At 40.2% G+C, this 60948-nt stretch overlaps 2 protein-coding genes across 2 annotated transcripts; one reads left to right on the top strand and one right to left on the bottom strand.

Annotated features, from left to right (window-relative positions):
* Window positions 1–24880: 24880 nt before the first annotated feature.
* Window positions 24881–39881, bottom strand: LOC115417596 (dimethylaniline monooxygenase [N-oxide-forming] 5-like). The gene is made up of 9 exons (XM_030131613.1): window positions 39690–39881; window positions 38331–38519; window positions 31799–31964; window positions 31200–31342; window positions 30890–31083; window positions 30646–30781; window positions 26899–27118; window positions 25444–25516; window positions 24881–25232 (listed from the first exon to the last, which is right to left on the bottom strand). Exons 1-9 carry the CDS (start codon window positions 39819–39821, stop codon window positions 24881–24883), a joined length of 1605 nt encoding a protein of 534 aa, XP_029987473.1. The 5' UTR covers window positions 39822–39881.
* Window positions 39882–50075: 10194 nt separating this feature from the next.
* LOC115418170 (dimethylaniline monooxygenase [N-oxide-forming] 5-like) lies at window positions 50076–60486 on the top strand. Its single transcript, XM_030132557.1, has 9 exons — window positions 50076–50207; window positions 51790–51978; window positions 53529–53694; window positions 55137–55279; window positions 55419–55615; window positions 56423–56558; window positions 56717–56936; window positions 59354–59426; window positions 59882–60486. The coding sequence occupies exons 1-9, from the start codon at window positions 50076–50078 to the stop codon at window positions 60270–60272; spliced, it is 1647 nt and encodes a 548-aa protein (XP_029988417.1). The 3' UTR covers window positions 60273–60486.
* Window positions 60487–60948: the final 462 nt, after the last annotated feature.

The raw sequence follows: 60948 nt of genomic DNA on the forward strand, positions 1-60948 counted from the left end.
AACAGGTTTGTAAATTGTATGTTTCCTTTCATTGAAAAATGATACTCAGCTAACCCTCAGTAACCCCTATGGAATTGTATTAAGCCCCTGCAACTCATTAACAAAGACCTTTTCATCCCATTTTCTTTCTATTTATTATTATTTTCTGATTATTATTATTATTATTATTATTATTATTATTATTATTATGAATTGAAACTCTGTCCAATGTGTGCCTTTTTTTTTGGCCTTTATTATTACTATGTCATTACTCTATAATTTTTGTTTACTATGATTATTTTTTTCTATTATTCTTCTTACTTTTCATGTCATTTATTATGATTATCAATTTGCTTAACTACACACCCATACATCTCAATTAACTCTATACACACATATATATTACGTCATTTCTCCTCTCCCCACTTCTTCTTTCTCCCTTTTCTCTGAAATATTCTTTCTATTTCTCTCTTTAGTTTTCTTAAATTTTATTTTTTATTTTATTTTCTTAATTTTTTTTTGTATTTATTTATTGTTCTTTTACAGCTCCTTTCTGTTTTCTGTAAATTATTTTCTCATTACTTTCTGAAAATGTGTTTTAAAAAAAATTTATATATATGTATATATATATATATATATATATATATATATATATCTATATATATCTATCTTTGTTTTGTTTAATGTCTATGAACTATTCTGTCTTGTCTTGTGTCTATGAACTTGTATGTCTTGAAGTCTATGAATTAGTGTGCCAGATGTTTTGTCTTGTATTTTTTTATTACCCCATCACAATCTTTGTCTAGCACAAAATGAAAAAAAAAAAAAAAAGAAAGAAAAAAGAAAGGGGGAAAATACCTTTTCATAGCCCTGTATGCACTGTCTGCTTATACAAAACACACATGAGGATAGTGATTGATTGACAGTAATCAACACTGAAGCTCAATATGAATTCAGGGCAATGGCAAATCCAACCTGAATGAGCCTTCACACATGCTTGGTCATCCTTCCCTGGCAACCTAACCAAGGGGAAAGACAGCAATCAATGTACATTCAATTAGAATAGTTGAAATATTACAGATTATCATTTCCTATATAGTGGCACATGAAAAGTCTGTGTCCTCAGTTGTGTTTACTCTGTAGCCACATTGTTCAGTTCAGTCATGAAATATAACTGCCTTATTTTCTCATCAAACTAGATGACTACATTGAGGCCACACAGGTTCTAAAAACCTATATAGACAGCGGAACTGCTGACTTGCAGTCAGAGAATGAGGGTGTGCCAAAAAAAATGGAAAAGAAAGGCAAAAAAGTAAGCCCAATCCCGATTCCAGTTTTGTTGTGAATGCTGTTTTATATTTGTGTCCATTCCTTTCAATATCGCATCCATCTTGACTAGATATCCAGCATTAAAGTCAGACAGTGAGTCAGAGCCAGTGGCCATGATGGAAAAGCATCCCATCAACTCTTCCTCCACCTCCTGTGGTCCCACAGCCCTGCCTCTGTGAGTCTAAACCCATTTTATTTCTAATGTCAGGACTTCAGTGTGTAGCAATTAGAGAAATTTTTCTATAATACTTTTTCTTATATGTCAACAGCCCCGTTTTTGCACAACCAAGAGCAGGGAATGAGGACATACACCGACATCAGCTGGTCCATGTAAGTCATACTGTATTATCAAAAATCAGAAGAAATATGTTACATTTACTTAATGTTTTAGAACGTATTTACTCTTTAATCTAGGAGTACTTCAGGTCAATATACGGGTTAGGGTTAGTTTAAGACTCTCAATGGCCTGATCCAACTGACTAGACAGTTTAAAGTAGGGAGCCAAAGGCAAAGCACTGGCCAGCGCACGTCAGTCTGCAAAAATGGCACTTGTCATGACGTTCTGCGTAACAAAACTTACTCACTTTCTTAAGTTGTTGTTAGAGATGAAGACTATTGAGTCGGAATGAGTAATAATTAACGTTCTTGAAACTGATTGGTATAAGTACTCCAGACTCAAATATTCTCACTGGTATTTACAGAAAATATTATGGATATCTTAAAAATAGAATTCGTTACTCAAATACTCATTTCTTTTTGTGAAATAAACTTAAATAATAGATGTAAACATATGACAAAATTAACTGTTGGATTTTTAAACATTTATTTTGGTACGTCCAACTTCAATAAGCACTTAAGTGATTTTAAGAGATTTTATTAAGGTAGTATACCTTTTGATTATTTTGATATTTACTAAGGCCCTGAAATGTTTTTAGAGTGTAGCTAGATATGAGAAACAGAATAAACAGAATTTCACCTATTACTGGAGGTACTTTCTTTTTCCATGGTCAGGAACTACATCCACTAACCCTTTGACAAAGCTTGTGAATTTATGCTAGCTGTTATTGCCTCCCTCAGAGACACATGCACATGCACACACCTTTCTGCCGGGGAACTTAATTATTTGGGATGTATGGGTGAGAGCTTTTTGTGTACTTTAACAACCTCTGAGGCCCACATACTTCTTCAGGACACAGTGTTTCTAATGCCTGACCATTACATTATTTTTATCAATGGGAATCATCTCTAGGTATGGGGACTGTCCCTACTATGTCACTGCCTGAGAGACAGCCAGCATTTATAAGCCCAGCTCAAAACTTTCCTGACCCCCAAACATATAAGTAGTAGCTTTAAATTGCATTGCAGTCACCTCTGCCAGCTATATGAGAAACAGAATAAATAGAATTCCACCCATTATTGGAGATAGTTTCTATTTCCATGGTCAAGAATTACATCCACTTACCCTTTGACAAAGCTTGTGAATGTATGCTAGCTGTTATTACCTCACACACCTTTCTGCTGGAGAACTTAGTTAGTTGGGATGTAACACCAAGAGGACTCATCTGCCTCTAATTTGAACTATTGTTACTGAATCACCAAGAGGTGTCCTGTTACATGGTATGAAGTTAATCTACCCCTGCCAGCAAAAATTAAAACTATCGCTCCCATCTGAGGTTCAAGTGTGCATTAATGAAACATGCCTTCTTCTATTTGTCAATGCTGCCATATTATTGTCCTATTTATTTTTCAAAACGTGTTTTTGTCAATTAGCTAACGGCTTTAGGGACCATGCAGTAGGCCCATATGCCTTCAGGCCCACGTTCAGACTTGGGGGTGATGCAGGTCCAAATCCTTGCACAGGTATGTCATTCAATTTGGCTTTTTTCACTCACCTGGCAGGAATTATTTTCCAATAATGACTGCTGAACAACAATATCCCTAAGCCTTAGCGAATTATTTGCAAGGTTAGGGCAAGTTAACTTTAAAAACCACACAACCCTCTGATGTGACATTAAAAACTGCATTATCAAATATCTGTAATATGCTTTTTGGTTTTATCAAAACATTTCTTCCTCTCCCACATACTTTCAGCTGCAGAATTGCATGGCCTTCTGCTGCTTGAAAACATCAAGCAGCAGGTAAACCAGTTGCAAGTAACAGTGAATCAGTTGCTGACCAAGGCTGGCCAGTCCAACCAGCCAACTAGTGCCATGCCAGATGGATTTCAATTTCCCCTCGACACTGAGGAGGAAATCAGCCGTTTTGAAGATTGGCTGCAGAACTCTGAAAATGACAGCAGCAAGTAAAATGTGGTAGGTATTTGCTTGAGATGCAGTGCGGTCTCGTATGGAGACTCACATATTTTCTGTATAGGCCTACATGTTTATGATTTCAATCATTTTCACAGTTTTGTTAGGACAACTTAAATTGTATACATATACATGCTTACAATAACATCTATGAATTTAATCGTAATAACATCTATGAATCTCATCTTAGTTTTGCTGTTTTTCTTTACTCAGGTGATCTCATTGGCCTCAGTCTGGGAAGATGATGTCAAACAGGTGACATGGAATATTTTGAGCCCCCTGATATTATGTTGTATGGCCAAAAAAAAATAACTGGAAAGGTGTCAATGGAAAGAGAGCATTCCACAAGATGGCCATTAAAACAATTCTTGTCCGTAAGTCATCAACACATGCTTGCTTCTCCCCACTTACACCCCCCCCATCCCATTTTAACAACCCATCCCCTATCCTACCAGCCCTACATGCACACAACACGTACACATATCTCATGTCATCAGCCACCCCATTCCCTGTTTCTTGCTTTGCTTACCCACTCTGTTTTTCAACTTTTAGGGTACATGTGTAACAGGCAGGGGTGTGAGGCAGCAGGCTGACAGGACTGTGATGCTGCTAGTTGTAAGGCTGTAGTCAGCCACAAAAAATAAAAATTTGGATCAAAATGTAGTTTTCAAAAGTACTATCCAACCATATAATTTTGATAAGAAAATACTAGTTCATTACAATAGAGGCTTGATGTTGTGTAGATCTATTTTTCTAGCAGCTTGCCTCAAGCCTCTGGCTGCTTAACAATTTCAAAGAAGGAGAATCACAAAAAATGCTACAAAAACATTGGATTTAACGTTTCAAAGTCAGAATTTTGATTGTGTAGTTCTCCAAAAGTACTTACAGAATATATAACTTTCATTGAAGAAAACTTACTATTAGATCTGGAGAAGTTCATCTGCAGCTGAGTATGGCAGAATAACCTCCAACCGATTGGCAGTTCCACATTATGAGAATCCTTAAGGTCCTGGGTTTACTCAGAATACAGGCATCTTTATCAGTGAAACTGTACAGAGTTAGTTTAGACCAAATACTTCCAGATTATCAAATCCATGTGTCTTTCTCTATCTATAATTTGGTTGTCAGGGGGATGGCCAGCAAACCCAAGGGGTCTAGACCTCATGTGAAATTGAGAAACAGACATCCTGATTACAAGTTGTACTAAATTGCTAAATACACACCAATTGATGGCAAATTGGATATGAATGTCTAGCTTACCTTCTTATCTGTCTGCAAATACCAAAATAATTAGGATCTGACACCTCAGAGCCATGCCAGGGAAGAGAATGTGGAGAAAGTGTGAGTGTCTTGTTACAGTGGAGGAATGCTAACATAACAGTTTTGTGAGAAAAACACATTAAAATATAAAAAATATATATTTTTAAAAGCACAAATATTTATACACATACATTTAATTCAGATTCTGCAGATTAAATTAACCCATCCATCCATTCATTATCTTCCACTTTATCCGGGGCCGGGTCATGGGGGTAACAGTCTAAGCAGGGATGCCCAGACTTCCCTTTCCCCAGACACCTCCTCCAGCTCTTCCGGGGGGACCCCGAGGCATTCCCAGGCCAGCTGAGAGACATAGTCTCTCCAGTGTGTCCTAGGTCTTCCCCGAGGTCTCCTCCCGGTGGGACATGCCCGGAACACCTCCCCAGGGAGGCGTCCAGGAGGCATCCGAAACAGATGCCTGAGCCACCTCAGCTGGCCCCTCTCGATGTGGAGGAGCAGCGGCTCTACTCTGAGCTCCTCCTTGGTGACTGAGCTCCTCACCCTATCCTTAAGGGTGCACCCAGCCACTCTATGGAGGAAGCTCATTTCAACCGCTTGTATCCGGGATCTTGTCCTTTCGGTCATGATCCAAAGCTCATGACCATAGGTGAGGGTAGGAACGTAGATTGACCGATAAATTGAGAGCTTCGCTTTTCGGCTCAGCACCTTCTTCACTACAACAGACCAATACAGCAACCGCATCACTGCAGACGCCGCACCGATTCATCTGTTAATCTCACGCTCCATCCTTCCCTCACTCGTGAACAAGACCCCATGATACTTGAACTCCTCCATTTGGGGCAAGGGCTCCCCACCGACCCGGAGAGGGCAAACCACCTTTTTCCGGTCGAGAACCATGGCCTCGGATTTGGAGGTGCTGATCCTCATCCCGCTCACTTCACACTCAGCTACAAACCGCCCCAGTGCACGCTGAAGGTCTAGGTTCGATGAGGCCAACAGGACAACATCATCTGCAAAAAGCAGAGATGAAATCCTGTGGTCCCCAAACCAGACCCCCTCCAGCCCCTGGCTGTGCCTAGAAATTCTGTCCATAAAAATTATGAACAGAACCAGTGACCAAGGGCAGCCCTGCCGGAGTCCAACATGCACCTGGAACAGGTCTGACTTACTACCGGCAATGCGAACCAGGCTCCTGCTTCAGTCATACAAGGACCGGACTGCCCTTAACAGAAGGCCCCGGACCCGATGATCCTGAAGCACCCCCACAGGATACCACAAGGGACACAGTCAAACACCTTCTCCAAATCTACAAAACACATGTGGACTGGTCGGGCTGGTCCAGTGTTCCGCGACCAGGACAAAAACCGCATTGTTCCTCCTGGATCCGAGGTTCGACTATCGGTCGGATCCTCCTCTCCAGTACCCTGGAATAGACTTTCCCTGGGAGGCTGAGGAGTGTGATTCCCCTATGGTTGGAGCACATCCTCCAGTCCCCCTTCTTAAAAAGGGGGACCACCACCCCGGTCTGTCAATCCAGAGGTACTGTCCCCGATTGCCACGCGATGCTACAGAGATGTTTCAGCTAAGACAGTCCCTGCACATCCAGAGACTTAAGGTACTCAGGGCGAATCTCATCCACCCCCGGTGCCCTGCCACAGAGGAGCTTGCCAACCACCTCGGTGACTTCAGCTTGGGTGATGGACGAGTCCACCATTGAAACCTCAGCCTCTGCTTCCTCTGTGGAAGACGTGGCAGTGGGATTGAGGAGATCCTCAAAGTATTCCTTCCACCATCCGACAACATCCCCTGTTGAGGTCAGCAACTCCCCACTTCCACTGTAAACGGCGTTGGTGGGGAACTGCTTTCCCCTCCTGAGGTGCCGAATGGCTTGCCAGAATTTCCTCAGGGCCGACCGATAGTCCTCCTCCATGGCCTCCTCAAACTCCACCCAGACCCGCATTTTTAAAAGGAAACTGATTTTTGAGCGTGTTTCATGGGCCAGTTGCATAGAGTAGAACAGCAAACAGGCACTGCATACCACAACTGTAGTGAGGCTGGGGTCCACCAGGGCCCGGCTTTTCCACCACATAAATGCATATCTGCATTTATAGGAAGAAGATGCTCCTCCAGTTAATCCCACATCTCCTTTTTTCAGTCGTTGATATCTCCTGATCCAGCGGTGAACGTCTCCAGTCCAGTCAGTCGGACTCACTGATAACTCCTCCCTAAATTAGCTGCGCACATAGATGCATTCAAGTGAATGGGGTGTGTTGCGGACAACTCAAACTCGCAGATGCCATTAGTTGTTCAGGTGAAGGCAGTGTGGACAACTCAGACTCATGGACACACAGGTGAAGTATGAAGGCAGTGTGGGCGATTTGAATATAAGAACGGCTTGTAAACGAACGGCTCGCAACAAATCGATTCAATATCATTAACTGAAAAGAGCTGTTCAAAAGACTCAACTCGTCCGTGAACGTCACACCTCTCATGCCTGGCTGAGTGAGCCAGGACGGATAACAGCTGTTAGATATCAGTGCGTAGCAACGCACCACATTTCACTGCCGGTGACGGCGTTATAACGTTTCAAATAGTAATTCATTAGATTACCTGTTACTGTAAAATAATAAAGGCGTTAGTAACACCGCTATTCCAAACACTGTTTATGAATGAAATAAATTAAATCTCTTAAGGACCAACTGCTGAATTGTACACCTGCTACCATCTGAAATTTAATATTGCTTGGGTAGGCACTTTTTTAGAAAATAAATAACTTGAATTATTATGTAAAGTGGATCATGACCTTATAAATTGTGGAGATTTTTTTTTGTGTGGTGAGAACTTTTACAATATTTTTTTAAAAAATGTCTGTGGTGGTGGAAATGACAGGGTGTTGTGGAAATGACAAAGAATATATGATATATGAATGAATATAACATATAATTATACTATTACTGTGTAATTAATGCTAATTTAATGTGTAATTTTAAAAAGTACAACACATCTACTCTAACAATCCATATCAGTTGGACTTCAAATGTCATTTCCACCACACTACTGTCATTTCCACCAGAGGGATCTGGTGAGTGTGGTGTTCATTAGAGATTTTGTTGTGATCAGACAAGTGGAGTTGAGGAAAGATGTTTTTTTCCTGCTGACAGTTTCACCTGTAGCTTCGGCCTTCATCAGACCTGTCAAATGCTTCCTGATGTGACATGTCTAAAAACAGCTGATCGGGCCAGGAAACTTTTCAAGATAAAATTTCCCGACCCAACTGTGTCCGTTCTATTTTTGCACTTTGTAAATTCATACTGTGGACAAGAGTGGACCCTTTGGTGGTCCGGTTTTGGCCCACAGGCTGCATGTTTGCCACCCCGCTATAGTGCAAATATACACACACACACACACACACACACACACACACACACACACACATATATATATATATATATATATATATATATATATATATATATATATATATATATATATATACACACACACAGGGTGGGGAAGCAAAATTTACAGTATTTTGAGGCAGGGATTGAAAAACAGTGTATGACCAGTTAGTTTATTGAAAGTCATGAGAATTTATTTGCCACAAGAAAATTTACATAATAGAAAATGTTTTTATTCTATGTGTCCTCCTCCTTCTCCTCTTTTCTCAATAACTGCCTTCACACGCTTCCTGAAACTTGTGCAAGTGTTCCTCAAATATTCGGGTGACAACTTCTCCCATTCTTCTTTAATAGTATCTTCCAGACTTTCTCATAATAGTTTTGCTCATAGTCATTCTCTTCTTTACATTATAAACAGTCTTTATGGACACTCCAACTATTTTTGAAATCTCCTTTGGTGTGACGAGTGCATTCAGCAAATCACACACTCTTTGACGTTTGCTTTCCTGATTACTCATATGGGCAAAAGTTTCTGAAAAGGTATGGATAATAGTGTTAGGTATGATTATGACATCAATATATGTTTGGTTTCAAAACAATTGACGTAGTGCCTGCTGAGAAAAAACAACTAAATGTTCATTGTAAATTTTGCTTCCCCACCCTGTATATATGTCAGGGTAGAGACTGCGATCTGGTAGGATCGGCGATTTCACCAGTAGAGACTCCGATCGGAGCCTCTACCAGTAGAAACTCCGATCAGAGTCTCTACTGGTAGAAACTCCGATCCTGCCAGTAGAAACTCTGATCAGAGTCTTTACTGGTAGAAACTCTGATCCTACCAAACATTTAATAGGATCGGAGTTTCTACTGATAGAAACTCCGATCCTACTGGTAGAAACTCCGATCGGAGTCTCTACTGATAGAAACTCCGATCTTACCAATAGAATTGCCAAATGCAAAGTTAATGTTGAAATTCCAAAGGTTTTGAGAAAATTGTTGTCATTTTATATTTCACAAATGGTTTTAATATTTGGTGCTTTCCATAAATTATTTATATATTATGTGAGCGTGCTGAGACAAACTAAAAAGTCCAGATGTGGTCATTGTACACATATAGTTTGAATATTTTGTGCTTTATATGAGGTTGCTGAAAATAACTAAATTAATAAATGAAAACAATTTCAAGCCATCCTACCAGATCGCAGTTTCTACCCTCACATATATATGGTCAAACATCTTTGAAAATTAAATATATCAAAGAAATTTGAAGATTAAATATTCTGAGGTTTTAACAATTCACCTGTCATTAAATTTAGACAGCTGTGAATATTTTCCTCAGCTGTCAATCCCTTGTCAGTGTTGGCTTTCACACCTCAGCACTTGCAAAGATGGCACTTTCACACCTCTACAAATAAGCTTCAAAGGGACAATAGGTTTAACACCTAATATGACACAGGAGAGGTCATTCTGACATATATGGCAAGTAACACCACAGAAATAGAGCATATAAAAAGTTCACATCCATCCACCTTGGTCAATTAAGTATTGGCAGTCAGTGTGACCTAAATCTTTTGACAACTACCCTCAGCTATTGACATCATGGATGAACAGAAATTGGAGTTCTACAGACTACTAGATGATCACATCAGTGGCCTTGACCAGCAAAAACAAGCTAGTTTCTGCATTACTCAAGAGACTTATGACAAGGCTGTTGCAACCCTTGAATTAGAAAAGGGAGTAAAGTGCACAGAAGGCAGCCACTTCAAGTATTGGTGCAACAAACACTTCAAGATACAGGAAATCGGTTCCAGGAAAATCCTTTACTGCAAGAAAACATCATGCCCTGTCGTCACCAAGGCATATATCTTCGACACCATTAAACGGTAAGTTAAGACCACTTAACTTGTATTCTGTTAAAATTATTTTGTTGTAATTTGCAGGGTTAGCACAGATTGAGAATTTGTTCAAGGAGCTTTCTATTAGTATTTTGTGATTTTCCAAGACCCCAAAAGACAAAAAATATAGACATTGGATCATCTCTATTTTAATGATTCAAACAAAAAAATCTTATCTCAAAGTTCTCAAAATTGTGTAATGATATTCATGATATTGGGAAATGCCAGATGGATAATCTTATACCCTTATTGAATAACATAAAAATAACAGACATTTTAATGATCATTTCTGTTTATTACTTGTGGTTTCAGATGCCATCAACAAGTAGGTCATGCACGACGCTCAAAAACTTGGGATGAGATTAAGGCCAACTATTCTTGGATCCGACATGACTTGGTTCAAATGTTTCTTCGCACTTGTCCAGAGTGTTGCTCTCGCGTACCAGTGAAGAAACCTCCTTCAGGAAGACCCATCATTTCACTGGGCTTTCTGACTCGTGTCCAGATTGACTTAATTGACATGACCAGTCGGCCTGATGGGGACTTCAACTGGATCCTTCACATGAGGGATCATTTCACCAAATTCACCTGGACACATGCCCTCACCTCAAAGCGCGCTGCTGAAGTTGCCGACAACCTCACCGAGACATTCTGCATGTTTGGCTGCCCCAGACTTCTGCAGTCTGACAATGGGAAAGAATTTGTGGCCCATGTCATCAATGCACTCACCAAGAACTGGCCAGGTATGTTTCACTGAGTAACCCAAGATATAAGTAAAATTATTTCATACTGTTCACATCATTTATTCCATGTAATGACACTGTCAATGTATATGTATTATTTATCACAATCAGGCAAAGTGAAATAAAACTTAAAATTCGTAGGGGCTCTGCAACAAAAATTATGGTATCGCTAAAAATAAGTAGATAATTTAATGAAGATCATAACACAGTTACTGTAAAATTGCCACATTATTGAAAAATGTTAGTTTATTTAAATTTGGCTATTTTGTAGGACTGAACATCATCCATGGGTGACCACGACATCCACAGTCACAGGGTTGTGTTGAACGCGGCAACAGCGACCTGCAACTCAAGTTAGGCAAGTGGCTGGAAGAGAACCATGAGCAAGGGAGGGCTGAAGGACTGAAGCATGTCACTTATGCCATCAACACATCTACTATTGCTACAACAGGAAAATCACCATATGAAGTTGTATTTGGGCAGGCACCGCGCACCCACTGCAGTACCCTTGAAATCCTGGCAGCACAGGGCATTCGGGATGAAGAGGATATTCCAGACCTGTTCACAGAATATGAAGTCCAAATCCAGCCATCATCTGAAACTGAACAAGATCAGCCATCCACCAGCATCCAGTCATCCATCCAACCATCCACCAGCATCCAACCATCCACCAGCATCAGTAAGATACCTACAGAGTCATCTAGCACCATCAGCGACATTGTTGCAGACTCCTTTGATCAGCCAGCTGCCAACCAGACAACATTCAAGCGTGGACAAGAGTATCAGCTCTGGGTTGAAGGAAGAGTGGTGGCAACAGGAATAAAGATCATTGGCCAAGACACAGTACATGGTAAGCCTGTTGATCAACAGCACCAGTCAGTATTCAGCATCAACAGCATCATGGAAGTAGACTTCAATCCACCTGCAGGTAACCCGTTTGATGAACCACTTGGAGTTGGGCAGTTTGTCATCTGGCAAACAAATGATACGTCACCAATCGATCCACCTGATACACAGCACAGCAAGATCAGGAAGATTGCTACTGCGAACTACTTGAAAGCGGCTAACCGTCAGCAAGTTAACTTCAATGCTAAAGTAAAGAAGCTTACGAAGAGCTTCAGCAAGGGGGACACAGTAGGCATCCGCATACATGAAGTCGACAGAACCAACACTGACCCACGTATTCTGCCCTGTCGAGTGCTTGAGGTCATGGAACAGCAGGACAAGACCCTCTACAAGTTGTACACAGCTGGGGGAATAATCAAGAACTACTTCACAGCAGAGGAGCTTTCAGACATGCGCAATGTCTGTTTCCCCTCCCTTCAGCATGTAGATATCGGCAGTCTCAAAGAGGTCACATTAATTCAAGCATCAAGGAAGAACACCAATTGGCAAGCGAGAGTTGATGGACCCACTGTGTGTGCATGCAAAGGCAGCTGCATCACCAACAGGTGCAAATGTAAGAAGGCCGGTTTGAAGTGCTCTACCAAGTGCCATACATCAACAGTTGGAGTTTGCCAGAATTAACTGTAAAATTGTACTAAAGGCAATACTGATGTGGACAATGTAGCCAAGTGACACTACTATACTGTGATATTAAATGCACATGTTTTTACGAATTTTCATAAAATATTGCCTTCTATTTGTGAAATATACAATGACAACAAAAATGCACCTGGGATGTGTTTCAGTACCCTGTATATAATGTGTATATTTGTTTATATCATACTTTCATTTGATTACAATAAATATGTTGGTCATTTGGGCCTTACATGATATTTTATGTTTGTTTTCATTTATTAATTTAGTTATTTTCAGCAACCTCATATAAAGCACAAAATATTCAAACTATATGTGTACAATGACCACATCTGGACTTTTTAGTTTGTCTCAGCACGCTCACATAATATATAAATAATTTATGGAAAGCACCAAATATTAAAACCATTTGTGAAATATAAAATGACAACAATTTTCTCAAAACCTTTGGAATTTCAACATTAACTTTGCATTTGGCAATTCTATTGGTAAGATCGGAGTTTCTACCAGTAGAGACTCCGATCGGAGTTTCTACCAGTAGAAACTCCGATCCTATTAAATGTTTGGTAGGATCAGAGTTTCTACCAGTAGAAACTCCGATCCTATTAAATGTTTGGTAGGATCAGAGTTTCTACCAGTAGAGACTTCGATCGGAGTTTCTACTGGCAGGATCGGAGTTTCTACCAGTAGAGACTCCGATCGGAGTCTCTACTGGTGGAATCGCCGATCCTACCAGATCGCAGTCTCTACCCTGACATATATACAGTACAGGCCAAAAGTTTGGACACACCTTCTCATTCTTTGCATTTTCTTTATTTTCATGACTATTTACATTGTAGATTCTCACTGAAGGCATCAAAACTATGAATGAACACATGTGGAATTATGTACTTAACAAAAAAGTGTGAAATAACTGAAAACATATCTTATATTCTAGTTTCTTCAAAGTAGCCACCCTTAGCTCTGATGACTGCTTTGCACACTCTTGCCATTCTCTTGATGAGCATCAAGAAGTAGTCACCTGAAATGGTTTCCTAACAGTCTTGAAGAAGTTCCCAGAGATGCTTAGCACTTGTTGGCCCTTTTGCCTTCACTCTGCGGTCCAGCTCACCCCAAACCATCTCGATTGGGTTCAGGTCCGGTGACTGTGGAGGCCAGGTCATCTGGCGCAGCACTCCATCACTCTCCTTCTTGGTCAAATATCCCTCACACAGCCTGGAGGTGTGTTTGGGGTCATTGTCCTGTTGAAACATAAATGATGGTCCAACTAAACGCAAACCGGATGGAATGGCATGTCACTTCAGGATGCTGTGGTAGCCATGCTGATTCAGGTTGCCTTCAATCTTGAATAAATCCCCAACAGCGTCACCAGCAAAGCACCCCCACACCGTCACACCTCCCCCTCCATGCTTCACGGTGGGAACCAGGCATGTAGCATCCATCCGTTCACCTTTTCTGCGTCGCACAAAGACACGGCGGTTGGATCCAAAGATCTCAAATTTGGACTCATCAGACCAAAGCACAGATTTCCACTGGTCTAATGTCCATTCCTTGGGTTTCTTGGCCCAAATAAATCTATTCTGTTTGTTGCCTCTCTTTAGCAGTGGTTTCCTAGCAGCTATTTGACCATGGAGGCCTGATTCACGCAGTCTCCTCTTAACAGTTGTTGTAGAGATGTGTCTGCTGCTAGAGCTCTGTGTGGTATTCATCTGGTCTCTAATCCGAGCTGCTGTTAATTTGCGATTTCTGAGGCTGGTGACTCAGATGAACTTATCTTCAGCATCAGAGGTGACTCTTGGTCTTCCTTTCCTGGGGCGGTCCTCATGTGAGCCAGTTTCCTTGGAGCGCTTGATGGTTTTTGCAACTGCACTTGGGGACACATTCAAAGTTTTTGAAATTTTCTAGACTGACTGACCTTCATTTCTTAAAGTAATGATGGCCACTCGTTTGTCTTTACTTAGCTGATTGGTTCTCGCCATAATATGTATTCTAACAGTTGTCCAATAGGGCTGTCAGCTGTGCATCAACCTGACTTCTGCACAACACAACTGATGGTCCCAACCCCATCAATAAGGCAAGAAATTCCACTAAGTAACCCTGACAAGGCACAGCTATGAAGTGAAAACCATTTCAAGTGACTACCTCTTGATGCTCATCAAGAGAATGCCAAGGGTGTGCAAGGCAGTCATCAGAGCTAAGGGTGGCTACTTTGAAGAAACTAGAATATAAGATATGTTTTCAGTTATTTCACACTTTTTTGTTAAGTACATAATTCCACATGTGTTCATTCATAGTTTTGATGCCTTCAGTGAGAATCTACAATGTAAATAGTCATGAAAATAAAGAAAATGCGAAGAATGAGAAGGTGTGTCCAAACTTTTGGCCTGTACTGTATATATATGTGTGTGTGTGTATTTGTATATGTCAGGGTAGAGACTGCGATCTGGTAGGATCGGCGATTCTACCAGTAGAGACTCCGATCAGAGTCTCTACTGGTAGAAACTCCAATCCGAACCCTAACCCCAACCCCTAACCCTTCTACTGGCAGGATCGGAGTTTCTACCAGTAGAGACTCTGATCGGAGTTTCTACTGGTAGAGACTACAATTGGAGTCTCTACTGGTAGAATCGCCGATCCTACCAGATCACAGTCTCTACCCTTACATATATATAAATGTATACACACTTTAAATACTTGTAAAGTAAGTGTTTATTCATTCATTCATTCATTTTCTGAACCCGCTTTATCCTCACTAGGGTCACAGGGGTCGCTTGGAGCCTATCCCAGCTACATAGGGCGACACAGTGGTGCAGTATATTTGTACTGAAGCAGACAGGTGCAATACATATTGTACGCATGCATGTTGTTGATGTCTTTGGTATACTTTTCTTTGATATAAACCATGGATGAGTGAAGACGTAAGCAGCTTGTTTGTGATCCTTTTCAAAACACCGCAGCCATCTCCCTCAAACATTAGAGCGGAGAGTGCAATACTTTAATCTACTTAATTTGCAATATGTGTTCTGTTCGTACTACCATCTCCATTCTGTCCATTATGCATATGCTCTTCCCACTTTGACACATACTCACAGACAGCTATGGGCTTACCTGAAAAATTCTTTGAATAAAGTTTTCACCATCTTTTTGTCTATTTTACATTATAGGTGCTGTGAGAAAATGGGGCTCCACCAGATCCGCCACCGACGGAGAAATTTTTCAACATGCCATAAGGTGGTTTGGACTGGCCTGTGACAGGGAGGAGGGGGTGTCAGGAGCGTGAGGAAGTGCGTCGGCGCTGAACCTGACATTAAATTTTTGCTCATTTTCCGGTCAGTTTGACAATCGGTTAAGTTTTTTTTTTTCCAGATTTGCTGTGTTTTATCAATTGTTTCATTATATTCATACATATGTTTAATATTAAGCTTTTGCTTTCAGGCAAAATCAGTTTGACAATCAGTTCAGGTTTTTGTTTCCTCAGATTTGCTGTTATATCAATTGTTTACATTTATTTGTACATAGATGTTTGTTAATATGGTCAATCTTTAATTAAAACTGTTTAATCTATATGCGCTGGTTCTTGACTGAAGATCAAGTCGTACAGACAAACATGACTCAGACAAACAAGTAAACCATGCTCAACAGACATACAGGCCACCTGATTCAGCTTCATATTCATTTGTGCAAAAATATTTTTGGTCTTAATTTTTCCATAGACCGGTATTAGCCCCTGCAAATTCATGAGCTGTCTGAACTGACCTGATCTTGGTATTTTGCATATAGCCTAAACAACAACAACAGCAATAGGCCAGTTGATAATAATAACAACAATAATGCCGTACATAAGGCAAAGCTTGGGCTAACGGGTCTGGCACCAATCTGGCAAACAGATCTGAAATGCATCTGGAATGCGGGAGACTCCGGCACAACAGAGCTGGGCCAGAGCTCGACCATTTCTGTAGAAGATCCGTTTATCAGAGCCATATCTGTTTTGGCCCGATGTGCATTCGGACACCGGGCCAGATCTGCCAAGCGGTTTCAGGCCGAATTGGTCAGCGATTTTGTTCCGGATCCGTCCCAGTATCTCTTTACTGTCTGGGTAATTGTAGCAGGGACAAGTCAATGAACAAGTTAATAGAAACAAGTAATTGTAACTCACAACTTGGTAAAATGATGAGTTTTGAACAATTTGTTCAGGATTCACTCATCACTACTAATATTTCATTCTTAACTGATTGCAATTACTTTTTGACATTTGGATCTGACAGACCATTAGTAGCAATGGAATGATATCCTAAAAGACGTTAACAAGACATTTATCTGCTTATAGTTGAGGTAGGCACGGGTAGAGGTGAGCTAAGCCCACCCAAATGTCTGTCTTGCCCACCCAATCAAAAGTTAAGGGAAAACGTTTATCCAATAGAAAAACATAACAGACTACACTACTATTGGCTCCTATTTGCTATCAGATGGGCAGCCTACAGCCCGCCCTATTCCGTCAATGATTGGTTGTCATTATTGTTTTGCATTTCCTGAGCGCTTCATTCACTCATACAGCAGCTCATAGCCCATTTCTGGGCTGCAGGGAGTTAAACATCCCTCCTTGGTCTCTCCTGCACCTATGGAGGTCACTGCTGCGCCTGTCGGGGTTTCTGTTTAATACCGCGATTCTCTCTATCATAGTTTCGCTGTATCTGTGGCTTGTTGACGTGCTCTTGGGCTGAGCTTTGTCTCTGGGCTCCTGCAGAGCAGCTGGCCCAGTTTGGTGGCCACTTGCAGCACGTTATGTACGCACACACTGACTAAAGCAGCACTAATAAAACACACACATTGGGCAACACAATGCCAGTAAAACCAAAGAACATACACAGTGCCAGTAAAACACACACACACTTTTTTTCATACAAATTTCTATTTTTTGGTTGCTGTACCACCATATGTGGTGGTTGGTGTACTTAGCTTTGTTTTTTCTTATGTACTGTACAAAACTGAATTCACAACAGCACCTGATTTATTCAGAAAATTAAATAGTTTTGGTTCCAATATTGCTTGGGTTGAGTTCTATTTGCATGTTACTATATTTACACTCTCACATGGCAAAATATAAAAAATCCATGAAAATAAAAGAGCTTTAGATTTAGAGCAACAGAGTGTAAATGATATACGTAAATGTAGAACTTTGAAATTGTGTGTAAGCAATTGAAAAAAACTGTAATGAGAGGGAGGAGCCGGTGGTTAACACCGGCACGTATCACAACAGGACTACCCCCAAGGGATGGCTCTCAACCTCCTCAAAGAAGAAAAAAAAAACCCAAGAGGACCAGTGGCATCCTGGTAATGGGGCATCCTGGCAACGGGTCGTGGAGAAACCTCCGGATCGGGACGTGGAAAAAAAATCTCCAGATGGGGACGTGGAAAAACTTCTGGACTGGGACGCAGAGGTTGTGCTAGCTAGACATTTTTATTGTTCGTCATTATGACGGACAGGGTTGTAAAAATTCTGTCATAACAGATTATTATCCGCCATTTCAAATTTTTATTTTTAGTGATAATGGGATATATTTAGTAGTATTTAATGTTCAAAAACATCTCAATGATGCAGCAGCTGTAGTGGCTGCTGGCTGATAAACCAACGTGATATCACGACTCACATAATTATATACGCCACTTTGAACTGGCGTGCTATTGGTAGACATTCTAAGCTTTCCTTGTGTTTGTTCATGCAGTGTCAAATCCCATGCACTGAGGGTTAGAGTTCGGGTTATGTGAACCAGAGATCTACGCACAAATTGACATGCCATCAAATAACACATGGAAGGTAGAAAATGTGAACATATAGCACACCAAATGCCATCAGAAGTGGAGTATTCCTTGCTTGTCCTTCATCCTTCACCGCATCAGTCCTTTTTTCACCACGTTTATCAATGCCATCATATTTACTGGGCTCTCTAAAATAACTAAGGAGACTCGGCTGTCTTCACATTTTGCACTAGAAAAGTAGCCTCTAATTTTGGCTAAAGTCAGCAAAACAACGACACAAGACTTGACACTGACTGGTTAATATTCACACTCACCATCAACTAGACAGGGGTCTACTACAGGTGAACTAACGGTGAGTCATGTGACTGAAGTACCGCTGTTGTATTCAGTGTAGTTGTGAACAGTGGTGCTGCTGTGTTCTATACAGGTAGGATACTGTTATGGACTGTTTGATGACTTGTTAAGAGACAGACAGACCAGTGATTCTGCGAACAGGATCTGTTCACAGTGTTGTGTGAAAACTTTCTTTGGTAGTGTTATGAGATTTGTGTGTGTGTGTTCCTTTAAGTGCGAGAGTGGTGTGTGGCACGTGCGTATGGTGTGAGTGGTCGAGCAAGGTGAAGGAGCGGCAGTTTTGAGTATGAGTGTGTACGAGGGACAAACGGAAAAAGTGTACAAACATCAATATACTGTGCATAAAATAAAAGCTGCTGTCTTCCACTACTGGCAAGGGAGTTAACCCCGACATCGGCCCTGGAGGAAATCTCCCTTGTGCTCACTGACTACTGTCGGCCGAGCAGGAAAGGTTAACAGTAGATTACCCTCAGTATTTGAATCTGTCAAAATGACGGACAGCCTTCAGAATTTTCCACCATTTAAAAAAAAAAAAATCCGTCAATGACGGAATATTTTCAGTTAACGTGACCTCTGCTGGGACATGAAAACAAACCTCCTGACATGAAAAACCACCGGACATGAAAAAACTTACAGACTAACAAAAAAAAAAAAAAAAAACACGGGAGGAAACCGAGACAGGGAAACATGAAAAGCTAGACCGAGACTGGGAAACACGAGAGGTATGACCATGAACGGGGACCGCGAGAGACATGACCATAATTGGTGAAACTGCCGGACAGAACCGGACTTCGGGGAAAACTGCTGGATGGAATTGGACTAGGGGGAATCTGCCGGACGGGACCAGACTTGGAATCTGCTGGACGAAACCAGATTTGGAATCTGCAACTGAGACCAGACAGAGGAACGTGGGCAGACAGAAGGACTTGGAAAACAGAGGAACGTGGAAGACAGAAGGACTCGGGTAAACAGAGGTACACGGAAGATGGAGGGATACGGGAAGACAGGTGAAGAACTTAACTGAAGTACTGAACTGAAGAGAAGGACGACACTGGCCTGAAGTACATGAGGGGAAAAACTGAGAGCTGATCTAAAGAAAAGAGCGGTGGACATAAGCGGTTGACATGAACAGTAGACATGAACTGCAGACAGAGACTGAAGACAAAAACTAAAAACATGAGCTAACGACATAAACTAAAAACATGAGCTAACGACACAAACTAAAGACATGAGCTAACGACACAAACTAAAAACATGAGCTAACGACACGGGTTAAAGACATGAGCTAACAACATGGGCTAAAGACATGAGCTAACGACACGGGCTAAAGACATGAGCTAACGACACGGGCTAAAGACATGAGTTAACAACATGGGCTAAAGGCATGGGCTAAAGAGAAATGAAGGACCAAGAGGAATGACAGACAGATTGAAGAGATAAGGAATAAAGGTTCCACGACAGAGAACATAATGGAACACAGGAGAAAAGATGCCAAAAAAATGAGGCAGACCATAGGACAAGAAATAACTTGACATGAAAATGAACATGGAGGCTGGTGAAATGGAACCGGAAGGAAAAAGGAAAGGAAAAAAGGAACCGAAAACACACCTAGACTGCGAAAAACGCACATGAGACCTACACACACAAGACCACACATAGGGGAATAACACATGGATTGAGCAATACACAGACGGCCTAAGTAATACACAGACGGACTTGAAACAAGGGGGTAACCAACACATGGACAGCCAGACCAGAACTACTGAAGTCACCAAACCAAAGGACACTCACAGAAAAAGACACGGCAGGAGAGCCCGGACCCCTCACGGCCCGGGTCCCCACATGGCATAGGAACGCTGGAAACATGAGGCAAGAAACAATCGGGAGACAGACGCATCGGGAAAAAGTAAAACCGGGGTGTGCACCCGATGGCTCCGGAATCTGCCGAACCAACCGGCACGGAGGACACAGAGCCGCCGGTGCTAAGGACATGGGCGGAGACAAAGGTAAGCCTTAGGGAAACTCACGTAAGAGACCAGGAAGTGCTGAATGATAGCACAGAGGGAGAAGCAGAAAAAAGCAAACGAGGCAAGGAATAAAACACTCAAAAATGAAGGAACAAAGACGGGTCAGCACCGTTTGAGTCCTGGTGTGGCTAGCCATTCTGTCACAAAGGTGGAAAACAAAGGACTCATGCACGGTGCTGAAGGGAAAAACAAAGAGTTTATTAACATAAAAAAAGTAGAATAAACAAAAACCTGAGTCTGAGTCCTGAGAAGTCTTAGTGTCTGGGCTATGGCATTTGTGGAATAGTTGTAATGGCCAGCGATGTACGACTGCAGCCCCAAGCCTTGAACAGCTAATAAGCTGCAGCCGCACGTGACCCGCAGGTGAAAATCATCCGTAATAATGAGAGGGAGGAGCCGGCGGTTAACACCGGCACAGATCACAACAAAGGGAGGAAACTTTGACATTTTTATATTCGGTTTTCATTTCCATCATTAATATAAATGAGAAATATGCATGAATAGAGCTTTACAGAAAAAGGCAGCTGAAATGTAAAAGAAAATAAATTATGAAAATGAAGGATTTTGGATGCATTTTCATGACATTTTGTACAGGTAAACATGGTTGTCTCAGTAGTAGTTGTGATTCCTAAACCTGTCAACAGTTCAAAGTTTCAGCTTACCCTGTTAAATATTACTAAATTAACTGACGCCACACACTCAAAGTAGTGGCTGTCCACATCTAGAAGTGGGTCCAGGAAATTTTGACTGGGGACACAAGACTTGGAAAAGACTTGGACAGATGTGGGTGAATTAGCAAAGACTTGCACTCGAGAAGTACAGTTAATTTGTAAGCACTTTCATTGATTATACAGAAGTACCAGCTGACCCAGAACCATGAGTTCAGTGTCATACATCTGCTAAGTCTTATATCAAAATGCTGCCTTATTAAAATATTGGCTTAGATAATAGTTTTCAGGTTTTTCTAAAACCCAAAAATATGTCATAAACTCATATTTAATTTGGCTTTTTCTGTTTTTTGAAAAACTTGAAAATGATGGCATAGGCCATTATTTTAAGAAGGTGACAACAATCTGTTCATGTCATTCTCTAAAACTGAATTAAGTCATCCTGGAGTTCAAATGAACAAAATATCAAATTAGAGAAAAAGAAAATCTCCAAAGGCGAACAACAGGGAATAATAGATGGATGCGCCATCTGGAGATGTATCACAGATGCATCTGAAAAAACACTTAAAATTAAAAAACAAAACAAAACAAAATGAAAACTATAAGCAGGGCCGGTTCTAGCCTGTCATATTAGAGTGGGCTGGTTGAAATAACAGGTGGGCAACTTGGTTGGTGTGTACAGACAATAGCAATAGTGGCCTGAAGGCTCACAATTTGAATTGCAGTCCTGACGGCACTGAAAAGAAGTGGTTTTGGGGTTTATTTCACTTTATTGATCTCCAAAGAGAAATTCAGTTGTCAGGCGGCTCATCTGTGTTCATTTACTCTTTAATATAAAATAAAAATGATTTTAAAGGTCTTTTGTGCATATTTCTTTTCATTGGATGAGCTTGGAAAATAAAAGAATGAATACTAAATACTCATAAAATAGTTTATTCTCACTGTGGCCAGAATTTATACAAAAAGAAGGCAGTCTAGTCTTGTTCAAACTCAGACACAGAACAACCGCACAAACAACTGAAGCTGGGCCAAAAGTAAAAAACAAAAAACAAAACTAAATTATATTTTTTCATATTTCACAAACTAAAACAGTCTTATTCAAATTCAATCTGAAAAGTGACAAATGACAAGGAGAACAAATCTTTCTTTTTCCATCTAAAACCCTGAAATTTACACACAAATGTCAGTGGAACTATACATATAGACCATCATGACGAAATTATTATAATAGTTAATATAATTTAGTGACAAGGATCATTTGCCCCTCACTCGGTTTATGTTCCCTCCTTGGGTGACGGTTGAGAGACTCTGTGTGTGTGTGTGTGTGTGTGGGGGGGGGGGGGGGATGAGGGAGAGCTAGTTGGGTGTGTATTTAGGGTCCATCTCTCCTCTGGGCTGGATCTGGCCACACTACTTCATCCACATCGCATGCTATATTTTCTCTTGCCAAACATGAAGGAAAGAACCTTCTTGTGTGGCGTATCCAACCTTGGATAGAGGCAGCATCAATGTCAACACATGCTTCCTCCATTGCCTGGAGAAGTGGTAGGCGGGCATAGGGACGGCGATCATACACTTTTGAGTGCCATGTTGAAAAGAATTCCTCAGTTGGGTTTAGGAAAGGTGAATATGGAGGCAAGTTTACAACAGAAAACACTGGATGGTTGACAAACCAATTTTGGACCAATTGAGAGCGATGAAAGCTTGCATTATCTCATATAACCATATATCTTGCCTCACAGGCCAGTGTCAGGCAGTGTTTGGTTGGTGTTCAGTAAAGCAATTATTGCTTGCACATGTGAGGGCAGAGTCTGAGGCACTGATGAATAAGTGTGGCATTTTGATTGGTTGTGTTTGAAACAGGAAATCAAGTTACTTCCTGAAAGATTTTTGTGTGTTAGGTAGAGAATTGTGTGTATTGATATGCAAAAAGTTAAAAGCTAAATTGAAAACTGTGTCAAGGCGGAGAATTAGCATATGGTTTTGCTGATTTGATGTGGAGTTGTGAAGTCTGAGTGAAAGGTTTTAGAAATTGTGTACTACATGAAGGTTTTGTGTGTAAGCAATTGAAAAAAACTGTATTACAGATGATTTTCACCTGCGGAGCGACGTTTGGCTGCAGCTCATTAGCTGTTAGCTATTTAAGGCTTGGGGCTGTGGTCGCACATCGCTGGCCATTACAACTCTTCCACCCATGCCACAGCCCGGACACTAAGACTTCTCAGGACTCAGACTTAGGTTTTTGTTTATTCTGTTTTTTTATGTTAATAAACTCTTTGTTTTTCCCTTCAGCATTGTGCATGTGAGTCCTTTGTTTTCCACCTCTGTGACATCCTTATATGTGAGCATTCCTTATCTTAAATGTGCTGTGATATTTTATTCTTTTGGTATCAATAGACTGTTAACTTACACATGTAGGCCTACTTTTACAACCAGTCATCATATCAAACCATGCAGACCATGACAAACACTGTGCCTCTGTCTTACTTCTGCAGAATCAGTTTAGTAATGCCCTCAGTTATCCTTCTTTTTACTCCTCAGCCAGGTCTTAGTAGGTTCTCCAAAAAGTGAAGATGTAAGTACATGAAATGTGCTTTTATTAAATGCCATCAGTTAAATAAATAACTAAAACTGAGCAACATAACAACATGGACTGCATAAATATCACAGAACTTAAGACCTTTTAGCATCTTTATTAATGTCTCGTGTCACTCCATAAAGTAAAAACCAAATTTACAGATAAGTACTTGAAAATCTGGGAGTCCAAAAAAACCCATAATCCTAAACTGGAAAACATAAGACAAATGATCATCAGAAGAAACTGGCAACTCAGCAAAGAACAGACTAGAATATAGATTTGCCACAAACACAAGTGAGACAAAAAAATGCAAGAAGAAACACCAAGACTATAAGTAAAACACCTGTAGCTAAGCGGAGCTGAATGTTTTGTTTATGTTTTTGTTTTTTGTTGTTTTTTTTGGGGGGGGGGGGGGGGGGGGGGCAGCTGGCCACCACCTCCTGACTAAGTAAAACCTTATCCTGTCAAAGGGTTCCTCTGCCTTGACCCCACATCATGGGCTCTTGTCAGTTCCCTATTTTTTACCTTCTCAACTGTGAGTTGAAGCACCTTCTTGAAAGAATTCCCAAGGTTACCCAGGTCAACAAGATCAATGTCAGGTGTTGGGGATCCAGGGTACCCTGATGAGAAATGGATCATACATGAGCAGAACACAGAAAGAATAAGGCAATATCAAGGCCATTGCCACACACGGACACTGGAGCTGTATAACATCAACGGGAACCTGGAGGTTTTCAAAGTATGAGAACTAAAGCATTTTCCAAGTCCATACATACACTGTTACATGGAGATAAAAGTCAAGTAAATCTCTCAAAAATCTATTCAGTTAAAACAGATTTTTTTTTTTTTTTTAATTTTTCAGAACACTACAGACTTTAGAACTATCCTCTCATTTTAAAAATGTCTTATCTTGGACCAGCATCTAAAAAACATTCTTGTTTTTTGTTGTAGTGGTCTCTAAGTGCTACATCGATGATTATATAACTATGTTGGGTATGCTTAAGAAGAAGAGTCAGAGAAGAGTCATTGTTTCTTGTACAAGAAGACACAGAGCAGAGCACTGCTGAAGAAAACTGTCATGATCTTCAGTGTAGGTGAGGGTCTGCTCTCTGGTTCTGCTACCACTCTGGTCCTGAAAGGCTGGAACACCCGTTCCCACTGAGTGAGAATGGCCTGACGAGCTCCAGCCCACTGGCCTGGTCCAGTCAGACGGTACTGATAAGAAGTAAAAGGACCCATAAAAACCTGCAGAGCAAGTCTGGGGTCTTTCAGAAAGAGCCACAGTATGTTGGGTCGAACCCCCACCAGCTCTGCCAGAGAGTCCTGGTAAGGAATGTAATTCACACAGATGGGGGTACGGTCAGAGCAGGCAAACCTAAGGTTAGAGGGGAATAAAGAAAAAAATATGAACCTACTGTAATAACAATCTTAAGAGGTTATAGTCAAATGAATACTAATGTCATTGGACCATTTACTAAGTATACAATTAGGCAAATTCAAAGGATGTGTTTTTTTTAACCATTTTGGGGGATTTTTAAGATTAGAAAATGAACCTTGAAGACTTCAGCATCATGTCAGTTTCTTACATTTGGTGCATGGTTTCTGTGTCTTTCTCAGTTTCCTCCAACATTGTCTCTTTTGATGGAAGCGCCACAATGCCTGTAGAGAAAAGTTAGTCCAGGTAAAACACACACCAGCAGATCTGGAACAGCAACTTTGACCTGGGTTTATGTTCTTTTATTTCAAAGTCTTTGATGGCTACACATCTGCTTACAAAAGTGTCATGTAATATTTACATTCAAAACTGTCAATGGGAGGGGGGGTTCTTGTACCAGAAGGTACTCAGATTGTCACAGTCCGCTCCTGCATTTGCCGCTGACCCCTCCCTCACAATCATACACACCTGCTGTAAACTGCACAGCTGCAGCGTCTTACCACCAGGAGACCATATAAGGGGCTCCTCTGCGTTTGTGCAGTAGCAGATCATTTCCCTACACCTCAAACCTCTCCACATCACAGACTCTCACCACCCTGATCCCATCATTATGTGGATTCTGCAGTTTCCCTCCCAGGTTTTGTTTGTTTCCCATGTTCTTGTTTTCTGTTAATAAACACTGTTTCTCCCTTCAGTACTGTGCACGACTCCATTCATTCACTCTGTCATGACACACATCTACCATAAGCACCAACAAGTTGATGCTGTGTGTCCACAAACTCTGAACCTAATACTGAGAGTCTGAAATTGTCCTCAAACATTTGTGTTACACCATCATCAAAATGTTATGTTCAAACAGGCGGCCAAAATAACACTGTTGTCGTATAATCTTCACATACTGCATCAGTTGATAGTTTACATTATAGCCGTTACCTTAGCTACACTCTCTAGTGTAGAATATTTTTTGTGATTCAGCTTCACTTTCCATCCTGTTAATTTAGTTTAGTCTAATACTTCTTTTTTTTTTTTTTTTTTTTTTTTTTTTAAATCAAATTGTCTATGAACTGAGAAAGTTGTTTACTAGCTATTTTCATCCTCAACTTACCCCTTTCTACTGGCTTTAGTTTTCAGTGTACTGGGAGATTGGCAAACTTTGTATATCGTCAACATTATGAGTTGTGTGTTAGTAACATCATACATTGTGTTTGCCATCCAGAAATATGGAGACGAGTAGGGTCAAAAATTGAGCCCTGTTGGATGCCTAATAATACCTAGATATGCTGAGAGACATTGAGATCTAATTTTCATGCTACACCTTGTTTGAATAGATAACAAATTAAGCCAATGACTTATTAGGAACACAGTAGTACATTTAATAGGGTGGAGTGATCAGAGCCAAATGTGTTTCAGTGCAGATCGATACAAATTTTGGCACAATGCTGTTTGTTGTCCAGTGGAGATGCCATATCATGTAGAAGTGTAACACAAAACAGTAGCATGTAAAACAAGCATACCCCATTTATTGTCACTTTTTTGTTGTTCGGGCAAGAATAATAATAATAATAATAATAATAATAATAATAATAATGATAATATTGTTCTTTACCTTTAAACACTCTTGTAGCCAAGCGGGCCTGCATCTCAGCCAAAGGGTTGACAGCCCCAAAACCATGGATAAAGCCCACCACAGCCAGCGTGGGCCGAGTCAGTCCAGGAGGAAACACATGCTTGTAGAGACGCAGCCTGTAACCAGATTTAGACTGCAATGCTGGGGGCAAAAATGGGAAGCTGTAGTTGTACCCTGTGGCAAACACCACTACATCCACCTGTAATAATAATAATAGATTATAGTTGTATTGCACTTTTCAAGGCACCCAAAGCACTTTAAATTATTGATGCATTAGTCATTCACACTCTGGTGTGGTAAACTATGTTTGTATCCACAGGTGCCCTGGGGCAGGCTCATGGAAGCATGGCTGCCAATTTGTGCCAAATGGTCCCCCCAACCACCAGCAATCACACGCATTCATACACCAGTGTGAGTTACAAGACAACAGTGAACAGTGAGTGTCACTGTTTTGTTAGGTACTATTAAGTAATGGTACAAATGTAAGTAATGATATATAAAGTGATACTGTGTATTTCGACAGATGTCTGTATCAGCACTTATGCTGTTCTAATGTTCTGTTTTTCTTGTAGGTTTTATACATACTTCTTGGATTTTTTTTTTTTTTTTTTTTTTTTTTTTTTTTGCTACTTATGGGTAAGGTACGGAAGCGTATTGCATTCACAAAAAAAAAAAAATTTCGGCTCTGTTTTTCTGAATTAATGAGATAATTATCTCATAATTACGAGAAAAAATAAGTTAAAAAAAAAATCTGCGCTATTTTTCTGAGTTTATGAGATACTGTTTTCCGGAAAAAAAAAAAAGCTCTGTTTTTCTGAGTTTACGAGATACTGTTTTCTGAAAAAAATAAAATGTGGCTCTGTTTCTCTGTGTCAGTGGGACAGTGGTCCCTGGTCCAGGCAGGAGCTCCTTCTATCTGTGCTGCTGAAAGCCTCTCGGGGGAGCGTGAAGTTGTTTCTGTTCTCGTAACCGGTTCCGATTACGGATCATGGAACTAGTTTCATTCACAGAAATCAGAACCAAGCCCCGCTTTGTGCACGGATCAAGCCCTTCAACCACACCGGCGCTCAGAGCCTGTAGCCCTGCTTCCTGACAGGGCACGACCGCGGTGATGGGAGTTGGCATTAATGAAGTCAAATAAAATGACATTCACCAGCATTAAAGAAAATATGCACAGCAGAAGAGTGCACATGTGGATTCATTTATTTGTCGGACCTGATGGAAAACATTAGTCAGAACTAGATCCATGGAGGAGCGGCTTGGTGAACCGGTTCGTCCCCCCCCAATAACTTTCCATCAGGTCCAGGCGGACAGCTATCCGCTCCCCGGTGTGTAAGCCGGACTGGAGCGGGTGGATGGAGCAGCTCAACTCCACAGAACAGCGGTGCTCGGAGCCTGTAGCCCGGCACCACGACGCGGTGATGGGAGTTGGCATTAATGACTACTACCACTACTAGGACTCCTGCCATGGGGCGGGTGTCCCGTCCCGGTGCATTGGGCCGACCAGGTGAACCAGTGTTGTCCATGGCTGGTGGTCTTGCTCCAGCTGCTCTGCGTCCTCCATGGTAACTCCATGTTGTTGGAGGTCGCCTGCAATGACGTCGAGCCATCGGGTGCGGGACTTGCCTTGTAGTCGTTTCCAGTCTGCGGCCTTTGGGTCAAACTGAAGGATGGCTCTTGTTGGATGGTCAGGAGGGAGGCGGAGGACATGACCGAACCAGCGGGTGCGACGTTGCGCGGTCAGGCTGGATGCTTTGGGCTGGCGTGTGCGGGCTCCAAGCACCTGACTGGAAACCCGCCAGGTCCACCTGATGTTTTCGATGGTTCTGAGAGCCCTGCTATCAAAGCCATCTATTCTGGCAGCCAGAGTCTGGTTTAAGGGCCATGTTTCCGAGCCATAGAGCAGGATGGAGAGGACGGCAGAGTTGTAGATCCGGAGCTTCGTCCTGCGTGAGATGGTCTGGTGCCGCCACAGTGGTATCCAGAGAGACATCAGAGCTGATGCTGCCAGGGCCCTTCTGCGGGTAATCTCTGGTTTTAGGTCCCCGTTGTCTGTCACCACCCCAGATACACAAAGCTCTTGACAGGTTCTACAATGTCATTACCAAGCTGCAGGGGAGGTGGATCCGGCCCATCACCGACATGCATGAGCTTGGTTTTTGTCCAGTTCACTTGGAGGCCAAGCTTCTGTGCCTCTTCACTGTATCTGCCCAGAGCATCTGTCAGCTGACTGTAGGATGTGCTGAGCAGGATGGTGTCAGCAGCGTACTCCAGGTCCTGGCATTAATGAAGTCAAATAAAATGACATTCACCAGCATTAAAGAAAATAGAAACAACAGAAGAGTGCAAATGTGTATTCATTTATTTGTCGGACCTGATGGAACGCATTAGTCAGAACTAGATCTGTGGAGGAGCGTCTTGGTGTCCCGGTTCACCCCCCACCCCCATAGCTTTCCACCTGGACCTGATGGAAAGCTGTCCGGGGGTGGGGGGTGAACCGGGACACCAAGACGCACATTTTCTTTAATCATGGTGAATGTCATTTTATTTGACTTCATTAATGCCAACTCCCATCACCGCGTCGTGGTGCCGGGCTACAGGCTCCGAGCGCCGCTGTTCTGTGGAGTTGAGCTGCTCCGTCCACCCGCTCCAGTCCGGCTTACACACCGGGGAGCGGATAGCTGTCCGCCTGGACCTGATGGAAAGTTATTGGGGGGGGACGAACCGGTTCACCAAGCCGCTCCTCCATGGATCTAGTTCTGACTAATGCTTTCCATCAGGTCCGACAAATAAATGAATCCACATGTGCACTCTTCTGCTGTGTATATTTTCTTTAATGCTGGTGAATGTCATTTTATTTGACTTCATTAATGCCAACTCCCATCACCGCGGTCGTGCCCTGTCAGGAAGCAGGGTTACAGGCTCTGAGCGCCGGTGTGGTTGAAGGGCTTGATCCATGCACAAAGCGGGGCTTGGTTCTGATTTCTGTGAATGAAACTAGTTCCATGATCCGTAATCGGAACCGGTTACGAGAACAGAAACAACTTCACGCTCCCCCGAGAGGCTTTCAGCAGCACAGATAGAAGGAGCTCCTGCCTGGACCAGGGACCACTGTCCCACTGACACAGAGAAACAGAGCCACATTTTATTTTTTTCAGAAAACAGTATCTCATAAACTCAGAAAAACAGAGCTTTTTTTTTGTTTTTCTGGAAAACAGTATCTTGTAAACTCAGAAAAACAGAGCTTTTTTTTTTTTTTTCAGGAAACAGTATCTCATAAACTCAGAAAAACAGCGCCGATTTTTTTTTTTAACTTATTTTTTCTCGTAATTATGAGATAATTATCTCATTAATTCAGAAAAACAGAGCTGAAATTAATTTTTTTTGTGAATGCAATACGCTTCCGTAGTAAGGAACCATATATGGTAACTTCATTAACCTTGATTTTCTACATTACAATAAAAATTTGGGAAATTTTCACAAAGTTAATACAGTCTTGTTATTTCCTCCAATTACACACAAAGGTTGAAATTTTGAATTTCAGAGTATTTCTATGAGTGAATTATAAAGGGTTACATTTAGAATCCTCCAACTGTAAGACCTGCTGTGTAAAGATATTTATATCTGTTTAATAAAAAGACATACAGTACGGTCACACTCACATGAAATATAAAGTAACAGCTTGCATGTTTTGATGCACAGTCCAGGAAATGCATTAGTAGTCACCTTGTCTATAATGCTCCCATCTACAAAGACCACACTGGAACCACAAAACTCCTTCACATTTGGTTTAATCTTTACACGACCTGAGATTATCCGAGAGGGCAGCTCATCATTCACCACAGGAATCTGTGCAAAAAAACTTGTAACACAAAGGCAACAGATTTTTAGAGAGGCATTACATCTGCCTGAGATAAAAGATACAGTTATACTGTTGAAACTAGTAAAATATAAATTAAAATTCCATTACCTGTGTTTTGGCTTCAGGCCATACAGTTTGTGGTCAAGTGATTCATTCAGCCTCTTCTCCATGTTCTTGTTCATCCATGTTGGGAATAACTTGTGTAGCATCAGGTCCATTCTCGAAATCACCAGATCAGATGGAAGTCCACCCTTACCTACACGACTGAATACCCATGCTCCACTCCTGGTACTGAGATACACCTGCAAGACAGGACATGGCAAAGGATGGGATACAATTAGAGAAAACGTATCTACTGCAGGTGTTTAACATAAACAAGTGTGTTGTTTTAAATTGATGAGTTTAGACAATTTTGTACCTTTTCAGCCACTCTACTGGCATCCACAGCAATATCACCTCCAGAGTTTCCGATCCCAATCACCACCACTCTTTTCCCCTGCAGACCTTCAGCATTATGGTATTCCCAGCTGTGGATATATCTGCCTTCAAAACTTTGAATCCCTAAAATGTGAAGAAATGTTGTGGCCGTGTTTTTGGTTCCCACAATATACTTTTTTTTTTTTTTTAATTAATTTAACCAGGTAAGTTAGTTGAGAACTGATTCTCATTTTCAATAATGACCTGGACATATAGACATGAACAACCAATCACTCTCACAATCACACCTATGGGCAATTTGGATTCACCACTTAACCTATCAGTGCATGTCTTTGGATGGTGGGAGGAAGACAGAGTACCCGGTGAAAACCCACACAAACATGCAAACTCCACACAGAAAGGTTGCTGGCGCAGGAATCAATCTCAGGACCTTCTTGTTGTGAGGCGACAGTGCTATCCACTGAACCACTGTGCCGCCACGATGCAGGTTAAAGTATTTCATTAAAAAAAGACATTTGTTTGTCACAACTCTACTCTGAATATGTGTAACACTATATAGTTTATTATGACTCCTGATACCTGGGAAGTCTTGCAGTGGCAGGTGAGGCTTGTTGTAGTGTCCAACACAAACCATCACTGCATCAAACACACGAGTCTCCCTTTGGCCATCTCTTGCCTCCGTCTTCACTTCCCATTCTCCTTTTGCAGCAAAATCTGGGCTCTGACTCACACTGACCACAGTGGTCTGAGACAAAAAAACAAAACAAAACACATACACAGTGATTTGAAACCCAAAAAATCTGAACAATGTGACCAAATACACCAAACAATACCCTTTATAAACCTATGAGTGTGATTAGTGAAACCAAAATACCTAGAGCTGGGTAACTGTGATCTTAATTTGGTATGTGATCTAGTTTTCAGAGACGCTGTACAGATGTGACATTAATACGGGTGCTATCAACACTTACAGTTTTTCACAATTGCTAAGACACATTTTTCCAAAGCTGCACCCCTTTTCTCTCAAAACTGTAAACACAAAACCCAGAAGTCAAACTACATTCACAAAATCTCTCACTCTTCTTGCAAAAGCAAACAAATGCCTCAAAACTATTTTACCAGCACCCAAAAGAAAACAATGCTTTCAGATCACACACACAACCAGGCAACATGTAGACACTACAGAGCAGTCATTACACACTACACAGCAAAATGAAAAACACTGCATCCAGCGCATGCACAACATAATGTTTATTACATAGGCAAGGCAGGTTTATCTATATAGCACATTTCATGTACAAAACAATTCAAAGTGCTTTACATAAATCATTAAAAGCATTACAGCATGGAAACAATAAAAACTATAGGCATGAGAAAAACAAACAAAAACAAAACAAAATCAGATAAACTCAAAAGAGATGAACAGATAAAACAGCTAAGCAGATGAAACAGATGAAAACTTTTAGCTTAAAAGAAACAGCGCAGATCTAAACTGATGAGTAAAAACTCTATTCAAATGCACCTGAGAACAGGTGGGTCTTTCATCTGGATTTACAGTTTTTTTTTCAATTGCTTACACACAAAACCTTTATGTAGTACACAATTTCTAAAACGTTTCACTCAAACTTCACAACTCCACATAAAATCAGCAAAACCATCTGCTAATTCTCAGCCTTGACACAGTTTTCAATTTATCTTTTAACTTTTTGCATATCAATACACACAGTTCTCTACCTAACACAAAAATCTATCAGGAAGTAACTTGATTACCTATTTCAAACACAACCAATCAAAATGCCACACTTATTCATCAGTGCCTCAGACTCTGCCCTCACATGTGCAAGCAATAATTGCTTTACTGAGCACCAACCAAACAGTGCCTGACACTGGCCTATGAATAGGCCAAAGGTCAAGTTACCTGTCTAGAACAATGGATAATAACAATGCAGAGAGAGACAGAGGAGGACGCAGAGGAGTTCAAGTTCATGGAGGACACTTTGGAAGGGGAGCAGGAAGAGGAAGAGGACAACTTGGAGGAGTAAGGGAAAGAGAGGAACCAAGGAGAGTAGTCTCTGATGAGATTAGGGCTACTCTGATCGATCATGTCATAAATCATGGGTTGACTATGAGATAGGCTGGACTCAGAGTCCAACCCAACTTGAGTTGATTTACAGTGGCAGCCATAATTCAAACCTTTCGAAATGAGAACAGGTATGGAACAATCAACAGTAATATACATGTACAGTAATAACCATTTCTGCATAGCTGTAAAATACATGTATTCTATTGTAGCTCAAAACATCCATTGTACGTACTGCACTACACTGTATGTTTTCCAGAGTGGAGTATCATGGAAGACAAAGTCATATATTCTCACAAGAGCAGGAGACCGCAATTGTGAATATGGTTTTGGCAAATAACGCCATTAGAATCTGTGAGATTCAAAATCATATTTTGCAAGATGAAACCATATTCAACAATACTGATGCGGTGAGTCTTTCAACAATACATCGTGTCCTCCAGAGGAATCAGTTCCTAATGAAGCAGCTGTACAAGGTCCCATTTAAAAGGAACTGTGACAGAGTCAAGAACATGTGGCATGAGTATGTGAAGGTATGTACATAGCACTGCCAGTACATCAGACTTTCATCTGCTGAGAGCAGACTATTGTATTGTATATCCTGATCTATTCCTTTGTCTGTGTACTACAGAGAATATTGGAGATGGATGCCCACCCCATTCTGCATGAATACATCTATGTGGATGAGGTGGGATTCAACCTCACCAAGTCAAGATGGAGAGGGAGAAACCTCAGCGGACAGAGGGCAGTTATCATTGTCCCAGGCCAACGTGGAGGAAATGTTACCATGTGTGCCGCCATAACTAATAATGGTGTTCTGCACCACCATGCAACACTTGGCCCCTATGACACTGGACATATCCTGACATTTCTGGATACTCTTCAGGGAATTCTTGCTCCAAATGAAGACAACCCAGACCAGGCAAGATATGTGGTTATATGGGATAATGTAAGCTTTCATTGCTCTCAGTTGGTCAAAAATTGGTTTGTCAACCATCCAATTTTTTCTGTTGTAAACTTGCCTCCATATTCACCTTTCCTAAACCCAATTGAGGAATTCTTTTCAACATGGTGCTCAAAAGTGTATGATCGCCATCCCTATGCCCGCCTGCCACTTCTCCAGGCAATGGAGGAAGCATGTGGTGACACTAATGCTGCCTCTATCCAAGGTTGGATACGCCACACCAGAAGGTTCTTTTCTCCATGTTTGGCAAGAGAAAATATAGCATGCGATGTGGATGAAGTATTGTGGTCAGATCCAGCCCGGAGGAGAGATGGACCCTAAATACACACCCAACGAGCTCTCCCTCATCAACACACACACACACACACACACACACACACACACACACACACACACACACACACACACACACACACACTCTTTTTAATACAAATCTCTATTTTTTGGTTGCTATACCACCATATGTGGTGGTTTGTGTACTTTGTTTTTTCTTATGTGCTGTACAAAACTGAATTCAAAAATCCATAAAAACAAAAGAGCTTTAGATTTAGAGCAACAGAGTGTAAATGATATACATAAGTATATAATATTATGGAAAATGTGTTTATGATGTGAAACAAATGCTTGCTTTTGAGTATGTTTAGAATATTTTGAATACTGTTTCATTTTGCAAGAGATAGAGCACTTTTTGAATTTTGTTTGAGCAATAATTGATTTTGCGTGTAGAGCTTTGAGAAAAACAGAGCTTTGAAACTGTGTGTAAGCAATTGAAAAAAAAACTGTACATAAACTGAGTGTTTCAGCTGATCTGAGGCTTTCTGGAAGTTTGTTCCAGACATGTGGAGCATCGAAGCTGAACACAGCTTCTCCGTGCCTGGTTCTGACTCTGGTAACTGACAACAGACCAGATCCAGATGACCTGAGGGGTCTGGTAGGTTCATACTGAGTCAGGAGGTCACTGATGTATTTTGGTCCTAAACCATTCAGAGCTTTATAGACCAGCAATAGATCTTTAACCCACCCCTCCTGTATATTGTAAATACATTTAGCATTTCTTAAAAGACCAAAGAAAACAGTAAAAGAAAAGCTCATTACTGTAAAACAAATCTTCAAATCAAATTGATGACAGATTCATTCTGCCTCAGCATCATGTCTTTGGGGACTTCATCCACATCACAGGCTACATTGTCCCTTTCCAAGTAATGGGGTAAAAACCCTCTGGTGTGTCAGATCCAGCCTTAACAACACTCCGCACTTACATCACCACAGACCATCTCCATTGCTTCTAAATTATTTTTGGTATATGGGTTCAGTCATCGACCTCCAAATTCCATGCAGAGAAACATTCTCCTGTTGGGTTCAGGAAAGGCCTGTATGGTGGAAGACATACATTCATGAAACTCTGGCTGATATTGAACCACTCCTGTATCTGGACATTGTCCCAAACCACAACATAGACAGAATCCTCTGCCTCTCAGGTTGTTTCCATCCATTGTTGGTGTCCAGTGCACTCTGAACTGGCCTATATCATGTGCAGTTGGTTTGAAAAATGTGTGTTCCATTTGTTCCATTTTGAGTAGTTGTGTGTAAAAGATGACAGCTGTATTTGAGTTGTGTTCACATTTTGCTGCCATGTTTACAATTTTGCAACACAAGTGTATCACAGTGTGAAATGTGTTTAGTGACTGAGAATGTGTTTAAGGTTTACCAAAAAAGAGTGGTTGAGTTTTGCAAATTGTGTCTAAGTATCTGGGTGTATTCACACCAGGAAAGTCTCATAGTTCACCTGCTTTGGGCTGGACCAAATTTTTTTTTTTTTAATTAATTATTTTTTTTCTTTGGTGTGGTTCGCTGTCACATTGTACATTTTTGTAAGTGGACCAAAATCTGTAAACAAAACCATGTGTGCTGAGGTCATTCAGCCATTGGACAGAAATGAGCAGTGTCAATTAAAGCGTGAAGTCCAAAGTGAAAGGAGAGAATCATGGAAATTTTGCATGCTATTTTTGTTATCGTCATAGCGATATGGTTTTTACAGATGCAGACGTTTGCACAAATGTTTGAGCAGCAAGAGCATTTGATGCAATGTCAGGTTTACAATATTGTAGAATTCATTTCTCAATGACAAAGACACAGGGCAAGATGGCTACGGAGGACAGCGCTCATGTGCGCACATCATGTTGCAACTGTTGCTCTTCTTCACGCAAGACGTAACAGGTATGTAATATATCAAAAGACTGTTATCAAAAAGCATTAGTGCTACGTACTGCTTACCTATGTGGAGCTATCCAAATCACCGTTAAGTTTAGCCAGGTACAGAATTCCTTAATGCAGGTAAAATTTGCTGGAGGTGATGAAGTCGTGTATTATTTTTCTTTTCAAGCACAACAGACAAATCTAACTGGAGTTCTGAAAATGAAATGTCTGATATGTTACTGTTTTGCATAAGCACTGAATCCAACCCATACCCACACTGAAGCTCAATTACCGGGAACATAGACGAAAATTATACTGGCTTTGACCTCTGCCTTCCTACAGTGCGAATATGAACTAATAATGCACCATTTCCACAGTAGTTAAAAAAAACCCAACTGTTTCGGATCAGGTCCGGGCTGCTTTCACACCTCAAACAAACCGCACCAGGGTTCGTATGGAACTGCACTGGGACCACCTCTTCAGCTAGGTCTAGGTTCACTTGTTTGGTCCGGAACAGAGTTTGGTGGTTTTTATTCACACCAGCCCAAAAGGTCCAAACCAAGGGAGCAAACGAACTCTAGTCTGTTTTAAATGGACCAAACAAGGCAGGTGTGAATACACCCTTAGTGTTCAGTTCAAAAACTGCATTTTCTGTAGGCCACTGAGAATTTGTTTCAGAGAATGGAGTTTCGTGTTTTAGCAACTGAGAAAAACTGTAAATGACCTGTTTATCACTGTAATTACAATATTTTACAGAGAACATTGAACTTAGATGTTGCACTAAGCCATGGGTTTACTGTTGCTTGCACCGGTCTCTAGTCTGTTTATAGTATGCATCTGCTCCCACTTTAATGTTTGCCTTTAGACGAATGAGTGTAATTTACAGAGATTCTGTAGAGTTATCATTCATTCCTTCATTCCTTCATTTTTCATAAAAACTCTGGAGGGTTGTGGGGGGTTGGAGCCTATCCCTGCTACCATTGGGTGAAGGTGCAACATCCTGAGCACATCAGAGAGAGATGTTTTAGAATTATGCTTGTGTGTAAACAATTTTTCGTTCAATTTATTTGTAAAATGCAAAGTTTCTAGTCATGTAAAAACAACAAGAATCCTGAACCCAGTGAATTCTAGAAGAAAATTCATAATTCAGTTGTAAATTGCCTATAACAACCTAAAAACATCATCATACGATCTTTTGGTCAAACTGCCCAATCCGACATTACCATCATGACAGTATGTTTGTAAATTGATTCAGTTCTCTTCAAGTTTTTTGTGTCCATAGCCAAACACACAGACTGGATCAGAATATACATATGAATACATTTTACCAAAGTGCAATCTTAAACATTAACTGTTCTGCTACTGTTTACATCCTAGACCCGTTGGTTCCCTATGAAGCATCCAGACCCCTGAGGTCATCAGGGACAGGTTTACTGTGTGTTCCCAAAATCTGAACCAAACAAAGTGAAGCAGCATTCAGTTCTTCTGCTCCTCACCTGTGGAACAAACTTCCTGAATACCTGAAGTCTGCTCAAACTGTCAGCTCATTTAAATCAGGCCTGAAAACATTATTGTTTACTGCTGCCTTCCCTTAAACTCTTCAGTAATGTCTTTTAAATGAACTTTAAAATCACATTTTATTGCTGATGATTTTAATATCAATTTAATTTTAATGTTTTTATATTTTAACTTTCTCTCATCTTAAATGTATTTTTATGCCTCTTCTGTGTTGCTTTTATGTTTTATGTAAAGCGCTTTGAATTGTCCTGTACATGAAATGTGATATACAAGTAAGCTTACCTTGCCTTACTTGAATTTTGCATTGTTCTTAATTCCCATAAAACATAATTAGTTGCATGTGAAAAACAAACCTTGAAGTGAATGTGGGGCAGTAGATTAAAGGCCTGAGCATAGAGGTGCAGATACTGTAGGACCTCAGAGTGGTGCATGTTATTGGGCAGTTCAGCCGGAGGAGGGAAGTCACTGTACGCTGCCATCTCTTTAGAACTGTTGATGATCACAGACTGATAGATGTTGGCCCGTCCAGGTTCTGGTTCCTCCTAGAGAAAGATAACACACACAATGATCCCCCTTAATCTCTGCTCTGTTCTGAACATTGTGATATTTACTTCAGCTTTGTAAAGCATGTTAAGCAGAAATACGTACTTCTATTATTTTATTAGATGTTCAGTTTAAATAAACAACATATGGATATTGTTGTAGGAAGGCTTCCATCAATAGTCCACAATATATTTTGTGGAAATGTATCCATACTTTAGCCCTTGGCCCTATGGCGACTGTATGCATGCTATTGAACTTCCACTTTCTGTGTCTAACCCTATAACGCCAAACATATCATATTTGATACAAAAGTTTTGAAGCCCTCTACATGATCAGTGGGATTTTTTTTTTCTTGAAAAACCTGATGTATACAATTAGACACATGCAATACATGGATAATCCACTAGAAGGGAGAAATTTTTTCGCCAGAGGCCTTTCCAGTGACACTACAAGATTGACATTAATGAGGAAGGAGGCAGAACTTTTCCAATTTTGAAAAGGAATTACCAATTTGTTAGACATGTTTGTGTTATATTATGGTTTTGTTTGTTCAACGATACTAATATTTGAGCATTGAGACCCAATGTATCAAATATGATACAAATTTGAAACTCACACATGGAAATTAATAATTGAAAAAAAATTTTTTTTTTTTTTTTTGGTTGTTCAGAAGGACCAAAAAAGGCTCCAGTTTCAAAGAACTGGAATTTTCCATCGATGATTTAATGGTTCAGGCTTTACAGGACTAAGATCAAACATAATATATATCATATAAAATTGTTTTTTTGTAACCTTAAAATGTGCCTTTTCTGTCTTCAGAGTCTACCTTGTCTACCTTGTATTTCAGAGTGCACCAGGTTGTGCCACCATGTTTTTCAGCTCATGGACTGCCATGTCTTTTTCTGTTTTATAGCTTTTTTCCCCCCAATCTCCTAGTATTTATGCTTGAGTTACTATCTCTTAACTAAAACCCCCAAAATATACTCAGGCAATGTCTTCAAGAAGGCGTCTCTGCATTTTTTGTTTCCACCACAAGTCAGTATGTGGTGCAGTACTCAGTGGGGTGAAATCTGCAATTCACTGCTAAATGTCACTAAATATCACACATTGAACCTTTATGTGCACATACAAGTTTATAAACTACATGGAAAAAAAGAGTTGTTCCTCACCTTATATTTCCAGAGACCCCCAATGGCATAGCTGCTCTCAAAGCATGTTGGCTCCAGACCTTCATCCAGACAAGCCTTGATGCTGGTCAGACCAGACGGCCCTGCTCCAATCACTGCCACCTTCATGACCATGTTAAAGATGAATCACACCTACCACTGGAAACTTTGTCCACGGAGATCCAGCTTGGCCTTGACCCAACTGAACTGAAAAGAAATAGGGAAGAGGAAAGGCTGTTTGGGTTTTTGAGTGTGACGTGGTCCTGAGAGGGGTCACTGGGGTGGAAGAGCCCCCCTCCTTGTATTTCGTAATTGGAATTTTTTATAGCTGAAACATTTTTTTTAATAGTTTGAATAGTTTTTACACATATAGTTTCATCATCTGAATTCAGTTATTAAAAAAAAAAAATCAATATTCTCAAATACAATGTATTTCAAAAACCAATGGAGTAATGAGCCACTTCATCTAACTTTCACCCCATCATGCATTGCGCCAAACATCATGTCACACTCAGGTAGCGGCGCAGGCACGGCGATTAGCATGCTTGACACATACAGACCTGATCAAAATCTTAAGGCCAGTTGAAAAATAGCTAGAATTTACCTTTTGCACATTTGGATCTTAATGAGGTTTTAAGTAGAGCTACAATATACAAAAGCAAGAAGGGGGAGTGAGACAAAAAGCACTTTGAAAAAGTAATTTATTGAAAACAACAAGTAAACTGAAATAGGCTGTTTATCAGCTGATCAAAAGTTTAAGACCGCAGGCTATAAAAGCCAAAATCTGCTCAAAATTCTCATTTTCTGTCGGGCATTCACACGGTCATGCCCTCCTGATGGCTAAAGCTAAGAAGCTTTCTCTTCTTGAACGTGGTCGGATCGTCGAGCTGCATAAGCAAGGCCTCTCGCAGTGTGCCATTGCTGCTGAGGTTGGACGCAGTAAGACAGTCATTCTAAATTTTTTGACAGATCCTGAGCATTATGGAACAAAAAAGTCAAGTGGTAGACCCAAAAAAATTACACCTGCGCTGAGCCGGAGGATCCGATTGACTGTCCGTCAAGACACAGGGCGGTCCTCGACCCAAATTAAGGCCCTTACTGGTGCCGACTGCAGCGCAATAACCATCAGATGGCATCTGCAGGAAAAGGGTTTTCCAAAACAAAAAACGAATTCAAAGACCTCATCTCCTACAACGCCACAAAACTGCCCGTTTAGACTTTGCCAGGGAGCATCAAACATGGGACACTGAAAGGTGGAAAAAAGTTTTATTCTCTGATGAGAAAAAATTTAACCTTGACGGTCCAGATGGCTTCCAATGTTACTGGCATGACAAGGAGATCCCACCTGAGATGTTTTCTACCCAGCACAGTGGAGGGGGGGTCCATCATGATCTGGGGTGCTTTTTCATTCAGTGGAACACTGGAGCTTCAGGTGGTGCAGGGTCGTCAAACGGCGGCTGGTTACGTGCAGATGTTGCAGCGGGCATCCCTCATGACTGAGGGCCCTGGTCTGTGTAGTAACAGCTGGGTTTAAAAACAGGACAACGCTGCAGTTCACAATGCTCGCTTGACGAAGGACTTCTTCAGGGAGAATAACGTCACTTTTTTGGACCATCCCGCATGTTCCCCTGATTTAAATCCCATAGAGAACATTTGGGGATGGATGGCAAGGGAAGTTTATAAAAATGGCCATCAGTTCCAGACAGTTGATGCCCTTCGTGAAGCCATCTTCACCACTTGGAGCAATGTTCCCACCAGCCTCCTGGAAACACTCGCATCAAGCATGCCCAAACGAATTTTTGAAGTGATTAACAAGAACGGTGGAGCTACTCAGTACTGAGTCCTACTGAGAAAATTTTTTGTTCTGGTTTGGAGAGTTTTTTGTAATTTTTTGAGCGATGGTCTTAAACTTTTGATCAGCTGATAAACAGCCTATTTCAGTTTACTTGTTGTTTTCAATTAATTACTTTTTCAAAGTGCTTTTTGTCTCACTCCCCCTTCTTGCTTTTGTATATTGTAGCTCTACTTAAAACCTCATTAAGATCCAAATGTGCAAAAGGTAAATTCTAGCTATTTTTCAACTGGTCTTAAGATTTTGATCAGGTCTGTATGTGCACTGCTACCTAAGTGTCATGTGATCTTCGACGTGACGCATGATTGGATGAAAGTTACGTAGATCAAGTGGCTCATTACTCCAGTGGTTTTGCCTGGTCAAGATGTCTATGCTATATTGAAATTTTTTATGTTGAATTTGAATACATACATATATATGTATATATATATATATATATATATATATATATATATATATATATATATATATATATATACATACATATATCACCTCTTACCAGTGCAAAAACTTTTAATCGAAAAATTAGACTTTTGGCGAAACTGTCGTTTTTCCATTAGGTAAATTTTTATGCACAAGTTATACTTGCGCAATTTGAGGGTCAATGGAAAAGCGACTTGTGAGGCTAGAGAAAGTGGGTGGAGCTACATGTTATATGTGCTGTATGACTTCTCAGTTCTGTGTCAGTTCAGTGTATTGAGTGCTGTGGTCTCAATTCTGTACTCTGAACACCCCACCACCACCACCACCCCACCCCCCCAAAAAATGTGAAAGTCTTGAAAAATGCAATTTCAACCAAGATTTGAAGCCAAGTCTTCCAGGCTGCAGTCCAATACATTGCCAAGTGAGCTAAATCTGTGCTGTATGTTCATCTGACCTATTTGCTATCTGACTGCCTTGGTATTTTTCAGGATGTAAAAAGTTACCAGTCTAGACATGATATAATGAGGGCGCTGATGGGCTCTGTGATCATGGACAAACCAATATTTTGTGCCACAGTACTGTGTCAATAGCCATACTTTTTTGAGTGTTTTATAATAATGTGCTTTTCTTTTACAGTTTTCTTTGGTCTTTTAAGAAATGTAAATGTATTTACAATATGTAATAAACATTATATTGTGCATGCACTGGATGCCATGTTTTCCATTTAGTGTAGTGTGTAATGACTGCTCTGTAGGGTCTACATGTTGCCTGGTTGTGTGTGTGATCTGAACGCAGTATCTTCTTTTGAGTGCTGGTAAAACAGTTTGAGGTAATTGTTTGCTTTTACAAGACTGAGAGATTTGTGAATGTTGTTTGAAATCTGGGTTTTGTGTTTACAGTTTTGAGAAAAGCGGTGCAGCTTTGGATAACTGCGTCTTAGCGAATGTAATGCTCTTTTAACACCGTGCTCACAGCCCATATGTGTTTTTGGACACAGAGAAGGAAAATCACTATAGACGTATAAAATTGAACACTTGATTTTAGCTCAGCTGATACTTTTGTACAATCAGTGAAAGTGCTAACAAATTGACTGTACTTTATCTTGAGTGCAAGTTTTGGTGAATTCACTCACCTCTTTTCCAGTGTTCCACCTTCTCCAAGTCTGTGTCCCAGTCTGCAGCTGCCAGAACACTTTCCTAGACCCACCTCTGAATGTGGACAGGTGCTAGGTTAAGAGCATGGCCTCATTTCATTAATGTATAATATTTCTTGTAATATTTCACTGGGTAAGTTGTAACTTTGACCTGCTCAGGTCTATGACTGAAACCATTTACCAAGAAACTTTTAGAAGCAGTGGAGATGGTCTGTGGTGATGTAAGTGTGGAGTGTTGTTAAGAGGGTTTTTACTCCATTACCTGGAAAGGGACAATATAGCCTGTGATGTGGATGAAGTCCTCAAAGACATGATGCTGAGGCAGAATGAGTCTGTCATCAATTTGATTTGAATATGTACAAGATTTTTGAGTGTTTTATAGTAATGTGCTTTTCTTTTACAGTTTTCTTTGGTCTTTTAAGAAATGCTAAATGTCTTTACAATTTGTAATGAACAATGTGTTGTGCATGTGCTAAATGCAGTGTTTTCCATTTTGCTGTGTAGTGTGTAATGACTGCTCTGTCGTGTCTACATGTTGCTTGGTTGTGTGTGTGATCTGAAAACAGTGTTTTCTTTTGAGTGCTGGTAAAACACTTTTGAGGCAATTGTTTGCTTTTGCAAGAAGAGTGAGAGATTTTGTGAATGCAGTTTGAATTCTGGGTTTTGTGTTTACAGTTTTGAGAGAAAAGGGGTGTAGCTTTGTGTTTTAGCAATTGAGAAAAACTGTAATTTTATTTCAAATACATATCTCAATATTTTCACCCACTCCATCACCACCTGGTATGGGAACTGCTCCACCGCCGACAGGAAGGCACTGCAAAGGGTGGTGAAAAGCACTCAGAAGCAGCAGTCTTCCTTCCATTGAGGAGCTATACATCAGCAGGTGCAGGAGCAGTGCAGCCTGCATGGGGTGGGGGGGTACCCACCCACCTGGCTCGTGGATTGTTTGATCCCCTCCTCTCAGGGAAGAGGCTGCAGAGCATTAAGGCCTGAACCCTTTGGCTCAAATGCAGCTTCTTCCCAGAGGCTGTCAGACTAGTCAGTTCCACAGAACACTGATGCACTGCTGTGTTTATCATGCTGCTACTGAAAAAACTGTTTTTATCCCACTTTAACATGCTGCTCATTTTAATCTTGCACTGTAGTATTTATGCATTATTTATTTATTATTTATCATTAGGTTTTACTGTTATTATTTGATTTTATTATTAATATTTTTAAAATAGGATTTATTTTATAGGATTTTTACCATGTACATTGCTGGTCCTGAGTGCTGATTTCATTTCATGTATATACTACATGTAATGACAATAAATTGAACTTTGAACCTTGAACATTCACTGTTATCATATTGTTTTATCGTTGCATCACCTGACATTATAAAGGCTGGTTTATGCTTGCCGTACGAATGTGACGTGCAGAAAATAGACACAGGGAGTCGGCATGAGAGTACGCGTGGTGCTTTTATACTCCGGGCGGCTCCACGCGGCATCTATTCCCGAACTGCAGGGAGCAGTGTGCCACAAATGCACGTCTATCACAGTAAAAAACTAGAGAAGAAGAAAATTATCAAAAAACTGACCTCCTCTGGAGGGAAATTTGTGTCTGTTTCACTGTGTTTTATAAAATTCCAGAGCTAGCTCAACTCTCTCAGAATCCGTGGGACATTTGGGCTCCCCCCTGGGTCTCCACTTCTCCCTTTGGCGGCCTTTTTTGCCTTCACATATCTGTCCTGAATGTTTTTCCGGGTTTTTTTGCCCATTCCTCCTCTTTGCCGACTGTAGCTGCAATTTCCCTCCGTGAATTGTTCACCACACGTCATGGATTCAGGCCTGAATTTTAAAAACCGCATACAAACAATTACAAAGTCAGCTTACTATCACCTCAAGAACATTTCTAGGATTAAAGGACTGATGTTGCAGCAGGACCTTGAAAAACTTGTCCATGCATTTATCTTTAGTCGAGTTGACTACTGTAGGGGGGGGGGTAGCGAGAGCAAGAGGGAGAGAGAGGGGGGAGGGGGAGGAGAGAGAGGAGAGAGAGAAAGTGGGGGAGGAAAGGGGGAGGGATAGAAAGAGCAAGAGGGGGGTGGAAGGGGTAGAGGGAGGAGAGAGAGAGGGGGGAGAGAGAAAGAAAGAGGAGGAGTTATAGTGGTATGAATCTAATTCGCTGCAGAAAAAGACTACAGAGCAATGACAGACAAAGTGACTCACATCCATACCAACGTATAGAGGGTCTGCAAGTGACGTCACCGCTAGCGGAAGTCACCGCGGTTATGCCCACTGAGTGGCAGAAAGAGGGAGATGAGTGTCAGCATTGGCTTCAGTACTGTCTAAACTGAAGAACAATATTTAATAAAAAATAGAGAAGAGCTGTTGTGCAACTGATTGTATGAACAGGTTTGAAAAGCAGTCAGAGCTATTGTTTTACAGACACTGAAATACAAAGAAAAGAGAAGCAGATGGATCCACAAATCCAGGAAAGCAAACCTAGATCTGTGGATCCTGTTTGGTGTCAGCTAATATTAATTTATGCTGTATTTTTGGGTAAAATCATACCTTAAATTACGTATTGTTTTGGCTAACATTACTTCTTAGTAAAGCTCTTGGTTTCATGATCAGATCTTTCATGGTTTTTGTCTTCATTTTGTGATTATGAACCTTGTGCTCCTACATGATTAGTAAACTAACTGAAACTGAGGCTAACCTAGTTTTTCAAATACGGGGGAACTGGAGAATAGAATAAAGCTACGATGGAGTATTTGGACCACATGAGAAAATAAAAAACACTGGTCACTACGAGTATAAAGTCATAAAATATTGATATAAAACTCGTAATTTTATGATAATAGAGTCGAATACTAAAACAATCACAATGTTATGAGAATAAGGTCATAGTTATAAAAAAAACTCATAAGTTAACAAAAATGTTATTCGTTTATGAGATTAAAGTCGTCATATTCCGACCATAAAGCCATAATATTACAAGAATAACGTCGTAATTTAAAAACAGGTGGGAAAAATATCATAATTTACAAGAATAAAGTCATACCCTGGTGGTCCACAGCAGTAGTATGTGTGTTGTATAAAGTACTTGATATTAACTAGATGTAAATCTCCTCAGTACCAGTAGATCATGCATATATTCACTGGGGCCAGTACAGGGTCTACTGTAAGTGCACTTTGGATCAGCTGGTTCTCTGCCTAGTTTTAGCCCCTGGTTGTCAGTCATGATGTAACCATGTATATTTGTTTCAGGTAAAAATAGCGATGATCCCCTAAACCCTGGATGTCAGGATATGCGATTTCGGGTCACATGTCAATGTTCATGGACCACTTGTTCTTTGGCAGCTCATATGGATCCATGTCCAGTCCAGTTGTCCTTAATTTAATTTCATATTTCACATTTTCCCGGTCTCGCTGTGTTTTCTGCTATACTCTGTCATGTTGAGGAGATTGGTTTTTGCCACTCAGCCTGACTTAGAGGGGCGTGGCCCAGGGGGAAGTGACGTATGTGCACACCCTCTATTGGGATTGTGTGTGTATTTTCCCCATCACATCCATAAGATGGAGCCAGAGAGACAGTTTCCACATTGTTACAGAACTAAGATTCACAGCGTCTAACTTGACGAAAAATGTGCAGGGGTGGGGGTACTATACACAACATGAGATGAGGGCAGCAGGAGGGTTATTAAATACAAATATAAATGAGACACTTCTTCTGTTCAGGGTCAAACTGTCCCATTCAGTTCAAGTTCAGTTTAAAACGTGAACAAGGTACAAGAAATCTGAACTTATGTGTGTGTGGGGGTGAAAATGAGCCAAGTTGCTGCATATGTCAGCAAACCACAGATATGTCTAATGTAAAAGTAATCTGTGCTCGAAGGATCTCTGACCTCGATAGGTCATACATGGTTGCAGTGAATGGTAGACGTAAAAAATAAAATACAGGACTTTGATACCTGAGAGTGGAATTCACACGTATTTAGGTCTAGACAGTAACGGTACTTTGACATAGGAAAACATCATGGGCTGGTTTAAATATTAAATATGCCGTGAGTCATTTCTTATAGACCTTTGTGGACTTTAATATCCAATTGTTATGCAATACTGAAGTCAGACACAAAGTTCAAACCAGGCTAGTTGTTTTAATTATTGGTGGCTTTATGGCTGCGTTTTAACAGTTTTTATCTGTTGCTTCTAGATACTGGACTGTGACTTTTGTTTTGTTCTTGCTTTATTTTGTTGATTGCATTTATGAATTTTGTTGCATAGTTAAACTTTACTTATACTTTGGGGTCATCTTCAGTTGTTACATTATATTGTGTTTATTCTATTTATTATTAAAACTAGGGATGCACCAATCCGATACCAGTATCGGGCATCGGCTCTGATACTCAGTGTGTGTACTCTTATTCGTACTCGTAAAAGTAACCCGATACAAATGCACTGATATCACTTACGGCCGTGTGACATTCACAGTTCAGTGCAGCAGAGTGGAAAAATGTGTGGGGAGTGTGAAGAGTGTGGAGATTTTTCTAAATAAATGATGGCGATAAAAGTAACGCGGACTGCAAGTAACGTTAAAGACACAGACAGATACGGATGGAGCGTTCTGTCCGTCCTCTGCGTACATTCCATCCATTTTCCAGGTGCTCGCAGATGCATAGCCAGACGGAGAATACCACTGGGAACCGTGGAGGCAGAGGATCTGTTCAAAGAGCGACTGTGTGAGTTAGAGAAAAACTGCTGACAGATTTATGACAACTACCCAGGGCTGGGCCGGTTTCCGTAGTACTTATAATACTATGGAGGTACTGAGCGGTGCAGACCACCGCCAGGGGAAGTGAAAATGAAACTTATGGCTCATTTCTCTTTTCTCTACTAGAAAAAAGTGGTATCGGTGCATCCCTAATTAAAACAATTTTGCTGGTTCTGCTTATTGCTATTTTTATTGTGTGTGCATGAGTTTTTTTATGTACAGTCCTCACTGCTATGGCCATGGCTAAAGTCTGAGCATCTCTCTCTTTTTTTTATTTTTAAAATGTTTAATGTACATTCTTCTTCTTTTACATTTAAGATAACTGGGTATTCTTAGTAGTTCTAGTTTTTAAGAGAAATTCATAAATGTCATGTTTGTTACAGCAAGGTCATAATTTTCATATTTTTATCTTAGCTTGTTGATTTCATTATTATTATTATTATTATTATTATTATTATTATTATTATTATTATTATTATTGTTGTTGTTGTTGTTGTTGTTGTTGTTATTATTATTATTGATGTTGTTGTTGTTGCTGTTGTTGCTGTTGTTGTTGTTTTGATTATTGAGAGGTTTGACATACTCTTGCTCTTGGTTAATGGATGAATGAGTTAAAGAGTAACATTACTAAAAATCTAAATGAAATTGAATGGCTACAGACACAGATACCTTTATCTGGGGACATTTATGATTAATAGTTGTTTAACTGACAGCCATTAATTAGTCTCTTTTATGTCTTTGAGAAACTTGTGTTTTTAGTCAGTGGATTAATTATATTTATTTGTAAATGTCAAATTAATGCAGCCGTGTAAGTCACAGTGTCATTATTTAGAGACTGTGACCTGATCAGCAAATGAAAATGGAAACTGGAGTGAATTGGCAGAGACATGTAAAGAAATAACAATTAGTGCATCAGTTTATTCCAAAGAATGAATCAAAAGATCCAAAGTACTTATTAACAATAATTAATCATAATGGTGAACAGGTGTTGAATTATTATTATTCTGACAGAATAAAAAAAAAAAAAAAAAAAACTTTTGACACCAATGCACACCCATAGATGCATATCTATATTGTTAGGAGGAGGAGCACAAACAAGACCGTCCACATGTATATAGTTACGAGGAAGCTTTTTTATAGCAATAGATGAGAGAATAGCCTCACAGAACTCAGATTATTATTGTTGTTCGGTTCAGTCTTTTGAGTGTCTGCCACAAAGGTAGGATCTGCATTTCACAGGTATGTTCGTTTTGTTCAAATTTTTGTTCTTTTTAAAAAATATCTTTACTTTATCTTAAATATTCTTTAATTCCTTTAAAACAAGAAGCATCTAAGAATAAAAAAGTTAATATTAAGACTGATATGTTTTGATATGTCTGAGAACAGCATTCTTTTTTTTTATTGTAGTCGTACTTATGTAATCATGATGACAGGTTTACCCATAAAAACCCAGTGCTAGTTTTGTGGCAGTTCTCAAATCCATTTTTCTCTCTATTTAACCTTTCTTATGTGAGTCATGACTATTTATCATAATACTATTCTCTGTATTTTGCATTTTTAGTGTGAATTATGTATTTTCCTATATTTAATTTACTGATTATGTAGATGTTCATAAAAGCTCAGGTTAAAGTTGAGGGTTATTATATCAGAAACAGAAAAACTTGAAGAAAAAGTGATTTTTTTAAAGTAAAGATAGCAATAGCTGAACGTAAAAACAATTGTATCCATCCACTGTCATTAATTCAACTCCATGGGTTTTACTGGTAAATCAATGTTGTTTAAGATGATGGTGTTTCCAAGTTTACTACAGAGCCTCTGAACGTCCAAATGGGTCATATCTGATGACCATGAAAAGATGACTAACTGCATTTTACACCAGTTATTTACATGTATTGATGGGATAAGTGGATCAACAGATATTAAACATTTTACAGCAATAGATGATTTTGATTGCCAGTGGCCATTCGGGTCTCTATAGGTTAAGGGTTGTTTCTGTTGTGTTCTTTTATTTGTTATGAAGATCTTCACCGTTTCCCTTTGTTGGTATCAAAAAGTTTCACTCCAGCTGTTTTAGTGTTTTCTTCTACCCTTTAAATCTTGTCAGACCTGATTATCTGGGGTTATTTTGTGCAGGACCACATCTTAGCATAAAACTAGACAAATATTGATGTACATACTGTCTTTCTGCTTCTTCTCTAGTATGGTTCAAAGAGTGGCAGTAATTGGTGCTGGGATTTCTGGTCTGACTAGTATTAAGTCCTGTCTGGATGAAGGTCTGGAGCCCACCTGCTTTGAGAGCAGTCATGACATTGGGGGTCTGTGGAGATTTAAGGTGAAAGTCATTGTTACTACATATCATCAGCTCTAAATCTGATACCAGATATCTAAAAATTACCTATAGGTGGATTTAACCATATCCTTACTGAAACCAGACCTCTAATGTTACATATTAACTTATATTAACTATCGCTGCAATAGCTTTAGATCAGTGTAATATGTCCTCATGCCTGAAGGACAGCACAGATGGATTTCCACTCACTCCCAAAATTGCATACACAGTATGTACCATATTTGCATATATAACTTTCCGTTAATGGTGTAAAAGTATTTATTTTATTCAGGTTTTAGGAAAGGGATAAAAGAATACAATTGACCAATAAGGAAACAAACTCCTTCACCTTGAATAACGACATTTACACAAGACTTGTTATTCTGCCATAATCACCACTAATTAATCTTACTTAGCAGTGGCGATTTCTCATAGACTGCAAGGGAAGCCCGGCTTTCCCTAAAATTACGAAAATTAAACGGTATATGTTCGGTTGTGTTGACATTTCATTGACTACAAATGTGTTAGAACACGTTCATCTCAAAGATGAGTTCGTTCAGAATCAGCTTTATCACAAACCAACGGACGCGATGTTGTTCACTTCTCATCCATTCCCGTTGCGCTGTTTTCTCATACATCTCTGCTCAGTGCATTTGTCCGTAGACTGCGGGCGTCTATGGGCTTCAATGGGACTGAGTGGAACAGTTATTTTCATTGCGTCAAAACTGGACGGTAATTGGATAAATGCCACGATGTTGTCCCGCCCCCAGACGCCGGGCGTCTCTGGGGGTGAATGGAGCTGTGGGTGGAGCTCAGCCGGGCTGGACGCCAGAATCCCACGTGCTGATTGGAGGATCGGTCAAAAGGCTGAATCCCGTTTGATTGACAGCTAGTTTCAGATCTCCTCCTTCACTGACACAGTTCAATTTAATACCGTCGCACATTCTGCTGTGAAATCAAGAGAGAAAGTACAACGAAATTAATCGTTCATTTCTTGCACTGTAAATAAAACACACTCATTGTACTTCCTTGTTTCAATTTAACATAATTTCAGTGTTTTCTTGTTTCAGTTACATAATTTAATCATTTCTTGTTTGCGTTTAATATCGTTTTGTAGATAGTTAAATCAGTCAAACTGTCGGCTAGGTCGGAGTGAAAGGAGCATCTCTTGTTTAAAAAGGCTGAAGTCTTACGCCCACAACACAATGGGCCAAGGCAATCTAAGCAGCCCAGCTCTGCTGGACATTCAGAGGACACTGGTTAAGTCCCTGGGAAAGACACCTACTTGGTATGATAAGGTCACTGAGCATTTTCTTAATTCTTTTTTTTTTTTAATTTTTTTTTTTTAATGTAAGCCGACAATGAGCTTCCCCTGTCTGAAAGACGAGCAGCCGCCACTGTTACTTAGTAATAATTAAACTGGAGACAAACTGTTTCAAATTGTTTAGTCACCACCATAGTCCTTGTATATGTGGCCCAAAAATAATTAGAACAACATACCAAGTGAATAACAAGAAATACTTGTCTAACATTTCATATTGCATTATTGTTCAGTTTCCACCTCTGTTCCATCTTCTGCCTGTAGGAGGAACCAGAGCCTGGGCGAGCCAACATCTATTTCTCAGTGATCCTCAACAGTTCCAAAGAGAGGATGGCCTTCAGTGACTTCCCCCCTCCAGCTGAGCTTCCTAATAACATGCACCACTCTGAGGTCCTGCAGTATCTTCGGCTCTACGCTCAGGCCTTCAATCTGCTACAGCACATATACTTTCAGGTAGGTGGTCTGTAAGTATGTCAGAGGTCTGCTGGTAAAAGCACATCCTGGCAAAAACAGATAACTTTTTTATTTCTGTTTATTAAAAAAAGAACATTATATCCATATTTATTTTTTCAGTGGGTGCTTTTTGTGAATTTGAGGCCTTTTACATCTGTGTGCATATTAGGGATGCAACGGTACAGGTTATCCACGGTTCAGTACGTATTGCAGTTCTTGAGTCATGGTTCACGGTACAGTACGATACGGTACGGTACGGTACGGTTTGGACGCAGAAGCAAGCTGTGAGCCAAAGCATAGCTGGGAGCTGATGGAGAACCTTAAGGCTCATTTACATTCACTGTATGTACATAAATAGGTTTGTCTGTTTCTAACGTTGTCATGGTATTTGTCCGTTCCACAGGTGACTAAATTTTGTTATTTTTGTGTTAGAGCATTTAATTAATTGGTTGTAATCGGGGTGTGAAGGGGATTTTAAGCAACATAGTAAAAAATGCTCCAGGAAAACATCTCTCACCCCACCTTTAAGTTTTGAGCTTTCTCTAATAAGACATTAAACTGAGTGCACAAGCTTTGACAATGCAAGCTAAGTCATTTTGGAAGAAAGACTCACTTTTCAAAAGCTCATTATCAACTGAACCACATCCTGAAGTGTAACAGGGAAAGCCTGGGATGTCATCTGTTTGCTACGCATCCTGAACTGTTCATGAGTAGTTAGCTTGAAGCCAAACGGCTGTTTCATTCATAGGCCACCGAAACAGTGTGAGTGAACATCATTATTCCCATTGTTCCTTGCTTTGTAGATTACTATACACATATTTTCGTTTCTTTCTCATGTGCACCAACGTAATGGGCCTCAAGAGTTTTTTTTTCAAGCGTGCTCTTCTAAGACTGAGTGAACTGGTGTTATTAGACTGTACATTCAAGTGCATTAGGCGCAGAAATAGTGTTTAGTGTAAGTTTAAATGGTAAATGTATATTGTAAGGTGTTTAATCTGGTTTTAGGGTTCCATCAGGCCAAGTTATAGTGTTTGTGGTTGCAAGGGTTTGGGGGATATTTTATATTCTTGCTAGCACTGTGTCAAAGGTAACAGGGTCTTACCAAGTTTACATCATTTCATATTAGCACACTTACATACATTTTACACATGCATAAACACCCACACACAAATTTTATCTCATACATTCTTACATACTATTTCATGTGAGCATAAAGGTAAGATGAAGGTCACCTATTTATTACATTTCATCAGACAAGTGGAATTGCATTTATTGTTGTTTTTTTTTGTTATATATAATTTCTGAAGATTTACATAGTGTATGTCAGCTACTGGTAGTATTTCTTCAGTGGAGGCACCGCGAAAGTTTATTTAAATCATAGGCCTACTGTTCTAAGTGTAAAGAAAAATGGCCTAACTTTAAAGGTAGACAAGAACACCAGTAAATTCACCATCACCAACTGGAAACCCAGGATCCTGTGTGTTTGAATGTGACTCTACTGTAAGCAATGCACTAAAAAGGGGTTACATGTGTCTGATTTTGTGTCTCAGACCACTGTGACTGCTGTGAGTAAAGGCCCAGATCCAGCTGTGGAAGGCCAGTGGGTGGTGGAGACAGAGGGGAGAGATGGGCAAAGGCAGACTCATGTGTTTGATGCAGTGATGGTTTGTACTGGACACTTCACCAAACCACACCTGCCACTGCAAGACTTCCCAGGTATCTGGAACATTTCTACTAATTTTGAGTTGCAGTTCAATTAAAAATGTATGGCATTATACAGGGTGTCTCAAAGATGCATGTAAGAAGGTTGGTTCTCCTGTCAGTGTCCTTGACTGTACTGATGGTGATCTGAAAGCCCTCAGTGGCAGCCATGGTTACCCATAATAGGCTAATTGCTAATCCTAGGTTTTGTATGTGTTATAATGGGTAAAATGTACCGGCTGAATTTCCCTGCAGAGATGATAAAGTGAGTTAGCATTAACCTTAATATTTTAAAAGTGATCCACATTTTGTTTTTATGTTTTTTCAAATGTCATTCAAAAAATGTCATTTTGATGTGCAGAAGTGACTGAAACTCCCAGTTTTCTGTAGGAAACACAAACAACAAAACTTCTCCAAATTAAAGGAAAACAACAAAAAAGCCTTTAAAATCAATAAGTCTAATAAAAAAAATTTTTTTAAAAATCAAAATGACAAAAAAATATGTTTAGCTAGACTTATCCAACATTACACCACAGAGAATGAAACGTCCTCTGGACCATTTTGCATGTGTGTCAGAAAGTGGGGGTAGTTTCAATATTGACCACCACCTGAGGAATTTTGCCAAAGGAAATAGTTACAATATAATTAATCCATTTTAAAGGGGCTATATGCCACATTTCTACTTTGAATATTTTTTTAAATGACCTAAACATATCATTATTATTATTATTGTTTAGAATAAAGAGCTCTGAAATTATGGAAAAGATGCCAATGTACTGGGTTATAGAGATATGGTCACATTGATTTATGTGACCACTAGAGGGAGTAGTGAGTCACTCTGCAGATCTCCCAGGGCAAGGAAACTAACACCATGGATTAGAGTGACCAGATGGGATGAGAACCACAAAGAAACAACTTTTAGAATCAAAGAAAATAACCAAGTGATAAAAGCTGGAAGCACTATTTTAATGTTCACCACTGGACACAGTTCTAATTGAAAAACTTTTCTTTTTTTTTCTACATAGGTGAGTTTGAATATGAGGCTTATGAAGGGTTAATGCTGCTATTGACAACACAAACTGTACAGAAAACCAAGGTGAGACCAAGGTTTTACTGGGGCTGTTTTCAGTCTAAATGCAGAGCTAAGCTAACAGAGCTATAATGTAAACTATTGGCTGATACAGAACTGTAGAAGGAAATGACATGTGAGTGGCACATCTTGACCTTGATATGGTTCTGTGGACAGGACTCATCAGTTAGGGTGCAGAATAAATACCTGACAGTGACACAGACAAAAAGCAAGGAAAGGAAATTATATATGTATATACATATATATATATATATATATATATATATATATATATATATATATATATATATATATAAACTACATCTCTGACCGTCTGTATGGAACTATCTGATACACTGTTATACATTTCCATGTCCTTTATGTCCAGGTATTGAGACTTTTGAAGGCAGGTATTTCCACACCTGGGAATACTGCAATGCTGAGGGTCTGCAGAGGAAAAGAGTGGTGGTGATTGGTGTTGGGGGTTCTGGGGGGGATATTGCTGTGGATATAAGCAGAGTGGCTGAGAAGGTACAAAACAAAGCAAAATATTTACATGTTGAATGTCTGCACACAGTGCACTAGTCATTAAAAGAATATAAATGCTGAAAATGCAAAAGATGGGCAGAATTAATTATACTAGAATGTGATCTTTTTTTGTGTTCTTCAGGTATACCTTAGCAGCAGGAGTGGAGCGTGGGTCGTCAGCCGTGTAGGACAAGGGGGGATCCCAGTGGACATGTTAGGAAATTCCCGAATGGATATGATGCTGCAGAAGTTCTTTCCCTCATGGAGTGTCAGAACAGCAGAGAAGAAACTGAATGATGTTTTTGATCATAGACTATACGGCCTGAAGCCAGACCACAGGTAACCAACTATACTTAAGTCCGAAACACCTACATGAAGTGTTTAACCATTCAGGGGATAGTCTGGTGATATACAGTACTGTACAAAAGTTCCAGGCCAACATTAGGTTTGTTGGTTTAGTAAAGTTCTAAAAATCACACATATTTATTTTTCAGTTTCTGTTTTAAGATCCATTCTGGATATATGTGAAGTACAACAGCAAAAACAAAAAGTAAAGTTTCACAGAAAAAACAGCTTCTATAAATTAAAGTGGTGGTATTTAGTGTGACCTCCCTTTTTGTTCAAAATGAGATTTATTACATTAATTTCTGATATTTTATACCAGGTTTCAACATATGTCACATGTCACTAACTGTTTCTGCTGCTTCTTACCGTAGGGTCAGAGGTCACACAAAATAGTGACTTTAACATTTACAGTCCATTTAGTTCCTTTTTTTTTTCAATTAAGGCTGTGCAGATACTTCCTGTCTTTTCTTGTTGTATCTGAAGAAAGAGAATGAGTAATAAATATGTATGTTCATTTCAACCCTGCAAAAACAACAAAGCTAAAGGTGGCCTCAGACTTTTGCACAGTGTTGTAACTGTATGAAGAGTGGATCTTGGCTGAAATACTAGCCTGAGTATATCAGGCAGTTATTTTGGGAAATCTTGTTACAAATAAAACAAAGAAATGGTATTATAGGTATTTAATGTTAATTTGTCAAGTCAAAAATGTATTTATTTATTTATACTATTTATGTATTCATGTTTTATTCCTATTCCTGCATTGATGGTTCATATAAACAACTTCAGGCTTTCTGTTTGTAGTATTTTTGCGCAGAATGCTGTTGTGAGTGATGAGCTCCCAGGTCGAATAATCTCAGGTCGCGTTCAGGTCAAACCAAATGTCAAAGAGATCTGTGGTTCCAGTGTCATCTTTGTCGATGGCAGCATCATAGACAAGGTAACTATATGCCATTAGAAGTACTTATGTTTCTTGACTGCATCTTAAAAAAAATCACATCTGCATAACTCGTCCTAAGGAGTACTGTACTTTTTTGATCATCGTAAAATTTGAAGAAATTTTCTAATTTGAAAATACAGTATACATGTGCCAAACAGGTGGATGTAGTGGTGTTTGCCACAGGGTACAACTACAGCTTCCCCTTCTTGCCCCCAGCATTGCAGTCTAAATCTGGGTACAGGCTGCGTCTATACAAGCATGTGTTTCCTCCTGGATTGACTCGGCCCACGCTGGCTGTGGTGGGCTTTGTTCACGGTCTCGGATCTCTCACCCCACTGGCTGAGATGCAGGCCCGCTGGGCTACAAGAGTGTTTAAAGGTGAGTGTCTTATTTCACACTTAATGGTGGGGTGCAAGATGTTTTCCTGGAGCATTTCTTACTATATTGCTTAAAATCCCCTTCACACCCCGATTACAACCAATCTATTAAATACTCTAACACAAAAAGAAAAAAATTTAGTAACCTGTGGAATGGACAGGACTGAAAAAACACCATCTAATCATTTTTGAGCACCCAATCAAAATGATTGAATGGTGATATGTCCATCAAACTCAACTGCCATTTGTCCCTCCCCCCTCTGCATGTACCCCTCTTGGTGCATGAATTGTGCATTCTCAGAGGCTTGGAGCACTTGTACAGGAAATGAAGCCAGAGCTAGAGCTTGGCTATATTAGGATGGAAAGTTCACTGGCAAACTGTTTTGTCACTAACAAAAATCACTAGTAAGTGTAACGTTAGTCAGATAGGTATGAACTGGGGCTGTTCTGTAAGAGCGGAGGCGTTGGAGGAGACTGAATGAGGTATGCATGGATCTGGGCCGCCAGAGCCGGGCAAATTGTTCCTGTGCAGCGCTCGTGAACCCTCGAGAATCAGCATTACCCATGCCAGTACTCTGGAGGCGTGGCTTCTGAAGAAAGGGGTTTGGACTTTTGAATTGAGTATTTTGAAATGTAATGTAGCTTGCTCCAACTGTTTTTCTAAGATCTCATACCCCACCTTTAATGTGTTTTTTTCTCACTGGCTCATTATTTAATAATAGCTTAGGGTCAGGCCCACAGAATGATTGCATGGCGTTTCATAGGCTGCATGGAAATGATGTCTCATTCTCCCGGAACCATTCCGTCACAAGCCTGATGATCCTGATCAATCCTGGCATTGTCCAATCTTATTGACGTTAAAGACATGAGAGGCTACTTACTGCATCAGTTAGAGTTAAATAAACAGCCTGGGAAAAAAACTAACTGCCTGGATTTAACTGAGCAAATAGTTCAGATCCTTCCATGGGTAAGTACTGCAGTGGTTCATAATGGTTCAGCTGTAACAGGTTATTCAATTCTAACTGATGCAGTAAGTAGCACTCGGAGAACGCAGACTTCCACCAAGGCAGATCAGTCCCCCCCCCCCCCCCCCCCCCGATCACCACCAAAATTGAATCATTTGTTCCTTGTGCCAGAATCAACATTTCCTGAAAATTTCACCTAAATCTGTCCATAACTTTTGGAGTTATCTTGCTAACAGACAAACAGACAGACAGACAGACAAACCTTGATGAAAACATAACCTCTGCCGTCACACTTGGTGGAGGTAATTAAGCAGGAATTAAAGCAGGTTGTAGAAATCCACTTGATTTTTGCCAAAGGAATATAAAGATAGCTTTGCAGCAATGTCCAAATACACAAATAAATGTACCAAGGACTAATAAAAGTGGGTTTAGCAAAATATGACCCCTTTAAATCAGGCAGGTAGTGAGATCAGACTGCAGGCACAAAAGCAGCACAATTTGTAGCACTATTAGCCAAATCAATTCTTTGTGAATTTAATGTACAGTTCATAGCCTAATGTGGAGATTTTTCTGTGAAAAAACATATTTATTTACATTTAAAGATGCGGGAGACTTTCGTGACAAATTTTTCATCAAATCTGTAAAACCTCAGTCATATCCTCAGTATCATGAATCTGTAAGTCTTTCTGTGATTACTCAACTGAATCTGTTGCATTACGGTGAACAATGTCGAAGTGCCATCCACCATAAACAAACCATGTGTTTACAAACAGAGCTGGGAGGTAACTTGGGCATCTCTGGAATATTGTCACGATGTGCATTGTGGGAAAGGGAGGTTCGCGCAGCTGCCTGACTGGCAGTGGCAGCACAACAATATAATATTATATGGATGAAACAAACACAACACAGAAACGGCTGAAACGCGGAAACGGCTGGAGGAATATGCATAGAGGGAGCTCCTGCCATTTCCGCGTCGTGTCTGTTCCAGCTGCCACTTTTAGGTGGGTGTGGCTACCCAAAACGCACGTCGTGACACAATTCTGAAGATGCCCAAGTTACCTCCAGGCTCTGTTTGTAAACACATGGTTTGTTTATGGTGGACAGCACTTAGAAATTGTTCACCGTAATGCAAGAGATTCAGGTGAGTAATCACAAAAAGACTTACAGATTCATGATACTGAGGCTGTGACTGGGGTTTGACAGATACGATGAAAAATTGGTCACGAAAGTCTCCCGCACCTTTAACATATTATACATCAAAAACTTATTTGCTTGTCATGCTTGTGAATACACAGAACCTGATTCATAATAAATATATTGCATTAATATCACATTCAACTTTTCACTTTTTGCACAGTGAAGAGATTGAGTTATAGAATCTCTCCAAGTACGTGACAATCCAGTTGACCTTTCCCTTAATTTTTTCTGTCTGCTCCTCTTGAATTTTTTACAGGATTAACATCATTACCCTCAGAGAAAAACATGATGGAAGAAATTGAAAAGGACACAGAATTAATGCATCAGAGGTAAGTCAGGTCAATTTGAAGGTTATCACTTATTTTTTCATTTACTAGAGATGTTAATAAAGGATGCAGATGAAAATGCCTCCTTATGCAGTTTTATAGACTTAATACAACCACACAGAGCAATAATATGTGGAAATTATTAGTTGTTTTTTTTTTTTTTTTTGTCGAGCAGTCTCTAAAAATTCTACCTACTCACCAACTTTGTTTAGAGTTGAACCAGAAAAATGTTTAGGGGGTAAAATGTTAGGACCTAGGAAATGTAAATCTTCACAGCTGTCAATAATTACATTTAGATTAAGGTGAACACTTTAATCTACCTACAAGAAGCATTTCTCTGCTGTAAACGTTATTAATTTCTTTCAACAAGTTCAGCGTAGTCTTACTATAATGGTATATATTACTGAAGGTTGTTTTGATTGTCGCAACTGTTCATTTCATTCTCTTTTTATTTCTAGGTTTGTCCTCTCTGAGCGCAACCCCATCCAAGTGGACTATATTCCTTACCTGGACTCTCTGGCAGACCTGGTGGGGGTTCGACCAAACTTACCATGGCTTTTTCTGAAAGACCCCAGACTGGCTCTGCAGGTTTTCATGGGTCCCTGCACTGCTTATCAGTACCGTCTGACTGGACCGGGCCAGTGGGCTGGAGCCCGTCAGGCCATATTGACCCAGTGGGAGCGAGTGCTTCAGCCTTTCAGAACCAGAGTGATACCAGAACCAGAAAATAGACTGACATCTAAACTAAGGATCATGTTAGTTTTCTCAGGTACTTCCCTGCTGTGTCTCATCCTTTGCAAGAAAAAGTGTCTCTGCTCTGTTTTTTCCTTTCTCTTAGTCCCTAAATAATGTCAAAAGGATCACAGAGGCTGCAGCGAAGCAGAACACCAGAGTGGTACCAGAACCAGTTTCTGCCAGGTTCAACCATATTCAGAGACTTTAGATTGTTCATGTGCATAATGTACCCAAACATGGAAATAGTTGCTAAAAAATGACTGTAAAAATGCAAATGTACTTTGACTGAATTTTGCAGTAACAACCACAGTGTTGAGCTGCAGTTGGCATGGTGTAAAGCAATAAAACATGTTGTCCTGGGATAAACCACAGAGTCGCTGTGTTTTTATTATTTTTTATCTCTAATTACAGCTGCAAGTCATAACCCTTGACTTCATAAACAAACAATGGCATCTGGAGTTGTGTGCAAGATACAGACAAGAGGCTTACATCAATGTTTCGACCGACTACTCACTGATAGAATATTGGTGTTTACTTGAAAAAAGAAAAAATAGACGGGAAAAATTAACTGTAGACTTAATTGATCTACAGTTTGTTTTTACTCCTGAAGGACATGGATACTCAGCTAAATAATTATATCCCCAAAATCGAGTTTCAGGGATATAATGGTTTTACTCCAAACGCCGCCGACACGCCAGATCCGCCACCGCCTGATATCCTTTTGTTTAACATGATAACTAGAATAGATTTGGTTGGATTTCTTATCCCATGATACCTGTTACAGCCAGCT

This window comes from Sphaeramia orbicularis, chromosome 4 (genome assembly GCF_902148855.1).
Source record: "Sphaeramia orbicularis chromosome 4, fSphaOr1.1, whole genome shotgun sequence".
In the NCBI taxonomy this organism is placed as follows: Eukaryota; Metazoa; Chordata; class Actinopteri; order Kurtiformes; family Apogonidae; genus Sphaeramia; species Sphaeramia orbicularis.

Bases quoted from the DNA above. Each gene is read 5' to 3' on its own strand.
- LOC115417596 (XM_030131613.1), bottom strand. From the start codon at position 39,821: ATGGTCATGAAGGTGGCAGTGATTGGAGCAGGGCCGTCTGGTCTGACC. The intron at 38,520-39,689 runs GTGAGGAACAAC...ATCTTTCTCTAG, and splicing joins GGGGTCTCTGGAAATATAAG to GAGGAACCAGAACCTGGACG. The intron at 25,233-25,443 runs GTAAGAAACTGA...CTCTAACCTTAG, and splicing joins ACAGAAACCATGCACCAAAT to GTTTGCCTGCTCTGACCGTA.
- LOC115418170 (XM_030132557.1), top strand. From the start codon at position 50,076: ATGGTTCAAAGAGTGGCAGTAATTGGTGCTGGGATTTCTGGTCTGACT. The intron at 50,208-51,789 runs GTGAAAGTCATT...TTCTGCCTGTAG, and splicing joins GGGGTCTGTGGAGATTTAAG to GAGGAACCAGAGCCTGGGCG. The intron at 59,427-59,881 runs GTAAGTCAGGTC...TTTTATTTCTAG, and splicing joins ACAGAATTAATGCATCAGAG to GTTTGTCCTCTCTGAGCGCA.